This window comes from Melanerpes formicivorus, unplaced genomic scaffold, assembly GCF_026170545.1.
Source record: "Melanerpes formicivorus ecotype bairdi unplaced genomic scaffold, bMelFor1.0.p_v2 SCAF_121, whole genome shotgun sequence".
NCBI lineage: Eukaryota > Metazoa > Chordata > Aves > Piciformes > Picidae > Melanerpes > Melanerpes formicivorus.
In genome coordinates this window covers 696152-757099 of record NW_027142473.1, presented here as the reverse complement: position 1 = coordinate 757099, position 60948 = coordinate 696152, and the positions used below count along the sequence as shown (strand labels likewise).

General features: G+C 57.7%; 4 protein-coding genes across 4 annotated transcripts; 2 read left to right on the top strand and 2 right to left on the bottom strand.

Annotated features, from left to right (window-relative positions):
• Positions 1-5648: 5648 nt before the first annotated feature.
• Positions 5649-11375, top strand: LOC137456328 (zinc finger matrin-type protein 1-like). The gene is made up of 5 exons (XM_068167661.1): positions 5649-5825; positions 5903-6077; positions 7334-7576; positions 8855-8954; positions 10178-11375. The coding sequence occupies exons 1-5, from the start codon at positions 5649-5651 to the stop codon at positions 10416-10418; spliced, it is 936 nt and encodes a 311-aa protein (XP_068023762.1). The 3' UTR covers positions 10419-11375.
• A 10353-nt stretch (positions 11376-21728) lies between these two features.
• On the bottom strand, positions 21729-31560 carry LOC137456340 (uncharacterized). Its single transcript, XM_068167673.1, has 2 exons — positions 31360-31560; positions 21729-25676 (listed from the first exon to the last, which is right to left on the bottom strand). The coding sequence occupies exon 2, from the start codon at positions 25664-25666 to the stop codon at positions 23045-23047; it is 2622 nt and encodes an 873-aa protein (XP_068023774.1). The 5' UTR covers positions 25667-25676; positions 31360-31560; the 3' UTR covers positions 21729-23044.
• Positions 25713-29279, bottom strand: LOC137456327 (protein NYNRIN-like). Its single transcript, XM_068167660.1, has one exon. It carries the CDS (start codon positions 29277-29279, stop codon positions 25713-25715), a length of 3567 nt encoding a protein of 1188 aa, XP_068023761.1.
• Positions 31561-36408: 4848 nt separating the features above from the next.
• CD8B (CD8 subunit beta) lies at positions 36409-47163 on the top strand. The gene is made up of 5 exons (XM_068167650.1): positions 36409-36665; positions 39755-40096; positions 45225-45323; positions 46448-46537; positions 46648-47163. The coding sequence occupies exons 1-5, from the start codon at positions 36620-36622 to the stop codon at positions 46686-46688; spliced, it is 618 nt and encodes a 205-aa protein (XP_068023751.1). The 5' UTR covers positions 36409-36619; the 3' UTR covers positions 46689-47163.
• The last annotated feature ends 13785 nt before the right edge of the window (positions 47164-60948 follow it).

The following is a 60948-nucleotide window of genomic DNA, read 5'->3' as shown; positions in this document are numbered from 1 at the left end:
AGCACTGGGAGCTAGCACTGGGAGCTAGCACTGGCAGTTAGCACTGGGAGCTAGCACTGGCAGTTAGCACTGGCAGCTAGCACTGGCAGTTAGCACTGGGAGCCAGCACTGGGAGCTAGCACTGGGAGCTAGCACTGGGAGCTAGCACTGGGAGCCAGCACTGGGAGCTAGCACTGGGAGCTAGCACTGGCAGTTAGCACCGGGAGCCAGCACTGGGAGCCAGCACTGGGAGCTAGCACTGGGAGCTAGCACTGGCAGTTAGCACTGGGAGCCAGCACTGGGAGCTAGCACTGGCAGTTAGCACCGGGAGCCAGCACTGGGAGCTAGCACTGGCAGTTAGCACCGGGAGCCAGCACTGGGAGCCAGCACTGGGAGCCAGCACTGGCAGTTAGCACTGGGAGCTAGCACTGGGAGCTAGCACTGGCAGTTAGCACTGGGAGCTAGCACTGGGAGCCAGCACTGGGAGCTAGCACTGGCAGTTAGCACTGGGAGCCAGCACTGGCAGTTAGCACTGGGAGCTAGCACTGGGAGCCAGCACTGGGAGCTAGCACTGGCAGTTAGCACTGGGAGCCAGCACTGGCAGTTAGCACTGGGAGCTAGCACTGGCAGTTAGCACTGGGAGCTAGCACTGGGAGCCAGCACTGGGAGCCAGCACTGGCAGTTAGCACTGGCAGTTAGCACTGGGAGCTAGCACTGGGAGCCAGCACTGGCAGTTAGCACTGGGAGCTAGCACTGGGAGCCAGCACTGGCAGTTAGCACTGACAGTTAGCACGGGGAGCTAGCACTGGGAGCCAGCACTGGGAGCCAGCACTGGGAGCTAGCACTGGGAGCTAGCACTGGGAGCCAGCACTGGGAGCTAGCACTGGCAGTTAGCACTGGGAGCCAGCACTGGCAGTTAGCACTGGGAGCCAGCACTGGCAGTTAGCACTGGGAGCCAGCACTGGGAGCCAGCACTGGGAGCTAGCACTGGGAGCTAGCACTGGGAGCCAGCACTGGCAGTTAGCACTGGGAGCTAGCACTGGCAGCTAGCACGGGGAGCTAGCACTGGGAGCCAGCACTGGGAGCTAGCACTGGGAGCTAGCACTGGCAGTTAGCACTGGGAGCCAGCACTGGGAGCTAGCACTGGCAGTTAGCACGGGGAGCTAGCACTGGGAGCCAGCACTGGGAGCCAGCACTGGGAGCCAGCACTGGGAGCTAGCACTGGGAGCTAGCACTGGGAGCCAGCACTGGGAGCTAGCACTGGCAGTTAGCACTGGGAGCCAGCACTGGCAGTTAGCACTGGGAGCCAGCACTGGCAGTTAGCACGGGGAGCTAGCACTGGGAGCCAGCACTGGGAGCCAGCACTGGGAGCTAGCACTGGGAGCTAGCACTGTTGGAGCTAGCACTGGGAGCCAGCACTGGGAGCCAGCACTGGGAGCTAGTACTGGGAGCTAGCACTGGGAGCTAGCACTGGGAGCCAGCACTGGCAGTTAGCACTGTTGTAGCTAGCACTGGGAGCTAGCACTGGGAGCCAGCACTGGGAGCTAGCACTGGCAGTTAGCACTGGGAGCCAGCACTGGGAGCCAGCACTGGGAGCTAGCACTGGGAGCCAGCACTGGGAGCCAGCACTGTTGGAGCTAGCACTGGGAGCTAGCACTGGGAGCCAGCACTGGGAGCTAGCACTGTTGTAGCTAGCACTGGGAGCTAGCACTGGGAGCCAGCACTGTTGGAGCTAGCACTGGGAGCTAGCACTGGGAGCCAGCACTGGGAGCTAGCACTGGGAGCTAGCACTGGCAGTTAGCACTGGGAGCCAGCACCGGTTACTGGGCAGTTACAGAATCAGCATCTCAGCCGGGTGGGGCTGGAAGGGAGCTCTGGAGCTCACCCAGCCCCAGCCCTGCTCCAGCAGGGCACCCGCAGCGCAGTGCCCAGGGGCGCAGGGCCCGCCGAGCAGGGCGGAGGCGGCCCCGAGGGGCGGGAAGCCGGCGGCCGGGGGGGGGGGGGGGAGGAAGGGGGGGGAAGGGGCGGGAAAGCCTGAGGCGAGGAAGCCTGGGGCGAGGAAGCCTGGGGCGGGAAAGCCTGAGGCGAGGAAGCCTGAAGCGAGGAATCCTGGGGCGGGCCGGCGGGGCGCAGGTGGCGTTCGGCAGGGGCTCGTCAGAGGCGAGAGGGCAGCTGGGGCTTGGGGAAGGCGTCGGGGCGGGATCCCCAGGGCAGGGCAGGGCTCCTCTGAGCCGGGGGCGCAGGGGCCATGGCCACGGCGGGGCCAGGGCCGGAGGATGCTCTGCGGCCGCCGCCCAGCGCCAAGGTGAGTGAGGCCCTGCCGGGGGGGAGGTGGTGGTGGTGATGCCAGGGCCCTGCCGGGGGGGAGGTGGTGGTGGTGATGCCAGGGGCCTGCCGGGGGGAGGTGGTGGTGGTGATGCCAGGGCCTGCCAGGGCGTGGTTCGGGCACGGGGGTGAGGTGAAGCGAGTCCCTGCGGGGGTGGTAGCCTCGGTGGAGAGACCCAGCCTGCCCTGCTGTGAGGGGGCCCTGCCCGCCGCTGGCGTCGGACCGGGGTGAGCCTGGAGGTCCCTTCCGGCCCTGGCAGTTCTGGGGTTCTGTGAAATTTGACACCAAAGGTCGGAACCAAGGAGGAGCCAAAGGCAGCGGGGCCTGGCCTGTGCGTGGCAGCCGGGAGCAGCAGGCAGGACGTTCCCCCAGGCCGATCTGCAGCTCCTCAGAGGCAGCCTTCTGCGTTCCAGGCACCTCCTGGCATCCGGCTTCCCAGTCGTGCTCCTGGGTCCGGATGTCAGGCGCCTCTGGTGCACTCCAGGCCTTGCTCTAGTTTCATTAGGTAGTCTCCAGGGACAATAAGGTGACAAACAGGGGACTGTTACACACTAGCATGTGCAGAGCCCTGGGAACATCTGTGAGGCCACCAGGGAGCTGCAGCACCTCTGCTGTGGGCACAGGCTGGGAGAGCTGGGGCTGTGCTGCCTGTAGAAGAGAAGGCTCCAGGGAGACCTTAGAGCTGCAGGTCAATATCTGCAGGGGAGCTGCAGGCAGGCTGGGGAGGGACTGTTCAGAAGGGGCTGTGGGGATAGGCCCAGGGGCAGTGGTTTGAACCTGGAGCAGGGCAGAGTTAGGTTGGACATGAGGAGGAAGTTCTGCAGAGGGAGGCTGGGGAGACACTGGCACAGGCTGCCCAGGGCTGGGGTTGAGGCTCTGTCCCTGGAGCCATTGAAGCTCAGCCTGGCTGTGTCCCTGGGCAGCCTGCTCTAGCTGGAGCTGTCCCTGCTGCCTGCAGGGGCTTGGCCAAGCTGCCCTTGGAGGCTCTCTTCCAGCCCAGAGCAAACTGTCAATTAAATCTTAAGGTTGTGGCTGAGAAGTGATGGGAACTCTCCATGCCCTGCCCTTCCTAGGCAGTCTCTCCTTGCTGTCTTTTCCCCAGGTAATCTCTCCTGAGGGACATCATTCTGCTGAAATCAATGCAATAGCACCCCCCAAAAGTCTCATGCTTCCAGGTACACCAAGCCATTCAGAATGGGTGCAAAATACTTGTTTCTTGCAAGGCTTTGGCCAGTGCTTCATAAGCACTGAGCACTCAGCTGTATAATGAAAACCAACTGTTAGAAAAGCTACACACCTAACAATGCCTCAGTGCAGAGTTTTGTTAAACACAGCCTCAGGGGGAGGTTTAGGTTGGACATTAGGGAAAGGTTTTTTTCCTGCAAGAGTGGTCAGGCACTGGCACAGGCTGCCCAGGGAGGTGGTGGAGTCACCACCCCTGGAGGTGTTTGGAGGTTGTATAGCTGTGGTGCTCAGTGATATGAATTTGTGGTGAACTTGGCAGAGCAGGGTTAGCATCATAGAATCAGTCAGGGTGGGAAGGGACCACAAGGATCATCCAGTTCCAACCCCCCTGCCATGGGCAGGGACACCCCACACTAGATCAGCCTGGCCACAGCCTCATCCAGCCTGGCCTTAAACACCTCCAGGGACAGGGCCCCAACCACCTCCCTGCACAACCCATTCCAGGGCTTCACCACTCTCATGGGGAAGAACTTCCTCCTCCCCTCCAGCCTGAATCTCCCCACCTCCAGCTTCATTCCATTCCCCCTAGTCCTATCACTCCCTGAGGTCCTGAGCAGTCCCTCCCCAGCCTTCTTGGAGCCCCCTTCAGATGCTGGAAGTCTTGGAGCTGATGATCTCGGGGGCCTGTTCCACCCTGAGTGATCCCAGGATTCAGTGTGAAGCATCCATGGACAGCAGGCTTCCCATTGTCAGTTGGGTTTAGTAGTACTCTTGAACAGAAATAACTGCAGTGGAATGAAGGCCTCTGTTTAAAAAGCTGACAGCTATTTTAAGCAGCCAGCTTTCTGCAGCTACAAAGCAGTGCAAGTATGCCTGCCCTGCCTGCTCTTAAAGGGCTATCCTTGGGGAAGGTTAGGAATGTGCTCTTGCTATGTTTGGATTTGAGGTGTCTTTTCCACATGTGTTTCTGGAGCTGAATTGCCATGTTCCTGAATTCCAGAATGTGCTTTGGTGCACCAGCAACTAAACCTTTACTTTAGAAGTACCTTCACCTCCTGGGCATGGCAAGGGGTTTGGAGGGTCTGCAGGTTGTGTTTGCTTGGTGGTCAGTGCTCAGAGGTAGTTCACACCCTTATTTATAGTACACAGCTGGCACAGGCTTTGTGAGCAGGACACAGCAAGGACTGCTGGGTGTGCTTGGCAGGTCACACCTGTGCCAGGCAGCTATGGAACTGGGTATTAGAGATCACGTCTGGTTTGACAGCCTGTGGAGGGGGCAGGTGTCCTGTTCTGGTGCGCAACATTGGCAGTAACTGTTCTCAGAGTGACAAAGTTGCAGGGGTTGGAAGGGACCTCCAGAGGTAAGTCAAACCCCTCTGCCAAAGCAGGACCACCTAGGGCAGGTCACACAGGAAGGCTTCCAAGTAGGTTTTGAAAGTCTCCAGGGAAGGAGAATCAGAGAATGGTATGGGCTGGAAGGGCCTCCAAAGCTCAACTCGTTCAGCCCCCAGGCGGGGCGGCTTGGGGCCACACTCATCCCCTCACCTAGCCTGGCATCCCTGCTTGTAAGGGGGCATGGCAGGATCTGTAATTCCCCTGAGGTTAGATGACTCCAAGGGCTGCTTGAGGCAAAATGCTGTGAGTAGTGCTAAGAGCTCTGTCAGTGCCTGAGGTGTGGTGGTGTGACATCAGCTGGCCTTTGCTTGTGGCTCTGCCTTATACAAATAGATCACTGAATAGTAGAGGTTGGAAGTGACCTCTGGAGCTCACCCAGTCCAACCCCCTGCCAGAGCAGGGTACCCAGGGTAGGACAGCCAGGGACACATCCAGGTGGGGCTGGAAAGGCTCCAGAGCAGGAGACTCCACAACCTCTCTGGGCAGCCTGCTCCAGGCTCCAGCAGCCTCACACCAGAGAAGTCTCTCTTCCTGTTGAGGTGGAACCTCCTGGCTTCCAGCTTGTCCCTGCTGTCCTGTCCCTGGGCACCACCAAGCAGAGCCTGGCCCCTTCCTCCTGACCCCAGCCCTCAGCTGTTGATAGACATTGATCAGATCCCTCTCAGCCTTCTCCTCTCCACACTAAACATCCCCAGGGCTCTCAGTCTCTCTTCACAGCAGAGAAGCACAAGTCTCTTAACACAGGCACAGAAAGCAACCCTTGATGAATGAAGTCCCTGTGCCTGCCTGGATCCTCGTGGCTGAGGCAGGAATAACGGCAGCCTCTCCCCAGGGCAAGCGTCGTGCTTGGGAGCTTCAGCTGTGCGTCCAGCGCTGTGCTGAGGAAGCTGTGAGGCGGAAGCGTGTTCGGCGCCGGCGAGCTAACCACCTCCCCTTCCAGGTGACTGTGCCCCTGCAGTGCTGCCTCTTTGCCTGCAGGGGGCGCTTGGCGCTGAGCCTGCCCGTGTCTGCTTTCAGGTGGATTGGAGTGGGGGTGTGGGCAGTCGCGGGTACTGCAATCCCTGCAACGTGTTCTGTCCTGCCCCTATTGCTGCTTCGGCTCACTGCTCGGAAAAGGGCCACCCTCAAAAGGTGAAGCAGCTGTCAGGAGACCAAGGCCAGCTGCCAGCACAGCCCTTGCAGCCTGCTCCTGGTAAGAGCTAAACAATTGAACTGCTGGGGGAGGTCCAGAGGAGGCCATAAAGATGATCCTCTGATGGAGACAGGCTGAAAGTTGGGGCTGTCAAGCCTGGAGAAGAGAAGGCTCCAGGGAGACCTTAGAGCTGCCTTCCAGTACCTGAAGGTGCTCCAGGAGAGCTGGGGAGGGACTTTTGACAAGGGCTTGTAGGATGAGAGGCAATGAATTGAAGCTGCAATAGGGGAGATTTAGACTGGGGATTAGAAAGAAATGCTTTAGAGTGAGGGTGGGGAGACTCTGGCACAGGCTGCCCAGGGAGGCTGTGGCTGCCCCCTCCCTGGAGGTGTTCAAGGCCAGGCTGGATGAGGCCTTGAGCAGCCTGGGCTGGTGGGAGGTGTCCCTGCCCGTGGCAGGGGGTTGGAACTGGATGCTCTTGAAGGTCCTTTCCAATCCAACCCATTCTGTGATTCTAGGAATCTCAGAATTTGTTTGGCAGCTGTTTTCTGTCCCCCCTCTGAAACACAGAGAGGTATCTGCCTACTCTTGCCATGTCTCTGTGCCCTTCTGTTCTGCTGAAGCTGTCTCAGGATAATTCCTTAGGTAAATAAACAAAGATTCTCCCCTGTGCAGCTCTGAAGCCTTGGAACCTTGCTTTCAAATTCCCTCTGAGGCTCAACAGGGCTCTGGGCAACCTGATCTAGCTGAGGATTCCCCTGCTCACTGCAGGGGGGGGGTTGGACTGGTGACCTTTGGAGGTCCCTTCCAACCGAGACTGTTCTGTGATCTCTCCTTGCCTGACACTACAGGCAAACATTGCTGATTTTGTGTTAGTGAAACATGTTTGTTGTGGTTCTGAGAACTCACTACAGTCCTGACAAGGTGTTCCACTGATGATATAATCATTAATTCAAAAGCACTTAGTCCCTGAGTCCTGTACAAGCTGCTGAACTGTGTTTCAAGGAGAAGCACAAGTGTGTGCACTCTGCATCAGCCTCTGCTGGGGGCATCTCTCTGCCTGGAGCCCTCAGACACAGCTGCTCTGTAGGTATCTAATGATGGGCTTCCTGAGGCTGTGTTCCTTGTCAGTCTTTGCATTCATATCCTTGCAAGGACTAAGACATTTTCTAGTCTTTTGCAAGCAGCTGAGCACCCAGCAGACTGTTCTGCTTCCCAAGTCTGGTTCTGCAGTCCCCTGCTTTGCTCCATGGGATTGCTTTAGCTTTTCCTTTGCTGTGCTGCCAGCAGATTTGTCCTCACTTCCCTTTCTCCAGCTTTACAGAAGCCTGAAAAACCTCTGCTGCCTGCAACAGCTGAAGGAGCTTCATCATCCTCCAGTGCACTGTTGAAGTTTAAAGATTCAGACAAGTACTGCAAGCTCTGCTGTGCTCCCTTCATCACTCCACTTGTGGCCCAGGCACATTATGGTGGTAAGAGGCACAGGAAAAATGAAGCACGGAGGAAGATCCTGGAGGAGCTGGGGGAAGAGGCTGTCCCTGCAGAATTCAGGATGAATGGTAAGCAGAGGCTCAGCAAGTGCTGCAGTCTGCATGAGTGCTCAGCTCTGGTTTGCTCAAGGAACTGCTCTGATCTGTAGAGGGAAGTGTAAGTCTCCTGTGTTCCACAAGTGCATTTCTCCCTTTTGTTTGGCAAAGTTCTGTCTCTGACAGCTGTAGATGACAAAATGTTTCTTGGTGCCCTGCAGTCCCAAATCCTGCAGTCCCAAATCCTGCAGTCCCAAATCCTGCAGTCCCAAATCCTGCAGTCCCAAATCCTGCAGTCCCAAATCCTGCAGTCCCAAATCCTGCAGTCCCAAATCCTGCAGTCCCATCCAAAGGACCATAGAAAATAGCCCAGTCCCCTAAATCCAACACCAGGATCAGCTGTGCCTCTGTTGTCCCTGAGATGTCTGCCCACATTCTTGAAAACTGCAGCAAGCTGCACAACCTCCACCAAGAACATCCCTCAGGGCTTCTGGATCTCTGCCTGCTGAGTCATAAAACCACCTACTGACACTGACTCCCTCTGGCAGCAGGTGATTCTGTAACCTGCTCTGGTTGGAGGTGTCCCTGCAGATACTGAAATGCAGCTCTAAGGGCTCCCTGGAGCCTTCTCTCCTCCAGGCTGAACAGCCCCAGCTCTCCCAGCCTGTCCCCACAGCAGAGGTTCTCCAGCCTCTGATCATCTTTGTGGCCTCCTCTGGACCCTCTCCAGCAGCTCCAGGTTCTTCTTGTGTTGAGGGCTCCAGAGCTGGACACAGCACTGCAGGTGAGGTCTCCCCAGAGCAGAGCAGAGGGGCAGGATCCCCTCTCTCCAGCTCTGGCCACACTGCTTTGGATGCAGCCCAGGCTGCCCTTGGCCTCCTGTGCTGCCAGTGCCCATTGCTGGCTCCTGTCCAGCTTCTCCCCCACCAGCACCCCCAAGTCCTTCTCTGCAGGGCTGCTCTCAATCTCAGCAGCCCCAGCCTGGACTGGTAGCAAAGATTTCTCCAACCTGGGTGCAAAACCTTGCATTGTGCCTTACTGAACCTCATGAGGTTCACCTGGGCACCACCTCTGCAGCCTGTCCAGGTCCTTCTGGATGCCATCCTGTTCCTCACTCTTGCCACCCACACCACTCAGCTTGGTGTCACCTGCATTGCTCTCATGTAACATCTCAGAAGAGCCTTTGGATCTGTCTGTAAACATTGTGGGAACATTGTGTTGGGGACTCTGGGATGGGATCATCATCTGCTGTGAGTTTTGCTGTTTGATTGTACTCTAACCTTCAGAATTCCCTTTTCTTCTGTCTCCCAGCCTTTGGGCTTGGCTATTACCTGTGCCAGGTGTGCAATGTCACCATGACAGCCATAGAAGGATACCTGTCCCACGTGCGAGGCACCAAGCACCAGATGAAGTAAGCCAGGAAGAGGAATCTGATCAATGTTGGGCAACAGGGCTGGGGAGAGGCCTTGAGCACAGCCCTGTGAGGAGAGGCTGAGGGAGCTGGGGTTGCTTAGCCTGGAGAAGAGGAGGCTCAGGGGAGACCTCATTGCACTCTACAACTACCTGAAGGGAGGTTGTAGCCAGGTGGGGGTTGGTCTCTTCTCCCAGGCAAGCAGCACCAGAACAAGAGGACACAGTCTCAAGCTGTGCCAGGGGAAGTTTAGGCTGGAGGTGAGGAGAAAGTTCTTCACTCAGAGAGTTGTTGGCCATTGGGATGTGCTGCCCAGGGAGGTGGTGGAGTCCCCATCCCTGGAGGTGTTCCAGAGGGGATTGGATGTGGCACTTGGTGCCATGGTTTAGTCATGAGGTCTGTGGTGACAGGTTGGATTCGATGATCCTCGAGGTCTCTTCCAACCTTTGTGAGACTGTGTGACAAATCCCTGAAGGGTGGGTCAGGAGGGTGGGGCCAGGCTCTTTGCAGTGATGCCCTGTGATGAGGGCAGTGGACATAAACTCAACCCCAGGAAATTCCATAGCAGCATGAGGAAAAACTTCTCTGGTGTGAGGCTGCTGGAGGCCTGGAGCAGGCTGCCCAGAGAGGTTGTGGAGTCTCCTGCTCTGGAGCCTTTCCAACCCCACCTGGATGTGTTCTGTGTGCCCTGCCCTGGCTGGTCCTGCTTTGCAGTGAGGTTGGACTCAGTGATCTCAGGAGGTCTCCTCCACCTCCTGACATTCTAAGATTCTGTGGCCTGAATTTAAAGCTTCCTAGTGACAGGGCAGAGAAAACCTTCATCCCAAAGTGCCAGGTCTCCAGCAGCTCTCAGCATTCATCAGCATGCATCCACATTTGCCATAAGAACTCTTCTGGGGTAGATGGCAGCTGATGTACTTTGCCTCTTACCCAGAGGAGGGCCTGTGGCCTGTGTTGATTGGAGAAGAGCCAGGGTGGTGATTCCAGGGCTTCTTTTCAGCCACTGTTGTTCAAGCAGGCTAAGGCTTTTCAGGTGTTCAGTTTTCCCTGAGTAGAATCTGTAACTTCAGCTTTACAGCTGGGGTCAGGTGTCACAGAGTCCATGGAGCTACACAGAACAACGCTCTTGGAATGCTCTGACTCTGGAGCTCTGCCTTGGGGAGGTTAAGTCAGCAGATGCTAAGCAGTGTTGTCAGTGTCAGTAACTAAGGCTTTCTCTCCAGTCTTCTCAGCCAGCAGCCAGCAGCTTGTGAGCAGGCACAAGGAGAGACGCCCAGCAGGCACTCTAACAAGGCATGCTCTGAAGAGGAGCAGGTGTCTGAGGTGGCCACTGTCACACAGAAGAGCTTCAACCTATCAGTTTCAGAGTCAAAAGATGGCTACCAGCTTCTGTTTGCAGAAACTTCCACCAGCTTCTACAGGAAGGAACAGAAGATCAAGATAAAAATTGAGGAGGAGAATTGAGCTCAGTGAAGAGGTGGAGTGTTGGCAAGAAACCACACACCAAAGGAAAAAAGGAATATAGTGAAGGTGCAGATTTGGGGAAAGAAAATGAGAAGCAGAAGAGCACTGAATCTGAGACAGACTTGAGTCAAGACCTCACAAAGGCAAAAGACTTAAAGGAAACCTTAGTGAGGGAGCAAAAGGCCTAAAAAGGGTGAAAAGAAGCCACAGATAGAGGGCAAGAGAGAAGAGGAGCTACTCTGGGATGAGTCTGGCTTGGGTTTGCTTAGCTTTAAGAAGTTGGTTCTGTTTGTAAGCTCAGTTGGCCATTTTGTGCTGTACTGTGATTTTTTGTTCAGCAAAAGGTTTGTTCCAGTCTGTAAGGGAGGATAAGCCTCTGAAGTTTGGGGGCAGTGGGTAGGGAATCAGTTGTTCAGTGCTCTACACACAGAGCAGCCAGGGCAGTACTGGGAGCTTGAGAGTCTGCACTCTCTTGTGGAACACGCAACAAGCAAGAGTCATTAGCTTGGAGAATGCTGCTGGAGCCTCCCCAGAGTGTACAGCTTCCTCCAGGTGTCAGTGATCCCCCCTGGGGAGGCCTCTGTCCTAGGAAAGTGCACAAGCACTGCGCTCTTCCCCACAGTGTCTGTGGCCTCCTCTCTGACAGATGTCATAGGAGAACCTGAAAGGCTTTGTTTGCAGATCTTCTCTGGGGGTTTGTTGGGTTTGAGGTGTTGTCCCTCCGTTCTGAGTGGAACAGTGAGTCTGTTAAACATGGAAATGGTTGTCAGAGCTGTGCTGGCTGGCAGATTTTTCTCCTTGTAATCCTGGTGTTCAGTTCAGGAAACAGAGCAAAGGGGCACTGTGCCAAGCTAACTGCTGACATGAGGCTGTGTCCTGCTTCACCCACCCCAAGCAATGTACAGAAGTCAGAATGAAGCTGGATTTGTCATCCAAATCATACTCTGGAAAATCAATAAAGCCTTTGTGTTTCCACTCTGAATGTGTCACCAGACCTTCCTTCACAGAATGGAGTTCTGTGGTTGATGAGCACTGATGTCTTAGGGAGCTGCAATTCAGGCTGGGATGATGGGGTTCAAACTCTTTTGTTCTTCCCAGGACTCTCAGGTGAGACCTCCAGTGGCACTGGAAACACTCTGGTTCCTACAGGGCCTAGGCCAGGCAAGCTGTCAAGGAGAAAGAGGAGAAAGCCTTGGAGATGTGGTGCTGAGGGACATGGTTTAGAATCACAGAACCACAGGATGGGCTGGGCTGGAAGGGAGCTCCAAAGCTCACCCAGTCCACCCCCTTTGCACTCAGCAGGGACATCCTCCACTGGAGCAGGCTGCCCAGAGCCCTCTCCATCCTCACCTGGAACAGCTCCAGGGATGGAGCCTCAGCCACCTCCCTGGGCAACCTGCTGCAGTGTTCCAGCAGCCTCCTGGGGCAGAACTTGTTCCTCACATCCACTCTCAATCTGCTCTGCCATAGTTTGAAGCCATTGCCCCTGGTCCTGTCCCTGCAGACCTTTAGTGACAGTTTAGTGGTGACCTGGCAGTGTTGGGTTTAGTATTGGACTTGATCTGGATACCTCTTCCAACCAAAACAGCTCTATGATTCCATGATTTGAGTGGACTTCAGTGCCATGGTGTGCTCTGGAGCACAGCCTGGCCAGGCTTTGGGTGGTGAGCACCTGTGGGAGCAGTGATTCACAGCAGGGAAAGTAAGAAAACCCTCTTCCCTCTCTCCCACTTAGAATGAGGAGTCCCTGATGGTGTTCTCTACAACTCCCTGAAGGAGGCTGCAGTGAGCTGGGGATTGGCCTCTTCTCCCTGGTGTCAGGTGATAGAAGGAGAGGAAATGGCCACAAGGCAAAGCTTAAGTTGGATATTAGGAAAAATTCCTTTGTGGAAGGAGTGCTCAGAGGCTGCCCAGGGAGGTGGTGGAGTCCCCATCCCTGGAGGAGTTTGAGAAATGTGTGGCCATGGCACTTAGGGACATGGTTTAATGGCCATGGTGGTGCTGGGTTATGATTGGACTCCATGATCTCAGAGAGCTTTTCCAACCCAAACAGTTCTGTGAGTGGCCTCCCTGCCTGCAGTGTGCAGAGCTGGGGTCACGCAGAGGATTTGCAGCCTGAGTGCTGTCTGACTGGAACCTGCTGCACTGAGTCAATACAGAGCTCTGCAGGTGAGGTCTCCCCAGAGCAGAGCAGAGGGGCAGGATCCTCTCTCTCCAGCTCTGGCCACACTGCTTTGGATGCAGCCCAGGCTGCCCTTGGCCTCCTGTGCTGCCAGTGCCCATTGCTGGCTCCTGTCCAGCTTCTCCCCTACCCCCAGCACCCCCAAGTCCTTCTCTGCAGGGCTGCTCTCAATCTCCTCACCCCCAGCCTGGACTGATACTGAGGAGTGCCCTGATGTAGGTGCAGGACCTTGCACTTGTCACTGTAAGAAAGCAGACCTCCAGCAGATGGCAATGGCAGGCTGTAGTACTGCACCTGTTGGCAGAGGGGAGCTGCCAGCTTAGCAACTTTTGAACTAAGAGCTTCACTTGTAGAAGTCAAGAGAAGGAGAGGGGCTCTGGAGCCATGCCAGGAGCACGAGCTGGCAGAACAAGGAGATGGTTTGGGCTTTCTGCAGAGAGTGAAACCTGAACTCCTCACCCGGCCACTGGAAGCTGCTTGCAGTATTGCTCTTAGGATCAAACATGAGGGGGAGATCCCAGCAGATGTCTTCTTGCCACATTTTGTTTAAAAATGATTACTCAAGGCTGTAGATGCTGCCAGGGAGGCTCAGTTGGCTCTCAGCTAGCAGAAGTAACTCACAGCTCTCTTCTAGGTAAGTGGCAGCCAATTTTCTAGGGTCATAAACAGAGATTCCTGTTCGTGTCTCTTCTGATTGCCTTCTTCCTGCTCTCTCACACTTGTGCAGGTGGTTACCTACATGCAGGCACTGAAATACTGAGCCCCCAGGCTGATGACTTTATTTCCCTTACTGTCAGTGTGCCTTTTGTCCCACACTTGGGCTTCAGCACAGGACTGATTCTCAACACCACCAGGCAAAACCACAGGCCCTCAGCTCACACAACTCTTCCTGCACTTACAGGAACCAGAATCACACTGTGGGGGGTGTGAAAGAAGTGGACTCTGAAAACTGTGGGTAAATGACAGCTGTGTGTGTGGCAGGGAGGTGTCCAAGAAACCTTTCCAGTGCAGGAGGATTTCTTAGAACTGGCAATGAAACTGCTCCCAGCAATGCCCTGAGCACAGCCTGACAAGCACTGGAAATGCAGCTGGGTTCCCCACAGCTAACTGCTAGGAGTTCCCAAGCTCCACAGGCTCAACCACATTACACTGCCTGGGGTCCTCCAGCTGAACTCTTCCCTCCCAGTGTGGCTTTGGAGCTGCGCTCTGCCAGTCTCTGGTGATGCCACTCCTGAGCTGCAGTGACAAAGCCTTCCTTTGGTAGTCAGCAGAAATGATGATTCCTGCTTCCTGTCATCCCTCAGGGCCAGAGGTATGCACAGAGCTCATCCACAGGCTCTGCCCTGACATCCATTTGCCTTTACATGCAAGTGAAGCCCATGGCCTCAGAGCAGGATGGCAGAAGCTGTGGGGGCTTTTGTAGAGGCCTTGAGATCCTCAAGTCCAGCCTTTAACTGCCAGGTCACCACTAATCTATGGCCCTCAGCACCACCTCTACATAGCCTGAAACCCTTCCAGGGATGGTGACTCCACCTCTGCCCTGGGCAGCCTGGGGAAGAAACTATTCCTTGTGTCAAACCTAAACCTCACTGGGGAGACCTCATTGCTCTCCACAACTCCCTGAGAGGAGGCTGCAGTGAGGAGGGGGTTGGTGTCTCCTCTCTAGTCTCAGGTGCCAGAAGGAGAGGAAATGGCCTGGAATTGTGCCAGGGGAGGGTCAGGTTGGAGGGGAGGAAAAATGTCTTTGCTGCCAGAGTGGTCAGGGCCTGGCAGAGGCTGCCCAGGGAGGTGGTGGAGTCCCCATGCCTGGAGGTGGCCATGGCACTTGGGGCCATGGTTTGATGGCCATGGTGGGGCTGGGCTGATGTTGGACTGGGTGATCTGAGAGGGCTCTTTCACCACAAACAGTTGTGTGATTCTATGAGCTCTCCCTCAATCAAACTGAGCTCTGTTCCTCACACTGGTCCTGGGGCAGGAGTGCACATCTGGCCAGGTGACCCATGCCCTGTTTTCTCTGCTGAGAATCTGCTTGTGGAGCTGGACACAGGTCTGGATCTCCCAACTCATCTGCCCAGAGGAGTTTGTGGATGCTGCACTGCTCCATGTGGTCACCTGCAGTGCAGGGAAGGGAGTGAAACCACCTGCAGTGTAGCCCTTTCCACCCCTCCAACAGGTGAAGGCTTATTATAGAATCACAGAATTGTCAGGGCTGGAAGAGACCTCAAGGCTCAGCCAGTTCCAACCTCTCTGCCATGGGCAGGGACACCTCACAGCACAGCAGAGCCACATCCAGCCTGGCCTTAAAAACCTGCACCTCTGGTGTGACACTGAAAGCCCTGGCTGATGCCAGCACAGCAAGGAAGGAAAATGGGAGTACAATTCCCTACCTCTGGCAGTATGCAGCCAGCTCCTTTCCCCCTCCTTTAGCTTTCCCATGCAATTCCAGCACTTCTGGCATCCTCCCTCCAAAGGTGTCTGAAGGAGAGGGCCAGGCTTGGCCTGGCAGTGTTCTCTGCAGGGCATCTGCTGCAAGACAAAGGTGCTCTGGCTGTGCATGCAGCACTCATGTTTTCAGCTCAGGCAGTGCTGGGCACAGCGGAGCACAGCCAAGGCAAACAGCTCCTGCCAGAGCCCAGTGCTGCTCCGTGGCAGGCAGCCAAGCCCCATGGCTTCTGCAGCAGAGGCTGCCAAGGGAGAGCAGGCAGGCAGCAGCCCTTACAGCTGCCCTGGGGGAGCACACTGAGTGCCAGCAGAGAGGGCAAATGACTGCAGCCCTGCCACAGCCACCCTGCAGCTGATGGGAGATCAGACATTTCAAACCTGGAGGCCTAATGCAAGCACCCCAAGTATCCTTTGTACAATCATAGGATCATACAGGTTGGAAAACACCTCTGGGATCACCAAGCCTACACAACACCTCCATGACCTCTACACATGTCCTGAAGTGCCACAGTTTTTGAACCCCTCCAGGCATGGGGACTCCACCACCTCCCTGGGCAGCCTGTGCCAGTCCCTGACCACTCCTGCAGCAAAGAGATTTTTCTTAGTCTCCAACCTAACCCTCTCCTGGTGCAACCTGAGGCCCTTATCTCCTGTCCTGTCATTAGTTACCTGGCAGAGGAGGCTAAAAGTGGTCTCACTGCAACCTCCTTTCAGGGAGCTGTAGAGAGCAATGAGGTCATCCCTCAGCCTCCTCTGCTTCAGGCTAAGAATTGGTTAGGTTGGAAAAGACCTTTAAGATCAAGTCCAACTGTAAACCTAATATGGCCAAGTCCACAACTGAGCCTTGTCCCTAAACACCACATCTACACTCTCTTAAATCCCTCCAAGGATGGGGACTTCACCCCTGCTCTGGACAGCCTGTTCCAGAGCTTCACTACCTTTTGGGCACCAATTTGCTCCTAATATCCAACCTAAACCTTCCCTGGTGCAACTTGAAGCCATTGCCTCTCTTCCTATCACTTGTCATTTGGAAGAGAGACCAATCCCCACCTGGCTCCAATGTCCTTTCAGGAGTTGCAGAAAGCAAGGAAGTCATCCCCCAGCCTCCTTTTCTCCAGGCTGAACATCCCCAGCTCCATCAGCCACATCTCACATGACTTGTGCTCTGGTCTCCTTTGGACCTGCTCCAGCACCTCGATGTCTTTCTTGCAGTGAGAGGCCCAAAAACTGAGCCCAGCACCACAGATGATTGGACCATGCATGATTTGCAGTGCTAGGCAGTGCACTGTTCTCAACACCAAACCCCTGGCACAGGAGCCCACAAGGGGTGCAGATACTCCTTATGAACAGTGTCAAGACTGCTTATAGGGCTCTGGGCCAGGCTTCCACTTGCCCATGCTTTTGACATCTCCTGGACTTGTCAGATGCCACATGAGCATTTCTGAAGCAGGAAGAGCATGGTCAAGTGCAAGGTCCTGGCAGATGGATCAGGACAATCCCCAGCACTAATCCAGGCTGTGTGAGGAGTGGCTCCAGAGCAGGCTGCAGGAGAAGGTCTTGGGGGGGTCAGGTGGTGACAAACTCCCCAGGAGCCAGCACTGGTCCCTGGCAGCCCAGAGCCAGCTGAGTGCTGAGCTGCAGCCAGAGCAGGGAGAGCAGCAGCACAGGGAGGGGATTCTGCCCCTCTGCTCTGCTCTGCTCAGCCCCTACCTGCAGCACTGCCTCCAGCTCTGGGCCCCCAGCACAAGAAGGACCTGGAGCTGCTGGAGAGGGTCCAAAGGAGGCCACAAAGATGCTGGCTGGGAATGCCAAGATGAGGAACAATGGCTTTGAGCTGGGAGAGGGGAGATTGAGATTGGAGATGAGGAAGAGATGCTTGGCAGTGAGGGTGGGGAGACTCTGGCACAGGCTGCCCAGGGAGGCTGTGGCTGTTCAAGGCCAGGTTGGATGAGGCCTTGAGCAACCTGGGCTGGTGGAAGGTGTCCCTGCCCATGGCAGGAGGTCCCTTCCAACCCAAACCATTCTATGACTCTATCAACAACTCCAGATCCATCTCACAAGGGCTCCCAGTGCATTGTGCTTGCTCTCCACCAGCAGCTGCTGCAGCACAGCTACAGCAATGCCAGCTTGCCTGTCCTACCCTAAGCACACAGCATCAGCCCTCTAGGAATCCCTGCTAGGAATAGCCAAAAGGATGATTTAGCCCACTAGCACTCCTACCCTGGAACAAGAAAGCACTGCCACAGCAGGGGGGGTCTGTTCTCACTGCATGCTTGCTCACAGACCTGAGCAGTACTCTTAACCCAGTCAGCTGCTGGGGCTAACAGAGGAGGAAAATCATGACTCAGGATGCTGCAGGTATGGGATGTACATTGGCCAGGGAGCAGAGGTCCAGGTGAACACCAGCTTGGGGATATTACCTCAACCTCCTTTTCTTCACCAGCCTCTTGCTGTTGTGCTTGGAGTGCAGAGCAGGAAGATGAAAGGCAGCTGTGCCCCCAAGAGCACAGCCTACCCTGGCCAGCCCCACAGCAGCTGCATGCCAGGCAGCTGTGTGGCACGCAGCTGTGCCAGCCCTGCTCAGGCTGGGCCACACAACACCTTCACCACAGGTGGGCACAGAGCACTCCTGAGCCCCTGCAGCTGCTGCCTGCGGTTGCATTGCTTTGTTTGCCGAGCTAGAAAGAAACCAAACAAGAGAGCTGTGAGGAGAGCAGCAGGCAGGCAGCACAGCAGCTGCCCACAGCCTCCCCATCAGATTTGAGAGCAGTTTCTCTTAAAACAAAGCCCCCTCCATACAACCTTCTCATTCTGAGGGCAGTTCAAAGGGAAGAAGGGCATAGAATCATAGAATCATGGAAATGTTTGGGCTGGAAAAGCTCTCTGAGATCACCCAGTCCAACCAGCACCCCAGCCCCACCATGGCCACCAAAGCATGGCCCCAAGTGCCATGGCCACACATTTCTGGAACACCTCCAGGGATGGGGACTCCACCACCTCCCTGGGCAGCCTCTGCCAGGCCCTGACCACTCCTGCAGCAAAGAGATTTTTCCTCATCTCCGACCTAAGCCTCCCCTGGCACAATTCCAGGCCATTGCCTCTCCTCCTATCACCTGAGCCTAGGGAGCAGAGCCCAAACCCCAGCTCCCTGCAGCCTCCTCTCAGGGAGCTGTAGAGAGCAGTGAGCTCTCCCTCAGCCTCCTCTTCTCCAGTCACTCTGCACTCCCTGTGGTCATCTCCAGATGTCCTTTCCAACCCCCTCCACTCTGTGACTTTGCTGTGCACAGACTGTAAACAGCTGGGGTTCTGTCCAGCTTCTCTGGGAATCTTCTGAGGTGCTCTGGGGTGGAGTAAAGTGCTTGGGAGACAGCTTGCCCACACTTGTGTTCAAGGGTAAGGATGACTTTTGGAGGGGTCGCAGCTGGAGCAGAGCAGCAGCCAGTGCAGTGCTGCACTGATGGTGATCCCTGCAGGGTGCCCATCCCCTGCTACAGCCTTTGCTTTTATGGGACTCCTTTAAGGCAGTGGTTTCCAAATGCCTGAGGTTTGAGGTCAGCACCAGGAGGTTCCAAGCCAGGTGAGTCCCCTCTCAGTGACTGTGACTGTGCTTGCACCATGTAGGTGCCGGGGGAAGGAAGAGAGCTTTGCAGCAGGGCCTGAAGAGATAATCATGCCTTGAGAGATAATCATACCTTGAGAGATAATCATGCTCATGAAGCAAGAAAACTGCTGTTAGGGAAGGTGGAAAGGAGCTGGAGGAGGAAGAGGAAAAAAATCAGAGGTGAGAAAAGGGAGAAGGAAAGGGAAAGCGGGAGAAGGAAAGGGAAAGCAGGAAAAGGAAAGTCGTGGCCAAGGCTGGAGTCTGAACAGCAAAGTTCATGCTGGAGAGTGACATTGGCCAAGGTGCTGAGGAGCAGGGCAGGCAGCTCTTGCAGAGAACTCTGATGGGCAAACAGAAGTCTGCCAGCTGCTGCCTGGCACTGCCTCAGGAGGTATGAAATGAACCTTGACAGTCTGCAGAGCTTCAGAAGCAAATTCCCCCCCCCCCCCCCCCCAAAAGAAGAGCCCTCCGAGCTCTTTGGGATGTTTTCCTGAGCACACAATGAAGTGAACCTGGGGAACTGGAGTTTTTCTGAGCATCCCATTGAGTACAAACCTGCCAGGAGAAAACTCAGGCTCAGATTCCTTCCACATCCCATCAGAGCCCAAGTGGGGTGTACAAGCTCAGGGTAGCCCAGGTGGAGCTCTGGAGGTGCCCCAGGCATCCAGGTACCTCCCACATCTCTGCTTCAGCAGTAATAGGGGCTCCCCACATTTGCTTCCAGGAAGTGAGGACCTGCTGTGGCACTTCCAGCTGTCAGGATCCTCTGCAGCAGCAGGAGAGCTGCATCACACCGAGTGTTCAGGAGAAGTAAGAGAGTGTCCCTGCAGCCCCGTGGAACAGAGCCAGGGATAAGCAGGTGCTCTGCAAGGAGAAGAGCCTCCTTGGGGTGCCCCAGGTTTTGTGCCTTCCTGTACACTGCAGGCTGTCTGCAGCCTCTCCAGAGGACCCCAGCCGGTCTCGGGTTCCCCCCAGCCTTGCTTTTCCATCACTCTTCCACCTGAGCCCCAATGGCTTTGCAGCAGCACCTCAGCCCCTGTCTTTGTCAGAAAACTAGCAGTAGCAGGAGTTGCAGCCACAGGATAAGAGCAGAGCGGCTGGCGATCTGCCCACAGCCATCAGCAGCCTCAGCAGGGGCAGCAGGCTGGGCTGGCCCCTTCCATCTGCCTGCTGGGAGCTGGGGATGGCCTGGGAGTCTCCATGGGCCAAGGCATGCACGTTCTGCACAGGCAGGCTCCCCTCTGCTGAAAGCAAGAGCAAGAGCAAACCGAGGAGTAAACACGGCTGTGTCACCTACTTGTCCTGAAAAGCCTCAGTTCAGGCTACAATCTTTCATGGGGGTGACTGAAACCACCAGAAGAACAGAGAGAAGCTGGGGTGCAAGGTGCAGCCCCAAGCCCAGGCCTGCCCCAGCCACAGCAGTGCTGCTGCTGCTGCTGCTGTGCAAACCCCTCCTGGCTTTGTGGTGATAAACAAAGGGCACTGCCCGGGGCGCTGGCTGGCTTGGCCCTAACCGAAGGGCTGCGAAGCGCTGCCGGCTCCGCCGAGGGCAGCAGCTCAGAGCAGCTGCGGCTGCGCTGCCGCCTCCAGCAGCCCTGCAAGGCTCTGCCTCCGCTGGCAGCTGGCTGGGCGAGTAGGAGCCTCCTTGCCTGGGGCCGCACCATCGTCCTGCGGCTGGCCCCTGCTGTGCCACACCGGCCAGCTGCATGCTTGCGATGGAAGAGAGGAGGATGTGAATTTTGTGGGGTTCCTTCTTCCCCTGCAGGCTCCACAAACAGGTTAAAGGGGTAAGGACCTCCCAACAACATGAGAGAGACGTGGAGAGAGCTGGGGCTGCTCAGCCTGGAGAAGAGAAGGCGCCAGGGAGACCTTAGAGCTGCAGGTCAATATCTGCAGGGGAGCTGCAGGCAGGCTGGGGAGGGACTGCTCAGAAGGGGCTGTGGGGATAGGACCAGGGGCAGTGGTTTGAACCTGGAGCAGGGCAGAGTTAGGTTGGACATGAGGAGGAAGTTCTGCACAGGGAGGCTGGGGAGACACTGGCACAGGCTGCCCAGGGCTGGGGTTGAGGCTCTGTCCCTGGAGCCATTGAAGCTCAGCCTGGCTGTGTCCCTGGGCAGCCTGCTCTAGCTGGAGCTGTCCCTGCTGCCTGCAGGGCTTGGCCAGGCTGCCCTTGGAGGCTCCCTTCCAGCCCACTGCAGTCTGTGAGTCAAAGGGAGACCATCCCCAGGGAAATTCCCTCTCATGCAGCATGCCAGGTGTCAGCGAGTTGGAAAGGTGCTTTAACCCAAAGTGCTGTGTTTTGTGTGAGGCTTTGCTGTGACGTGAGGAGAGCAGCAGAGCACAGGAGGGGACAGGCTCAGACACTTTGAAGCATGGCGGACAGAGCTCAGGCTCCCATGCCAAGGGTGAAGGGGACATTTGGTGGCACTTGGAGAGGAAAAATCATCTCTGTGTTTGCAGGTGGTGATTTGTTTATTCACCTTCTCCTGAGCTCAGTCACAAGGTGCTCCTGGGGAGCAGTGTTTGTGTCAAACCCACAGGGGGAAGCTTCACTTCTCTTAAATAAACTGCTGTGGCTCTGTGCCACCTCTCTGAGCTTCCCAGCCCATGGCTGTGACAAGTGCAGCTTGAGCTCCTTTCTGCTGAGCTAGAGGACAACTCTTTAACCTTTTCTTTCTGCTTGGGTTGCCAAGGAAAGTTTTGTCTGCATGAAAATCTCTTGTTCTGTCCTCAGAGTGAGCATCTCCTCTGAGATGAGACCAGACCCCTGGGCTGGAAAGGAGGTGGTGCAGTTATGTTCTGAAATAATTTGGAGCCCTGTGTATATTTTAAGGCTCCTTTGGGACTGAGATGCAGGGAGGTGATGCAGGTCAGGGGAGGCAGTATGCCAAAGTGGGGGTGGGTTTGTGCCCCTGGGCAGGAATCTTTGGATGCCAGTGAACATTCAGCAGACAAAAAGCAAGTGAAGGCTTTTGGCCTTGAAAGGCAAAACCCCCACAGCTGTTCTTTTTAGCAGGATTTCTCTTTGCCAGTGCAGCCTGGGTGGGCAGTGAGCAGCTGAGCAGGCAGTGACTGAGCAGACAGCCATTCTCTAACACAGATTTATTGAGTACATGTTCAGCTAGGCAAAGCAAAGCAGCGGCGGCCAGGCTCCAGAGCAAGATCTCCCCAGGCTGTTGGCCAGGCAGCCTGGCAGTCTTGGGAACCTGGAGTTAGTTGCTGCAAAGGTCCCTGTGGATTCAGCTCCTTTAAGCCCAAGGTGGTTACAGGACCTTTCATTCTGTTCACCTTTTATCATCTTTGCAAGTCTGTGAGGCTGGAAACACCTCTGCCATCTTCACTGGGTGCTTTTCCACTCAGGCATTACCTTTGCTTGTCTTCCAAAGACTCTGTCCTTGGCTTCCCTTATTGCCTTCATCTCTGCTTAAGGAGTCTTAAATCACACAAGAGCAGCTTCTTCACATAGCATTTGGGGATGGGAGGTTCAAAAGCAGGTTACTTATGCTCACATTTGGGGATGGCAGGTTCAAAAGCAGGTTACTTATGCTCACATTTGGGGATGGCAGGTTCAAAAGCAAGTTACTTATGCTAACATTTGGGGATGGGAGGTTCAAAAGCAAGTTACTTATGCTCACATTTGGGGATGGCAGGTTCAAAAGCAGGTTACTTATGCTAACATTTGGGGATGGCAGGTTCAAAAGCAAGTTACTTATGCTAACATTTGGGGATGGGAGGTTCAAAAGCAAGTTACTTATGCTCACATTTGGGGATGGGAGGTTCAAAAGCAGGTTACTTATGCTAACATTTGGGGATGGCAGGTTCAAAAGCAAGTTACTTATGCTAACATTTGGGGATGGCAGGTTCAAAAGCAGGTTACTTATGCTAACATTTGGGGATGGCAGGTTCAAAAGCAGGTTACTTATGCTAGCATTTGGGGATGGGAGGTTCAAAAGCAGGTTACTTATGCTAACATTTGGGGATGGGAGGTTCAAAAGCAGGTTACTTATGCTAACTCTTGCATTTTTACTGTGAGGGTGATCAAACACTGCAACAGGCTGCTCAGAGAGGTTGTGGAGTTTCCATCTCTGGACATAGTCAATACCCAGCTGGACACAGTCCTGGGCTATCTGCTCCAGGTGACCCTGCTTGAGCAGGGCAGGTGGGACTAAGTCATCTCAAGAGGTGCCTTCCAACCTCCACCATTCTGTGACTCGTGCCAACGGCAGGCTGCTTGGCCTGCCCTGCCCTCCTGGGTGGCTCTCTTTACAGAGCCACCCCCGACGTCAAGGTCTGGCATGGCATGTGCCTCCACCACTCAACGCCTGCTGGGTTGCAGCCAGCAGCGGAGCCAGAGGTTCTTCTTGGTGGCAAACACAGAGGCCAACCCAGTCTTGCCCTTGACTATTTCAGAAGGCTATTGGCCAGCCCCAGTCCCTTCACCTGGTTGTCCATGCAGAGCTTCATCTGCCTGACCCGGTAGCAAACAGCTACTATGGCGAGGCAGAGGCAGATCTGCAGGAGCAGGATAACCACAACGGGGTGCAGCAGCGCGTTGAGGAAGCTGGTGGCCGTGGGGGACCAGCCGAAGAACATCTCCCACCAGCGGTGCTCTCCCACCCTCTTGATCCTCTCCATCACCTGCTTGATGGCGCTGCCATCGTGGTGCACGGTGATGAGGATCCTGCGAGCCTCTGCCTTGGCGTTCTCCAGCAGCTGCTGCAGGCCTGCGTGCTCCAGCAACTCTTTGACAAGGGACAGATCCATGCCTATGGGGGTGGGGGTTATGCTGCGGTACAAGGTGTAGTTTCTGATGAGTAACTGGCTGGTGAGCACAGGCGCTCGATAGACGAAGTCACAGCCTCTAATGACAGCTACGTTGCAGGCGCAGGTGTTGGAGTCGTTGAAGACGGCCTGGCTGTAGATGTGGTTGATCTGCACGTGGGTGCAGGCTGTCCTGAAGCACACGCAGCCCTTCCCCACATACACCAGCACGGTCCTGTTGCTGCCCTGGGGGCTGATCTCGAAGTGGCACACCCCCTCTCTGGTGTCAAAGCAGACGTCGCTCGCCCGGAGGGCGTCATCCTCGCAGATGAAGCCCAGCCCCCTCTCCAGGATGCAGGCTTCCAGGTCCACTGACTGCCACCTCCCGCCCGACACCCTCGCCCACATGCGGTGCTCCAGGGGGTACACTACTGAGCCGTTGGTGTTAACCCCGAGGGCCACGATGGGGTAGACCTTTTCGATGTGAGCCTCTGCCACAGTCAGGACGTGGGCGATGACCGCGTTGCGGCCCTGGTCGTGGGTGAAGTTGACCAACCTCCACCAGGCCTGCAGCTGCCGCTCCTTCTCCGTGGCCGCATCCCACACGATCTTCCGGATCTCGGTGGGGAGGACACCGCTCTCACCATCTCTCAGGATACCTGCAACGACACTCTGCACCCACATCTGGGCCTGGATGCAGCTGAGAGCAAGGGAGACGTTATTCTGTTCAGTGCCCAGTGCTCGCAGCAGCAGCTGGTGGTCTTTCTCATTGATCTGTTCCCAGGTGGGCAACACCTCTGACACGAGCCACTGCCCCATCCCCAGGTTGGCCAGAGATGAATTCAGGGGGTTGAAGAGGCCCTGCACAGCTGAGGTGACAGCCTCCAGCTTGTTGGCCAAGACCTCAGCGTTCATACTGTTGAGGACTCCCAGCCCAGCGCCTCCTCCCGCCAGCGCTGAGGCCAGCAGGTCTCTTCTGGCTCGCGTGCCCTGGATGGAGCGGCTGTGGAGCCAGGCCAGCCAGCCAGTGTGGAGCGTGGACAGGAAGGGGGTGCAGTGTGGTCTGATGGATGAAATGTTAACAGTGGCCAGAGACAGCACCACCTTCTTCAGGGAGCGGACAGGTCCAGTCAGCAGCTCCTGGACATGGTTTTGCTTTACTACATAGGGGCCTATTTTGGAAAGGAAGGGGCGCAGGACAGGCAGGACGCTAAAGTCCTTCCTAAAACCCTCGGGGCCTTCTATCCACCACTTCCCTCCGAGCTCAGGGGACATTTCTACACTCAGGCTTCCTCGACACCACACCTGGAGGTTTATGAGCTGGTGTGGACAGCGTCCATCCTGTTTATACCAGGAAGCCTCAGAGCCCACTTCAAACCTGTTAAGAGTTTTGTTCTGGCAGAGGCAGGTGACTGGCAGGACCCAGCTGTGTCTGCTGGGGGCAGTGACAGTCACGGTGGTGCCGTTGATTTGCATGGGATCAGTTACACCTTCCTGGGAGTATTCAATCTCCAATTTTACTTGGTTGCCAACTTCAGTGTATTGGGCTGCGTGCCAGGCCAAAAAATGGCACTTGGAGATCTTAAGGGCAGCAATGAAGGGCATAGTGGTGCCAATCTTGAATTTAAAGGACAGGCCCACGCTGTTCTGGGCCCAGAGGCAGACCACGAGGACTGGCTGCACCAAAGTGAAATTGCACCAGCAGTCAGCTCTTTCTATGGCACAATTTGTTTTCTGATTTTTCTGACTTCCTGCTTCTGTTACGGAGATTTGGGTTGCCTGCTGGTGGCTGGAGCCATTGATTACCCTGCATCCTACCTTGATTTCTTGTCCCAGCTGCCCCAGCAGCTGTGGCAGCCTGTTTGTGCTATCCCACTTCCATTCCTTTTCCAAGTAGACCTCCTTCCCGTGCATAACCACGGTGGCCAGGTTTAAGTCTTTGTTGGAGTTTAAGCCCATGCTCCCTGTGGATTTGATGTAAGCATGAGACCAAGGCCAATTGCTGTCAGTGTTTGTGTGCCTCCTGGCCCTGTGCTGGGCTGGGGCCCATGCCTGGGGGTGCCTTTCTAAGTGGGAGCGACTCACTTTTAGCCTGCGGTGCTGGTGGGCTGGTTGGGTTTGCGGTGTGCTCAGCACTATGCACATACCAGAAAGCAAAGCAAATGCTGCAAGCAGAGATTTGAAAGCATTTTCCCCGCAGCACAAGGAGGGCTGGTGATGCCACGAAGCTCGCCCGTGCCGCTGGTCACCATCGCCTTCCATGTTCCTTCATCTGCAAAACAGAAGCAAGATGGGCTCTCCAGCCCCGTTAATTTCCCTTCCATGCTTTCAGCTGTGATGAGTGGAGCCATTTCTCCTGTCTTTTCGCCCCCTTCCTGACCTCTACCTGGTAGGTGGAGGGGCTGGCCTTGTTCACAACCCTAACAGGCCCCAGCCATTTGGGCCCCAGGACCTGATTCTTCTCGCTCACTGCCCGATACATCACCAGGTCCCCCGTGTTCCACTCCAGGGGGCGCAAAAGCGCTCCCAGCTGCTTATCCACCTTAGGGATGTTGATATCCTGCCCCGAGGCAAGCTGGTGGTAGGTGGCCAGCACTGTCCTCAGCATGTTCTGCACCCACCTGTCCATCAGCACGCGGGGCTGCAGCTCATCTGGCAGCTCTCCGCTCTGCCACCACTCTCCCGGCAGCTTCGGGTCCCCTGCAGGAGACAGCTTGTGGGCAGGGGACACTTGAGATGCCATGGCCCCCCGCAGTGCCAGCAGGACCAGGGGGAGCTTCTGATCCCAGTTTTTCTTTTGCTGGTTCACAAGCTTCCTCAGTGCTGCCTTCAGTGGCTGGCTGGGCCCCTCTGCCAAGCCAGGCTTCTGGAAGTGCCCTGTGATGTGAAGCTTTTGCTTGATCCCCAGTGCTTGGCACACCTCTTTGGTGACCTCAGCAATGAAGCGCTGGCCATGGTCCGAGTCGATCTGCTTTGGCACACCCCACTGGGAGAAGATGTGCTCTACCAGGATCTTGGCTGCTGCACTGGCTGTGTTGTTTCGGGCTGGAAATGCTTGTACCCAGTTGGTGAAGTTGTCACTGATCACCAGGCAGTACCTGTTCCCGTAGGCTGTCTGGGGCAGTGGGCCAATAAACTCCATCTGCAGCTTGCTCCATGGCCCAGAAATCCTCTGGTGGCCCAGGACGGCTTTTGCTGTTTTGGCATCAGGGTTGTTGGCTGCACACGTCAGGCAGTTGCTGACATACCTCTCCACATCCTCTCTCATTTCAGGCCACCACCCAGCACCCTGCAGCCTCACCATGGTCTTGTCTGTCCCCAGGTGCCCCTGCTCATGAGCCAGGGCCACCAGCTCCATACGGACGAGGTCAGGCACCACCCACACCGGGAAGTCTGCCCCCTCCCTCCGTGCCAGGACCAGCCCCGAGACATCCTTCCACACCTTGCAGCCTTTATACTCCCTGCCCTGCACCAACTGCCGGATCCTGGGGTCCTGTGCCTGCAAGGCCAGCAGGTCCACACTCTCCCAGGGTCTGTTGGGAGCCACCAGCACGGGGCTGTTCTCCAAGGGCTTGCCCGCCTTCCACATCAGCCCTTCCTTCGCTGCTTGCTTGGCTTTGGCATCCACCTCCTTGTTCCACTTGGCTTCCTCCGTCCCTTTCTTGTGAGCCTTGACCTTGATGATGTGGGCCGGGCAGGCCCTCTGCTCCGCCAGCCTGGTGAGGTACAGCAGCTTTTTGGCGTAAGTGACAGGCTTGCCGTCGGAGCACTTCATGTCCCGGTCCCTCCAGCGCGGCAGCCAGCGCAGCACCATGCGCACCACCCAGCCCGAGTCTGAGAATATGGCCAGTGGCTGGTCCCTAGGCGTGTTCTCCAGGGCCACCGTCAGAGCCACCAGCTCAGCTGCCTGGATGGAGTGTGGCAGGCACTTGCCCCTCAGCACCTGCCCAGAGGCACGGTTGAGGGCGGCGTAGCCGGTGTAGGACACCCCGTCCTGGCTGTAGTTGCACCCGTCCACGAACCACAGTGCATAGCCTCTATCCTTGGCCTCCTCCAGGCTCAGCCCACTCTCAAACAGGGGTGCCTGCTGTGGCTTGGGCATGGCTAGAGGGCACCACAGCTCCTCCCCATCCCCCTCCCCACTGATTACCACCCTGTAGACACCAGAGCAGGGCTTCTCTCCCTCCCTGGGAGCCTCCTTGTCGGTCAAAGCCAGCACCCAGTTGGCCAGCCTGGGGCAGCACAGGGGACCCTCGTCCCCCTTCCCCGACAGAAGGTACCTTGCTGGGGTGCAGGAAGTCCTCAGCAGCACTGGGGCTGACCCTACCAGGTGCTCCCAGTGCTGCAAGGCCCAGGTCAAGGCTAAGGCCTCCCTCTCGTAGTCAGTGAACTGCTGTTCGGCCAGTGTCAGAAGGCGTGAGGCATGGACAACAGGGAGGAGCTGGGCACCATGCTGCTGGCTCAGGGTGGCCTGCAGCCCCCTGCTGGCACTGCCCAGCTGCAGGACATAGGGTCTGTCACCCCGGGGTCGCACCAGCATGGGGGCGTTTGCCACACTCTCCTTTAAGATCCTCACTGCCTCATCCTGCTCTGGCCCCCATGCCCAAGGGGTGTCCTTCCTCAGGAGATGGCAGAGGGGCGCAGCTTTCTCTGTGTAGCCCTCAACAAACTCCCGGGAGCACCTCAGGAGAGCCAGGAAGGACCTGAGGGTGGTGGCATCAGTTGGTGCCAACACCTTCTGTATTAGTTCAACCCTCTTCTTCTCCAGCGAGCACCCTTCCTCCCCCAGGGTCACCCCCAGGTAGGAGACCTCCTTCCAGCACAGCTGGGCCTTTATGGGGCTGATCCTGAAGCCTGTCTTCTGGACAGCCTTCAGCACCTCTGCCAGCACCTCGAGGTTCTCCTCCTTGGTGTGGGTGTGGATGAGAATGTCACCAGCACAGGACAGGACGCTCTCTCGGTGGCCAAGCCTTTCCCACATCCTCCCCACATGCACGTGGCAGATGGCAGCAGCATTGTGGAAGCCTGGAGGAACTCTGGCAAAGGCAAATTGTCTTCCTTTAAGGGTGAAGGCAAACTTGTGCCAGGACTCAGGGTGCAAGGGGATGGCAAGGGACGGGCTGGTCAGGCTGAGCACCGAGAACCACTTGGATCCCCGGGCAATGGCTGCTATGGTGTTGGGGTGCTTGGCCGCTACAGAAGGCTGACTTGGAGTGAGGCGGTTCAGGGTGCTAAAGTCAACTGTCAGCCTCCAGGTTTTCCCATCAGCTTTCTGCAGGGGCCACACTGGGGCATTGCTGGTGCTCTGCTGCTCCACAAGCACCCCTTGCTCCAGCAAGGTTGTGACTGTGGCCCATAAGCCATCATCAGCCTCAGCCGGGTACAGGGGCTGCGGCTGAGGAGGGGGTTCAGGGCCTTTGACTGCCACGACAGCATCAATGTGCCCGCAGTCCAGCTTGCTCCTTGCCCACACCTGGGGGAAGCGCTCTGTGACACGCTTCACTCGGGGCTCCCACTCCGGCTGAGCCAGGAGCTCAGGGGCTTTCAGGGCCATTGCCCTGTGGCTCGCCGGGATGAGGACCACCTCGCTCTGGGGGGAGCGCAGCAGCGCCTGGTTTGCCAGGTCCACCACCACCCCCATCTTGGTCAGGGCTGAGAGGGCCAGGATCCCTGGCTTCCCCTTCAGGTCCATTTTCCCAAATTTTTCAGAGCCTTTGGCAGTCCCAATTTCAAAGGATAGTGGCCCTGTGAAGGGCACTGAGGATTTGAGGCCGCTGGGCCCTGTCAGTTCAATCATTTCACAGGTTTTGAAGGGCCCGGCCTCACCAAGGGACCTACTGAGAAGTGAATAAGAGGCACCAGTGTCAATCACCATCACTTGTCCAAGCACCCCTCCTCCAATAGTTATATCAACTATCAGGCGCCCCCACGAATCGGTCTTAATCGGTGCCACAAAGAGGGGCGATGCGGGTGCCTGGCAGCCCTATTGCTGAGCCTTAGCGCCCGGGTCGATGGGGTTGGAGCTGCTGTGCTTCTTGGCCTCGTGCAGGGCCAGCTTGCGGAAGAGCTCCGAGTCCGGCAGGCCGTCAATGTCCTCCTGCTTCTCGTATTTGATTAAGCGCTTCCTGAGCTCTGATCGCCAAGTGTTGGGCTTCTGAAACCTCAGCCCTTGCTGGTTCTCCTTCCCCATGCCACCCTTGCCATCAGGGTCCTTCCGGTTGTCTCCCTGCATTTTCCTCATCCCTCCGTTCTGGAAGGACATGGCTGAGGTTTTCCCTTTCTTGCCCCCCAGCACGTACCCCGGGAACGCCTGCTTCTGCAGCTCAAAGTTCTGGCTCAGGATCTGCTCCAGCTCTGACAGCGGCTTCCTGGCTGCGTCCCCACCAGCGATCACGCGCAGCGGGGGGGTCAGCCCCACCACCAGCGGCTCCTTGAACTCAGGCCTGTCAAAATTGAGTGGGGACTCCTTAGAGCCGGGCAGCCCAGCTATCTGGTAGAGCATCTTCTTACGGTTCACGTAGGCATCCGGCCTCTCCTCGGGGTTTTGCTTCTCCTGGTGGAAGAGCACTAAGGGATTAACCTCTGGGAAGAACACCTTCAGTATGGCCAGCTGGACGACCCCCACATCCTGGACGTTGCCCATCTGCACGTCCCCCGGCAGCGCCGCGAAGTCCTCCGGCTTCATGCACTTCCTCACCACGTCGATCAGGTCACTGACCAGGCTGCCGTTCTGGCACCGGGGCAGCCACTGCGCCCTGGACAGCCAGTTCACTGCTGTCTCCTTTGTCAGCGGCCCCAGCATCTTCCCCACTGTCTTGAGCTGCTCGGGGGTGAACCAGAGCATAGCTCTGTTGGTGTCTATGGGCTGGAGCGGGCTGTGGCTGGCCGGCTCCTTGGGAGGGCTCTTTTTGGTTTTGGGAACCTCCACCTCCCCTCCTTGCACCTGGTGCATCTCCTCCCGCAGAGGAGCATAGGGGGATGGCCTGGTGGGGCTGTTGGCACCCCACACATCATCCTCGTAGTCGTAGTGGGGCGGGTGCGGGTCCAGGGAATCCTCCCCCTCACCACTCCCAAACCGAATGCTCTTGCCTTGGATGGCGGCCACGATGCCCCTGGAGACCCCCAGCTCTGCCTGCAGCTCCTGGATCTTAGCATGGCACACCTTGTGGTCGGGCCCGGCGCCCCGGTCCCGCTGGGCGTCCTGCAGGACGGCCCGCACGGCGCTCTGCGCGTCGTGGGTCTCCCCGATCCACTTGCCAACCTCCTTCTCCAGCTCCTCTGTTTTCAGCTTCTCGTAGCCCAGCTTGCTCTCCAGCCGGGTGATCTCCACCGCGCTGCGCAGGGAGTCCCCGCACAAGCCCTGCACCTCTGCCCTCAAGTTGTCCACCTGCATTTTGAGCTCACTCTTGTCCTGCTCCAGCTTCCGCACATTCTCAAGAGCCTCCTTCAGCAACTTAGACAACTCCCTGCCCACCATCAGCAGACCCTGCAGAGCTGCTCGCTTCTTGCACTTGCTTGTGGGTTTGGGTTTTTTGGTCTCCTCCGACCAGCTCTCCCACTGCTGGCACAGCTGGTGGTAAGCCTCCGGGCCCTGGAAGGCCCCCGGGGACCAAACCGGAGGAAGACACTTTTGGAGCACAAACTGCTCCAGCTTCCAGTTGCTAACGATATCACACATCATAGTGACGGCACCGAGACGCGGAACGGCTCCTGCTCAGGACAGCGCTACCATACCACACTTAGCACACCAGCACCGACCCGCCCGGGCTGCCCCGCTGCTCCCCACCCCGCTGAGAAGCCTCCCAGAGAGATGCCGAGGGAAGGGCTGAGCGGCCGCGGCCGAGCGGCAGCCGCCCGCCGGCTGCCGGGGAGGGGATGGGGAACGGGAGCGGGGAGAAGCAGAGCGAAGAAGAGCGAAGCAGAGGTAGAGGAGGGTCCCGATAATAAGATCTCACCAATCCTTGGTCCTTGGCTGGGTGTCCTGGCAGGCCGCGGGGCTGGCGATGGGCGCTGGGGAGCTCCGGAGAGTTGGGCACCTCTAAGGGCGAGGTGTCTGCGGGGCCCGGGCCCGGCAGGTTTTATACCCATGGCAGCTGCTTGTTTGGGGTTGGTGACACCGCTGCTTACTTTCTCCGTGGCTCTTGCTTCTGCAGGTGCTGCAGCCCTCCCCCTGGCTTCCCAAGGACACTCTCCTGGGTTTTCCTTATCTTCTGATTAGGGAGGCTGAAATCACACGGGAGCCTGCTCTGGCCCTTATCAGTTGGGGGGGGGGGGGGGGGGGGGGGCAGGATTAGGCGCTGCTCACTCTCACCAGGCTCTGCTTGCAGCAAGTGCCCTGAAGAGGGAGAGCTGGAGCCTGTCTCCAAGACATTCAAGCTCCCAAAGTCCCCCAAGGGGCCTCCTTGCTGTACCTCCATTAGCACCTAAGTTTCCTGGGGAGATCACACTTGGTGCTCACCTCTGACACACATGGTCACCCCCAGACCACCCCCTAGCCACAGATCTGGTTGCTGGGGGTAGAGAACAGCACTGGGAGTTCACCCTGAGCCAGCAATGTGCCCTGGTGGCAAAGGAGGCCAACAGTATTCTGGGGTGCATCAAGAAGAGTGTGGCCAGCAGGCTGAGGGAGGTTCTCCTCCCCCTCTACTCTGCCCTGCTGAGGCTGTACCTGAAGTGTTGTGTCCAGTTCTGGGCTCTCCAGTTCAGCAGGGACAGGGAACTACTGTTGTGCTCCAACAAAGGACCACAAAGTTGGTCTGGGAACTGGAGCACCTCTGTGACAAGGAAAGGCTGAAAGACCTGGGGCTAGTTAGCCTGGAGAGATTGAGAGGGGATCTGCTCAGTCCTGATCAGTACCTAAAGGGTGGCAGTCAAGAGGACAGGGTCAGACTCTCCTCAGTGGTGCTCAGTGACAGGACAAGGGGCAGCAGGCACAAACTGGAGCCCAGGAGGTTTCACTTAAACATAAGGAAAAACTTCGGCTGTGAGGGTGCTGGAGGCCTGGAGCAGGCTGCCCAGAGGGGTTGTGGAGCCTCCTTCTCTGGAGACATTCCAACTCACCCTGGGCCCATTGTGATCCTGGGCAACCTGCTCTGGGTGCCTTGCTTTAGCAGGGGAGTCAGACTGGACGATCTCCAGAGGTTCCTTCCATGCTGGGATCCTGTGGCAATCCACACCATTCATTAGTTAGATCTATTTGGGCAGCTGGACTCCAAAAGCAGCTTTTTTCCATGCCACAGAGGCTCCACACGCTGGGGTACACCTTGGGGGTACCCTACCACGTGTCAGGAGCCTCACCTGTGATACTGCATCATCTGAAGCACAGCTGTAAATCGGCACTGCAATGGCAGAGGGACCCTTGCCAAAGCTACCTTTGTCCTACCAACCACAGCTTAGCTCTGAGCAGTTTAGAAAAGGCCACTTGACCCACCTGGGGTTTTCATCTGCTGTCACACTAAGGAGAGGCAGCACGAAGCTTACTCAGGGAAAATGCTCTCTTACATTGCTGCTTTTCTCCCTAATGAAATAATCCAGAAGCCACCCCCTGCCCTGCCACAAAAAAAGTCCCAAAGTTTGAAAAAGCAAACATATGTCCCCCCTTTCCCAGCTGAGTGCTGCAGGGCTTCCATCCAGCAGCCTCTCAGCCCTATCAGGATATCAGGTGCTGCAGAACTGGCCAAGTTGGAGTCCCTGGTCCTTGAGGCTGAGCAGCCTTTCCCAATCCCCAAAGCCAGCCCAGGTATCCCAGAAAGCAGAGAGGGACTGCATTTGCCCTTCCCTTTGTGGCAGCTGTTCCTCCTGCTCAGCTCAGCTACCTCTGCTGCTGCAACATGGGAGTTTAGCAGAGATAAATCCCCACTAGGTCCTTCTGCCTCTCTGTAAACCCCTTCCTTCTATCCTGATGCTTTGTGCCAACCCCTCAAAAGTAAACACCATAAGAGATTCACCATAGGAAGAACAGCAAGAGTCAAACTGTCCCAGAGCTGGGCAAGCACAGGGGAGCAGTGCTGCTGTGGTGAGGTGCGCGGGAGGCTGGCCAAGAGAGAGAAGGGGTGAGAGGAGTGAGGAAGAAACCTACAAGGTGAGTACTGAGATGGGGCAGAGACTTGGCTGGGGACTGGGATGGTCATATTTCACCCCAGAAAAAGAACAAAATCCCCCTAGAATCTGTGCAGCTGACTCCCAGAAGTGCACCCAAGTGCCCTCGGCCGTGAGCCAGACACTGGTGCTGGGCAGCCGCTGGGCAAGGTCACCAGCAGCTCCTGTTTGTGCCTGCAGATCTGCTCCCCTCACACTCTGGGTTCCTCCCCTCTTTCCTTCCCAGGAAAGCAGCCCCAAACAACGTGGGGATGTTCCAAACAGCAGCTGCTGGCCCCCTCGTTCCCACATGCTTTGGGTCTTGCTGGTGATAGGCAGCCAGACAAAGGCATCCCCCCACAAACACTTCCTGAGAGGAGCAGCTCCCGGTGCTGGGAACAGCTGGTAAACAGCTCAGCCCTCTGCAAACAGCAGCTTCACCACAGACTGAAAACAAATCCCTGGCCAGCACACACATCCTGCTCTTACACTGCAAATATTCTTTCTTCTTTCCACAGGAGAAATCCCAGAGGTAAAAGCTTTGCTGGGAAGCATCCCTGAAGCTGCTCTGATGTCCTGGGGAATGCTTCCAAGCCCCACATTCTGCTCAGACAACCCTAAATGTCTGTTTGGACAGCCCAGCATCTGGTGCCCCGTGTAAGGTGTCCAAGCTTCAACAATGACCTCAGGGAGCACCTTGTTCCTAGCCAGGAGGCCAGAAGCTGCTCCAGGTGCCAGCAGCAGTGAGAAAAGGGGGATGCAGCCATTGCAGGGACACCAGGGGCAGCTCCCCAGCTGCACCACAGCAAAAAAGGGACAATGCCCTTGCAGTGGCACTGCTCTTAGTAAGTGAGGTCCCAACAAGAGATGCTTAGTGCCCAGTTCAGGAGAGCTGCCAGTCTGGCAGTGAGGGCAAAGGCAAGCACTGGCAAGCACGATGGCACTACATGGGGTGGGAGCAGTGAGGGCAGGAAGCTCTGCAGAGAGATCTGGCCAGGCTGCCTGGGCAAAGTCAGCTGTATGAGGTTCAACAGGTCCAAGTGCTGAGCCTGCACCTGGGTCACAACAACCCCAGGAAGGCTCCAGGCTTGGGCCAGAGTAGATGGAAAGTCCCATGGCAGACCTGGGGGTGCTGGGTGCCAGCAGCTGAAGATGAGCCCAGGGGGTGCCCAGGGGGGCAAGGAGGCCACCAGCAGCCTGGCCTGGAGCAGCAGTGCTGTGGGCAGCAGGAGCAGGGCAGGGATTGTGCCCCTGGGCTCAGCACTGGGGAGCCCACAGCTTGAGTGCTGGGTTCAGGTTTGGGCTCCTCACTCCCAGAAGGACCTTGAGGAGCTGGAGCAGGGCCAGAGAAGGGCAGCAGAGCTGGGGAAGGGTCTGGAGAAGAGGGTTGGGGAGGAGCAGCTGAGGGAGCTGGGGGGGGTTGGTGTGGAGCAGAGGAGGCTGAGGGAGACCTCACTGCTCCCTGCAGCTCCCTGAGAGGAGGCTGCAGTGAGGTTGGGGTTGGGCTCTGCTCCCCAGGCTCAGGTGACAGGAGAGGAACTGGCCTGGAATTGTGCCAGGGGAGGCTTAGGTTGGAGATGAGGAAAAAGTTTCTTTCCTGCAGGAGTGGTCAGGGCCTGGCAGAGGTTGCCCAGGGAGGTGGTGGAGTCCCCATGGCTGGAGGGGTTCCAGAAACCTGTGGTCTTGGTAGTTGGGTACTTGGGCACATGGTTGTGTTGGGTTGAAAATTGGGCTGGGTCATCTTAGAGATCTCTTCCAGCTGAGGCAATTCTATGACTCTGTGACTAAGCAGAAGGGCAGGAGGGGAGAAGCAAAGGCTGCTGCAGCCCATAGCAGGGACCCAGCTCTAAAAACGAACCCCCAAAAAGACTGAAGTGCCTCTGAAAGCACTGAAATGACTTTGTCCTGCCAGGAAGGAGTTAAGGAGCAATTCAGCCCACCCTAGGTTTTAGCAGCAGAGCCCTTCCTGGGGAGGTTCTGGTGGTTAGCAGCCCGCAGCGAGCAGGAAACTGCTTTGAACAGAAGTGGGGAGGGGATGTGCTACAGCAGCATGGAAAAAAAGGTTGCGAGATGGACCAAAAACCCACACCAGGCAAGGTGCAAAGTCGTCTTTCCTATTCATCTGCCAACTCAGACCCTGGGGGAGGGTTCTCGGTGCCCCCACACGAGCCCCTCCCTGGGAAATCCCCCCCTCACCAGGGAGCCAGCCCCGGAGGGATGCTGAGGCTTTGTAAGAGAGATCTGCAGGAGCAGGGCATAAAAGCCGAGGAAAGCTCTCTTGGCAGCCAGGGGGGAGGTGGAGAAGTACAATCCATACATTTTTGTCCTCCACCCGTGGAGATACTGCAGGCTGCTGCCACCAGATCCCTGCTGTCACTTCACAGCAGATATTTCACTCGGTGAATCCCAGCCCCCAAAGCCCTTTCTAAGCTGCCCTGACTTGATCTGTCACCTCGCTGCTCCTGTGCCTCGCAGCTCCAGGGGCTGTAGCCAAGTGGGGAGCCCCCAGCAGAATTTCTTCATTGTTGTGGGGTTTCAACCACTCAATATGTTTGGTGTGTTTTCTGCTTCAGTTTTCAGCGATGCCTCCCTCATGCCTCTTCTTTCTGGCCAGCTAGTTTGGCATTCAGCATTTTCCAGGTGGAGGAAAACAACCCCACTGAAGCAAACTACCCCACTGCCCAAGCTGGATCTTCTTGCTTTGAATGCATTCTGGTCTCAACCAAACCAGCCAAAATTCCTCCCTTCCTGCTTCTATGGTTAAATGCTCAGCTCCTAGGTTTGTGGGTTTTACTGGTACAGAGCTGGATTAAAAGCAGGAGGAAGAGCTGGCTGATGAGAAGTGAAGGAATCACCATGCAAAGCCAATGAGCTTTCCATTGTTCCTTGCTAAAGGTGATTTCAGGGGACCCCGTGCAGGGCTGGAGCAGTGTGTGGGGCTGGAGCAGTGTGTGGGGCTGCACACCTGGCTGGGGGTTGGTGCAGGAGAAGCTGCCCCAGCAGATGCTCTTCAGCAGCTCCCAGCGAGACGTCTGCGCGGAGGCAAGACACAGCTTCCCCCAGTGAAGGCAAGAGCTGACCCTGGAGGGCAAGGGATTGCTGCCACAAACTTCCTCCACTGTGGTGACTTCCATCACCATGGCCCAGTCAGTTCTCCATCTCTGCATCTGCCTCCAGATTCTAGGTAAGAAGGACATCTCTTGGGGGTGGAGGGCACCTAAAATCATGCTGAGCTGCTTCTCCAGCCCACTTCAGCCCGCTTCAGGAGAATGGAGTGGTGTGGATCTCCAGGGGGAAATGGAGTGGTGTGGATCTCCAGGGGGAAATGGAGTGGTGTGGATCTCCAGGGGGAAATGGAGTGGTGTGGATATCCAGGGGGAAACGGAGTGGTGTGCATCTCAGGGGGAAATGGAGTGGTGTGCATCTCCAGGGGGAAATGGAGTGGTGTGGATCTCCAGGGCATTGTCACCACTTCATTTTGGATGATGCCTTTTGTACCATGCTTTAGCTTTTGATTCGCCCTGACTCAGGCAGGCATTGCATGAGCCAAGGGCTGGAGCAGCTCTGCTGTGAGCACAGGCTGAGGGAGCTGGGGCTGTGCAGCCAGGGGAGGAGAAGGCTCCAGGGGGACCCCAGAGCTGCTGCCAGGAGCCGAAGGGATCCTGCAGGAAGGCTGCAGAGAGACTTTTCCTGAGGGTGTCTGGAGCCAGGCCAAGAGGGAATGGTTTGGAGCTGAGGCAGAGCAGGGTTAGACTAGAGCTGAGGAAGAAGTTCTTCAGTAGGAGGCTGGTGAGACTCTGGCACAGGCTGCCCAGGGAGGCTGTGGCTGCCTCCTCCCTGGGGGGGCCAGGCTGGATGAGGCCTTGAGCAACCTGGGCTGGTGGGAGGTGTCCCTGGGCATGGAGGGGAGGTTGGAGAGATGATCTCTGAGATCCCTTCCAACCTGAGCCATTCTGTGATTCAATTCCATTCCCTTCCCTTCCATCCTATTCCATTCCCAGGGCAATAGAGGATGTCACAGACACTGGAGGGTTTGTTTTCACTGCACTCTCTCAGTGCAGGCAGACTGGGGCATGCTGCTGATGTTGAAGCTGAAGCAGCACCCAGCTGTGGTGCCTAACAGCAAGGAGCAAACCTCCCAGCACATTCTAACTCTGTCCAAGCACGTCACCTTCCAGGGCCCAGGGGCCACAGCAGGAGTCAGTGTGCTGTAAAACCAGAGCTGCTGCAGTCTGTGGCAGGTCTGGGCTGAATGCACACAGCTGATACTGTGGCCAGGTTGTAGAACTGCATTTTATGGGATAAACTGGGACATCAGTTCTTAGGTGGAAAGTCCTGAGAGCTGGGAAAGTCTGCTAAAGGCATAGGGGTGATGGCTCAAGTTGGCCAGGCTGTATCCACACTGTCTGGTGTCCTCACTAGAGGCTGCCAGGAGTGCAGGGTGTCCTGGCTGTGCCAAGTGATGGCCACCCAGCCACATCAGTGCCTGGTCAGGCAGAGCTAGGCAGTGGGGTCCTTACTGAGAGAACCCCAACAAATGAGAGTTTGCTCTGTGTGTGCAGAGGGCAAGGGACCCATTTGGGAGTTGCTGCAGGCTGCTCTGGCCAAGCATGGTGCAGTGCTCATCACACCCCAGTTCCCCAGGGCTCTCTGTGAGAGTATTTACCAAGAAAGGGAACAGGCAGGGTTGGGGGGATGAAGGTGCAGCAGAGGATGAGATTTGCTGCTCTGGCTCTGCCTCAGCTCACTCCACTGGAGTCTGACCGCTGACTCAGAGCTGAGCAATTTCCACAACCCCTTCTCACCCCTTCTGACTGACTGAGCAATCTCTCCAGCTGCCCAAGGAAAAGATTTGCTCGGGGGGCTAAGCTTCCCATGGCCAGCAGAGCCAGGCCTCAGGGCAGCCAAAGCAGACCCTGAAGCCCCCATGGCCACACACACTACATCCCCTGAAACAGCAGTCAAGGGTTTGCCAGAGCAAAGTCTGGGAGTTCACCCCCAGGTGCTGTACTTTAGCCATGAGGAGACATTTGTCAGGGGGGCAGCAGCTGTGGGCAAGGGCTGCAGCTGCTGCTCCCCGCCTGAGCTGCAGCACTGCAGTGTTAGGGCTGCAGCCAGCTCACCTCTGCAGCCCTGGCTGGGTCATTGCTACAGCATGGTGGAAGGCTCTGGAGCTGTGTCAGTCACCAGAGCCCTCTCTGCCTGTCCCCACTGAGGACTTGGGGGAACAGCAGGGCCACAGGGAGGTGGCTTCAGGTGCCCTTGTGGTCATGCAGAGCCATCCCTACAGCCAGGGTTTGCAGGACTGGATGAGGCTGTTTGCTGCGAGCAGCTTTGGGGTTCTGAAGGGATGGGGACATCAAAGGGCACAAGAGCCAACCCCCAAGGTCTGTTGAGCTTCTTGCACAGCTTTCAAACGCTCCTGGGAAAGAGGCAGGGGAGGGAGAGCTTCCTTATCTTCAGAGGGCTGTTTTCCACACGGTCTCAGGGTATCTGCAGCCCTGGAGGACTGTTTGCTGGGGGCTGAGGATCACAAGATCCCTGCTGTGCTTCCCCAAGGACACCTCCTCCCTGTCTCCCAGACACTGCTCACATCTGCTGGGGCCAAACCCCACGCAGACAATGTGCACAGGTCTGCAAAGCCCAGCCAGGCAAGGCCAAGCCTGCTCCTTCCACCCCACCCCCCCCACCCCTGCCTCCCTCTGCTTCCCTGCATCTAGAAGTCCAGGCAAAAGTCAGAATGGCTCCTGAAAACCTACAGCAAACTGCCTCACTTCGAGATGGTTGGGGGAGGTTGGTCTTTTTCTGCACCTGAGATCAAATTTATTGTTGCTGCCTCTGTTAGGGCAAAAATTGGGCAGATAGGAGGCTTTAAAAAAATCTGTTGAAAGAGAGGTGAAAAAAATCTGTTGAAGCCTCTCTAGAAACAGAGGGGAAAGGGGGGCAGGAGGTGGGCATCCAGAGGAGCAGGTGGAGATGCCCTTCCCTGCACAGACAGCCCCAGGACACCCTCAAAAGCACCTCTCCATGCCTCTCCCTGCCACTGAGCCTCCTCCCTAGATGGGTATTGACAGGGCAAACCTTACCTGGGTAACTAGGCTTGGCCAGGTCTCTGAGGGAACACAGCAGCATCCTGCTAGCCATGCTCCTCTTTCTCCTCATCATCCCCTGCTCTGTTCCTGCTGCACCTCACTAAGCCCAGGAAAAGCAAGGAAGTAAAGAATGCAACAAGAGCAGAGCACTGACTGTGCATTCCTGTCCCTTTCCTCTCAGGTTTCAGTACCAGCCTGCCTGTCTCCCAGACTCCAGAGAGTATTTCAGCCCAGCCCAGGAGCCAAGCAACCATCCTCTGTGCGCTGCAGGTGGAGCAGGCAGGGCTGTACTGGTACCGCTGGAGCCAGCAGAGGCAACACTTCCAGTTCCTGCTCTTTGCCAGCCCCCTGGGCACAGCCACCTACGGTGCAAACGTCAGCCAGCACAAGTTTAGTGTCCGTGGGACAAGCTCCTACAGCTTGCACATCAGAGACCTCCACCCTTCAGACACTGGCACCTACTACTGCTCCATCTCCCAGTCCTCCCAGCTGCTCCTGGGCAGTGGGACACGGCTCAGTGTGGGTAAGCATCCCCCCGGGCTCCACGCCAGCAGGCTGGGGGTAAGGGGTGGTGGGTGTCGGTAGACCCTTCCCTGTGTTGGGAGGTGAGGCTGGGGCTCAGGGGAGGTTCTGAAGAGACCTGGGGGACTGGGTAAGGCAGAGAATGGAGAAGCTGCATTGTACAGACACAGAGTCACAGAATGGGCTGTGTTGGGAGGGGCCTTCGGGGCTCATCTAACCCCCTGCACTCAGCAGGGACATCTGCAACTGCAGCAGGTTGCTCAGAGTCCCAAACACCCTGAGCTGGAACAGTTCCAGGGATGGGGCATCTGCCACCCCCTTGGGGAGCCTGGGCCAGGCTCTCATCACCCTCAGTGTAAACAATTCCTTCCTTCTCTCCAGTCTGAATCTCTCTCTTTGAATTCAAACCTTCCCCTGCCTTGTGCTGTCACAACAGACCCTGCTCACAAGTCTGGCCCCAGATTTCTTCTGGCCTCTTGAAGCACCGAAGGGCCAAGTGAAGGTCTCCCTGGAGCCTTCTTCTCTGCAGCCTGAACAACCCCAACCCTCTCAGCCTGGCCTCACAGCAGAGGGCTTCCAGCCCTCCCAGCACTGCTGTGGCCTTCTCTGGCCCTGCTCCAACAGATTCCTGCCTGTGCTGTGCTGAGGGCTCCAGCACCACAGGGAGGGTCTCAGCAGAGCACAGCAGAGGGGCAGAATGCCCTCCCTGCTCCTGCTGCCCACACTGCTGGGGATCAGCCCCGAGCAGGCTGGGGCTGGGCTGGCAGCACTCGGTGCCAGCTCCTGTCCAGGCCAGCTGCACGAGAGAGTCCTTTTGCCACCAGCAGTCACCCTGCTGTGGCCATGCCTCAAGCATCTTCCACAGGAGGACACTCAGCCCCTGATACTGCCATGCCTTGTGCTCTTCTCACGCCCTGTGGTACTTCAGATGAGAGGCTGGGTGTGAGCCTTGCTCTGCTCAGCTCCTGGGTCTTCCACGCCCTGGTTCTTGCATCCATGGCCAACATTCCCAGGAGCTTCAAGCAGGCCAAGTGCCAGGTCCTGACTTGGGGCACAACAACCCCAAGCAATGCTGCAGGCTTGGGGCAGTGTGGCTGGAAAGCTGCTGGCAGAAAGGGACCTGGGGGTGCTGATGGACAAGCAGCTGAACAGGAGCCAGCAGTGTGCCCAGGGGGCCAAGAAAGCCAAAGGCCTCCTGGCTGGGATCAGCAATGCTGTGTCCAGCAGCAGCAGGGAGGGGATTGTGCCCTGGGACTCAGCTCTGGGGAGGCCACACCTGGAGTGTTGGCTTCAGTTCTGGGCACCTCAGTACAAGAGAGCTGTGGAGGTGCTGGAGCCAGGGCAGAGCAGGGCAAGGAAGCTGGGAAGGGACTGGAGAATAAATCTGATGAGGAGAGACTGAAGGAGCTGGGGATGGTTAGTGTGAAACAGAGGAGGCTGAGGGAGACCTCACTGCTCTCTGCAGCTCCCTGAAAGGAGGTTGTGGAGAGGTTGGTGCTGGTCTCTTCTCACAGGTGATTAGTGACAGAACAAGAGGGAAGGGCCTCAGGCTGCAGCAGGGGAGGGTTAGACTGGAGAGCAGGAAAAATGTTTTCCCAGCAAGAGTGATCAGGGACCAGAATGTGCTGCCCAGGGAGGTCGTGGAGTCCCCAAGCCTGGAGGTGTTTCAAGGTGGTTTGGATGTGGTGCTTGGGGCTATGGTTTAGGGTGACCCTTGTAGAGTAGGGTTCTGGGTTGGACTTGGTGACCCTGAGGGCCTCTTCCAAGGTGGGTGATTCTGTGATTCTGTGATTCCTTACTCTTCCTCCAAGGGATGAGAGCAGCATCAAGGGCAGAGGACAGCACCATCAGCACTGGGGTGGTCTGGTTGCAGGTTTCAAGACTGTGCTTCACATGAAGGACTGAGCTGGGGTCTATCAAGCCCACAGCCCCCTGTCACTGAGGCCCTCACAGCTCTCTGGTAGCACAGAGGGAGCCAAGCTGTACACACTTGGGCCATGCAGTACACACCTGGGCCATGCAGCACACACCTGAGCCATGCAGCACACACCTGGGCCATGCAGCACGCACCTGAGCCATGCAGCACACACCTGGGCCATGCAGCACACACCTGGGCCATGCAGTACACACCTGAGCCATGCAGCACACACCTGGGCCATGCAGCACACACCTGAGCCATGCAGTACACACCTGGGCCATGCAGCACACACTTAGGCCATGCAGCACACACCTGAGCCATGCAGCACACACCTGGGCCGTGCAGCACACACCTGAGCCATGCAGCACACACCTGGGCCATGCAGCACACACCTGAGCCATGCAGCACACACCTGGGCCATGCAGCACGCACCTGAGCCATGCAGCACACACTTGAGCCATGCAGCACACACCTGGGCCATGCAGCACACACCTGGGCCATGCAGCACGCACCTGAGCCATGCAGCACACACTTGAGCCATGCAGCACACACCTGGGCCATGCAGCACACACTTGGGCCATGCAGCACACACCTGAGCCATGCAGCACACACCTGGGCCATGCAGCACACACCTGAGCCATGCAGCACACACTTGAGCCATGCAGCACACACCTGGGCTGTGCAGCACACACCTGAGCCATGCAGCACACACCTGAGCCATGCAGCACACACTTGAGCCATGCAGCACACACCTGAGCCATGCAGCACACACCTGAGCCATGCAGCACACACTTGAGCCATGCAGCACACACCTGAGCCGTGCAGCACACACCTGAGCTGTGCAGCACACACCTGAGCCGTGCAGCACACACCTGAGCCATGCAGCACACACCTGAGCCGTGCAGCACACACCTGAGCTGTGCAGCACACACCTGAGCCATGCAGCACACACCTGAGCTGTGCAGCACACACCTGAGCCATGCAGCACACACTTGGGCCGTGCAGCACACACCTGAGCCATGCAGCACACACCTGGGCCATGCAGCACACACCTGGGCCATGCAGCACACACTTGAGCCATGCAGCACACACCTGAGCCGTGCAGCACGCACCTGGGCCATGCAGCACGCACCTGAGCCATGCAGCACACACTTGAGCCATGCAGCACACACCTGAGCCGTGCAGCACACACCTGAGCCATGCAGCACGCACCTGGGCCATGCAGCACACACCTGGGCCGTGCAGCACACACTTGGGCCGTGCAGCACACACCTGAGCCATGCAGCACACACCTGGGCCGTGCAGCACACACTTGGGCCGTGCAGCACACACCTGAGCCATGCAGCACACACCTGGGCCGTGCAGCACACACTTGGGCCATGCAGCACACACCTGGGCCATGCAGCACACACCTGAGCCATGCAGCACACACCTGGGCCATGCAGCACACACTTGAGCCATGCAGCACACACCTGAGCCATGCAGCACACACCTGGGCCATGCAGCACACACCTGAGCCATGCAGTACACACCTGGGCCGTGCAGCACACACCTGAGCCGTGCAGCACACACCTGAGCCATGCAGCACGCACCTGGGCCATGCAGCACACACTTGGGCCATGCAGCACACACCTGAGCCATGCAGCACACACCTGAGCCATGCAGCACGCACCTGAGCCATGCAGCACACACCTGAGCCATGCAGCACACACCTGAGCCATGCAGCACACACTTGGGCCGTGCAGCACACACCTGAGCCATGCAGCACACACCTGAGCCATGCAGCACACACCTGAGCCATGCAGCACGCACCTGAGCCATGCAGCACACACCTGAGCCATGCAGCACACACTTGGGCCGTGCAGCACACACCTGAGCCATGCAGCACACACCTGAGCCATGCAGCACACATCTGGGCCATGCAGCACACACCTGAGCCATGCAGCACACACCTGAGCCATGCAGCACACACTTGGGCCGTGCAGCACACACCTGAGCCATGCAGCACACACCTGAGCCATGCAGCACACACCTGGGCGGTGCAGCACACACCTGGGCGGTGCAGCACACACCTGAGCTATGCAGCAGCTCTTCTCAGCCCTCCTCCCCCATCCCACAGGGCAGGAGGTAATGGAGGAGACCTGATGTGACAGAAGCCAGATTCAGACCTTCCTTTGTAAGCTTTTAGGGAGACAAATAACTTCTTTACCTGGGGTGCAGCTGGCTCTAAGGCAGAGCCAGGCCCCAGCCTGTTGCAGATGCCCCCTGCACACCCTGAGCTGGCTGAGAAATGCCTCTTGTGTTCTTGCCAGCTCGAAGAGAAGCTGGTGCAAGATAAAGGTTTGGCAACAGGACAGAGATCTGTGTGCAGAGGCTGGGATTCAGCACGACCAAGGACACTCCAGCTGCAAACTAAACAGCAGGTGCTCTGGGAGGACTCAGGCTTGGCTGGGTAGTTTTTCTTCCTTCAGTACACATGATAAAAGCAGATTGGGTTTGAAGTTCCTCTTCTTTATGTCTGTTATCATGTGAGGGAGAGGCTGTCCAGCTAAACCCCAGACAGCTGGTGTGTCTCTTCTTCCCATGTGAAAGAAGGGAGGGTTCTGCCAGGAGTTCAGCTCTGGGCAGGAGCAGGAAAAAACATCAGGTTTGAATCACCCCAAAGTTTGGCTAGGCAGAGCTTGACATTGCTGAGCCCTTTCCCTGCCCAGCTTCAGAGAGGGCTGGCTGTGCTCCACTGTCATTCAGGATATAAACCCTGACCTTGTTTTGTCAGAAAATACAACACAAAATCTGATTCTGAGCGAAGATTAAAGCAACCTGAATGTGGAAAAGGTCCAGGGATGCCTTCAGCCCTCCTGCTGCTGCTGGGGTGCTGCTGCCGCCTGTGAGTCTCTGCACAGCTCAGAAGGTGTTGGCTTCCTTTAAATGTAGCTTCAGGAAGTTTCCTCCATCTCTGCCTTAGCCTCCTGCCCGTGTTTGCCTGGCATGTTGCTTTATTAACCCTTTCACAAGCTCTTGGAGCCTTCTGTGGCCACCAAGAGGTTGAGGGCAAGTTCCCAACCCCTCCAGAGGACCCAGCCCTTCACAGGGGCTGCTGCATGAAGCTGCTTTTCAAAGCCACGATGTCCAGCCTGCCCTGCTGGCTCTCTGAGGCTTCCACTGTGCTCAGTGCCATGCTGACCATTCCCTTCTCCCCCTCACCCCCCAGTTGATGCCCTGCCTGTGCCTCCAAAGACCACTCCAGCACCACCCTCCAGGAAAAAGCCCACACAGTGTGTGACCAAGAGCAAAGCCACCGACAGGAAAGGTACAGCACAGCTGGGGCTGCCTGCTGGCAGGGGGCTGCTGAGCTCCTGGGAGTCCCCAGGGGTTGGCTGGAGCTTGTCCTGGCATGGGGACAACCACAATGAGACCCTGCAAGGGTGTCCATAAAGGCCTGCTTGGAGCCAGCACTCTGGCTGGATGCCTTCAGGAGTGTGTCCCTGGGCTGTAGGTGGGTTCAGAGGTCAGGATGTATTTCAGGGTAAGTTACTGAGCTGAGCTCCCTGCCATGCCTTCAGGTGTAATGCATCCTCCCAGGGATACCCCAGGGTGGGGGTTATGTCCTCCACCTCTCCTCTCTGCCTTGCTTTTCTCCCTTTCCCACCCCACACTCCATGCCCTAAGGCTGCCCGGGTAGGATGATGCTGGGTGCAGAGCAGGGGGTGGGTAGGATGATGCTGGGTGCTGAGCAGGGGGTGGGTAGGATGATGCTGGGTGCTGAGCAGGGGGTGGGTAGGATGATGCTGGGTGCAGAGCAGGGGGTGGGTAGGATGATGCTGGGTGCTGAGCAGGGGGTGGGTAGGATGATGCTGGGTGCTGAGCAGGGGGTGGGTAGGATGATGCTGGGTGCAGAGCAGGGGGTGGGTAGGATGATGCTGGGTGCTGAGCAGGGGGTGGGTAGGATGATGCTGGGTGCTGAGCAGGGGGTGGGTAGGATGATGCTGGGTGCTGAGCAGGGGATGGGTAGGATGATGCTGGGTGCTGAGCAGGGGGTGGGTAGGATGATGCTGGGTGCTGAGCAGGGGGTGGGTAGGATGATGCTGGGTGCTGAGCAGGGGGTGGGTAGGATGATGCTGGGTGCTGAGCAGGGGGTGGGTAGGATGATGCTGGGTGCTGAGCAGGGGGTGGGTAGGATGATACTGGGTGCTGAGCAGGGGGTGGGTAGGATGATGCTGGGTGCTGAGCAGGGGATGGGTAGGATGACGCTGGGTGCTGAGCAGGGGGTGGGTAGGATGATGCTGGGTGCTGAGCAGGGGGTGGGTAGGATGATGCTGGGTGCTGAGCAGGGGGTGGGTAGGATGATGCTGGGTGCTGAGCAGGGGGTGGGTAGGATGATGCTGGGTGCTGAGCAGGGGACAGCTGCACAGTGTGCACCCTCCTGCTCTCCAGGCGCCTGCAGCCCGCTGGTCTGGGTCCCACTGGCCGCTGGCGTCGTGATCCTCCTGCTGAGCCTGGCCCCCGCGGCTCACCGCCTGCACCGTAAGCATCCTGCCAGCCCCAGGGAGGGCTCTCGGGGCTGGGAGAGCCCTGGGGAGGGTTGGGGAGCTGAGGAGGAGGTCCCAGGGCTCACAGACACCTTCTTTGCCCAGGTCTGCGGCGGAGGCTGTGGCTTCGCGTCCACAGGCAGTGAACCTCACTGGTCCCCTGCCTCCAGCAGGCAGGGAGAAGCTATGGACCCCCCCTGCATGGTGCTGAGCCCATCCTGGACAGGAAGGACATCACAGTCCCCATCCCAGGAGCAGGCATGGGCTTGCCCTGCAAGACAGACCTCTCTTTCCTGCCATGGTCCTTGGCTTCAATTCCTGTCCTTGACACAACAGCTGGCAAAAGGACCTGCAGCGTGCTGAGCACTCCCCACAGGGTGCTGAGCAGCTGGCTGCAGCAGGGCTACCAGTGTACCATAGGGATTATGATGGGCTGGAAAAGGGCTCCCAGAGCTTCTTGGCTCTGTTTGCTCACAGGACAGCCGAGGGGCGCTGCTGCCCTGCCCCTGCTGATGAGGCTTTTGCCGATGGACACCGTGAGAGCACTCAGCACAGGGCAGCACTCGGTGGGGCACTCGCAGGGGCTCTGTACAGGCACCTGGGGCAGCAACAGCGAACAGATCACAGCTCCCTGGCTCTGCAGGCTGCTCCTTCTGCCTACACTCACTGCAGGACCAGCTCCGTGGTGAGCCAGGAGCCATGGCCTCCACCCAAGCAAGAGCTGAAGCAGAGCAGCTCCGGGGGGAGGCGGTCTGGGAGGGCATCTCCCCCACAGGAGCCTGCAAACAGCCGGCAGCGGGAGAGGAGGCAAAGCGAAGTGCCCAAGGCCAGGCACCTGGCACGGCACAAAGGCCTCCGAGCGGGCAGGCAGCCAGCGGCTGGCAGAGCAACCCAGCCGGGCAGAGCAGCGCTGTGGGTGCTGAGCCCCCAGCAACACCATGGGTGCTGAGCCCCAGCAACACCCATGGGTGCTGAGCCCTGAGCAGCGCTGTGGGTGCTGAGCCCTGAGCAATGCTGTGGGTACTGAGCCCCAGCAACACCCATGGGTGCTGAGCCCCCAGAAACACCATGGGTGCTGAGCCCCCAGAAACACCATGGGTGCTGAGCCCTGAGCAACGCTGTGGGTGCTGAGCCCCCAGAAACACCATGGGTGCTGAGCCCTGAGCAACGCTGTGGGTGCTGAGCCCCCAGAAACACCATGGGTGCTGAGCCCCAGCAGCGCTGTGGGTGCTGAGCCCTCAGTGGTACCCGTGGATGTTGAGCCCCCAGTGTTGCTGTGGGTGCTGAGCCCTGAGCAGCGCTGTGGGTGCTGAGCCCCCAGCAACACCCATGGGTGCTGAGCCCTGAGCAGCGCTGTGGGTGCTGAGCCCCAGCAACACCCATGGGTGCTGAGCCCCCAGAAACACCATGGGTGCTGAGCCCCAGCAGCGCTGTGGGTGCTGAGCCCTCAGTGGTACCCGTGGATGTTGAGCCCCCAGTGTTGCTGTGGGTGCTGAGCCCTGAGCAACGCTGTGGGTGCTGAGCCCTGAGCAGTGCTGTGGGTGCTGAGCCCTGAGCAATGCTGTGGGTGCTGAGCCCCCAGCAACACCCATGGGTGCTGAGCCCCAGCAGTGCTGTGGGTGCTGAGCCCCAGCAACACCCATGGGTGCTGAGCCCCCAGAAACACCATGGGTGCTGAGCCCTGAGCAACGCTGTGGGTGCTGAGCCCTGAGCAGTGCTGTGGGTGCTGAGCCCTGAGCAATGCTGTGGGTGCTGAGCCCCCAGCAACACCCATGGGTGCTGAGCCCCAGCAGTGCTGTGGGTGCTGAGCCCCAGCAACACCCATGGGTGCTGAGCCCCAGCAGTGCTGTGGGTGCTGAGCCCCAGCAACACCCATGGGTGCTGAGCCCCAGCAGTGCTGTGGGTGCTGAGCCCCAGCAACACCCATGGGTGCTGAGCCCCAGCAGTGCTGTGGGTGCTGAGCCCCAGCAACACCCATGGGTGCTGAGCCCCAGCAGTGCTGTGGGTGCTGAGCCCCAGCAACACCCATGGGTGCTGAGCCCCAGCAGTGCTGTGGGTGCTGAGCCCCCAGAAACACCATGGGTGCTGAGCCCCAGCAGCGCTGTGGGTGCTGAGCCCCAGCAACACCCATGGGTGCTGAGCCCCAGCAACACCCATGGGTGCTGAGCCCCAGCAGTGCTGTGGGTGCTGAGCCCCCAGAAACACCATGGGTGCTGAGCCCCAGCAGCGCTGTGGGTGCTGAGCCCCAGCAACACCCATGGGTGCTGAGCCCCAGCAGCGCTGTGGGTGCTGAGCCCCCAGCAACACCCATGGGTGCTGAGCCCCAGCAGTGCTGTGGGTGCTGAGCCCCAGCAACACCCATGGGTGCTGAGCCCCAGCAGCGCTGTGGGTGCTGAGCCCTCAGTGGTACCCGTGGATGTTGAGCCCCCAGTGTTGCTGTGGGTGCTGAGCCCCAGCAGCGCTGTGGGTGCTGAGCCCTCAGTGGTACCCGTGGATGTTGAGCCCCCAGTGTTGCTGTGGGTGCTGAGCCCCAGTGATCCCCGTGGGTGCCAAGCCCCTGTGGGCGCTAAGCTCCTGTGGGTCCGAGCCTGCAGCGACGCCCGTGGGTGCTGAGCCCCGTGGGTGCTGAGCCCGCAGCGGTGCCAGGCAGGCCCGCAGGGGGTTCCCGTGGGCCAGCTGCCCGGAGCCGTGGGGCTGAGGCCGGCGCTGAGGGTGGGCAGCGGCTGCCGGGTGCCGGCGCAGCGCGGAGCGGTGCCACCGACAGCGAGTGCGGGCGGGGGGCGGCCCCGGGCCCCTCCTGTGCCCAGCACGGGGGCAGCCCAGCGGCTCCGGGCATCTGCCTCTGCGATCTGCCTCACAACTGCCCGCGGCCAAGGGGCTGAAGCGGCTGCAGAGCGTCCGGCGCCGGCAGCTTCCCTCCCGCCCCAGCTGTCTGCAGGAGCTGAGACACTGCTCCAGCAGAGACCTTTCTGACAGCTTTGTCTCGGCCCGCCCGTGGGTGCTCCTTGGGCTGGGCGCTCCCCCCCGTGACGCGTCCCAAAGCTGGCAGTGCTGCCCTCCTGGGCTGTGATGCCCACCCAGGCGCTCAGGTACTGCTGCAGGGAGCAGTCCCCCAGCGCTGCTGCCTCGGACGCCCCACACCAGCAGCGCGTTTGAGCCCCTGGGACAGCCCAGATGAACTACACCAAGCCCTGGCCCACGCTGCCGGGGCTGTGTGCATGGCGCTGTGCCCGGGAGCTGCCTGCTTTCATCACGGGTGTTTCTTACAGCACAGCAGTGAGGAAACCCCTTGGCAAGTCCCATGGGCAAAGCTTTATTCTTTCCAGACCAGTGGGCTCCCCTCTGCGTGCAGCTGCGTTGGAATACCAGATCCATTTCCCATGCTTGAGGCATCTTTACCTTCATGTTCCCCCCTGCTTCATCTCTCGACCAGCACAGGAGATGGCCTCCCACGGCCAAGCAGCTGGGGCCAGGTCTGGGCCAGGGAAGGCTTCCCCTCCCCCACAGGAAGGTGAGCAGCCTCCAGGGGAGCCTGCCTCGTCCCTCCATGCACACGCAGACACCGTCCCCAGGGGTCTGACCTGCTGAGCCCATTCCAGGACGGCTCTGTCTTGCCTTGACAGCCTGCGGCCACCAGCTTGCCCCAGCTCCACTAACACCATTCTGTCGGTGGGGATCTACCTATGAAGAGCTGCAACAGGCAGAGGAGAACTCACCCGGTGTCTGAATGCTCCAGTTTGGCCTCCTGCTTCCTTTTCAGTTTGAAAAAAACAAAAGCTAAACCCCAAACTCCACATCCTGTGTGTGCAGGGCAAGCAGGGGGGGACAGCAAGGCACCGGTGCCCCTGCCCTGTGCAAACACAGGTTTGGCAGCTTGGCACCACTCTGAGCTGGGTTAGGAACTGGCTGGAGGCTGAGCCCAGAGTGGTGGTGAATGGTGCCACAGCCAGCTGGCAGCCAGGCACCAGTGGTGTGCCCCAGGGATCAGTGCTGGGCCCCAGCCTGTTCAATATCTTCACTGATGATCTGGATGAGGGGATTGAGTCCATCATCAGTAAATTTGCAGATGACACCAAGCTGGGGGCAGGAGTTGATCTGTTAGAGGGTAGGAGAGCTCTGCAGAGGGCCCTTGCCAGGCTGGACAGAGTCCAAGGGCAGGAGATTGAACACATCCAAGTGCCAGGTGCTGCACATTGGCCACAGCAACCCCAGGCAGAGCTACAGGTTGGGGTCAGAGTGGCTGAGAGCAGCCAGGTGGAGAGGGACCTGGGGGTAGTGGGTGACAGCAGCTGAACATGAGCCAGCAGTGTGCCCAGGTGACCAAGAAGGCCAATGGCATCCTGGCCTGCATCAGGAACAGTGTGGCCAGCAGGAGCAGGGAGGTCATTGTGCCCTGTGCTCAGCACTGGTTAGGCCACACCTGGAGTCCTGTGTCCAGTTCTGGGCTCCTCAGGTTAGGAAAGATGTTGAGCTGCTGGAAGGTGTCCAGAGAAGGGCAACAAAGCTGGGGAGGGGTCTGGAGCACAGCCCTGTGAGGAGAGGCTGAGGGAGCTGGGGTTGCTTAGCCTGGAGAAGAGGAGGCTCAGGGGAGACCTTCTTGCTCTCTACAACTGCCTGAAGGGAGGTTGTAGCCAGGTGGGGGTTGGTCTCTTCTCCCAGGCAAGCAGCACCAGAACAAGAGGACACAGTCTCAAGCTGTGCCAGGGGAGGTTTAGGCTGGAGATGAGGAAGAAATTCTTCCCATCATGAGAGATTGGCCATTGGGATGTGCTGCCCAGGGAGGTGGTGGAGTCCCCATCTCTGGAGGTGTGCAAGAGGGGAGTGGATGTGGCACTTGGAGCCATGGTTTAGTTGTCAGGAGGTGTTGGGTGACAGCTTGGACTTGATGATCTCTGAGGTCTTTTCCAACCTTATTCATTCTATGAGTCTATGATTCTATGAAAGGGTGTGGAAAGGGTGTGGAAATGGTGCTCAGTCAGCCTCAGTGTTTTCAGACAGCAAACCTGCAGAGGTGTTGGCAGCAGCTTTCACAACTCTTCCATTGCCTTTTTCCCCAGAGCACATCTCAAAGAGAAAGAGAAACACAACATAAAGAAGCTTTTATGCCCAGCAGGATTAGCTCAGTCCCTGCTACCTGCAGCAGCTTTGGGTTTCTTTCTTGCCCTGTTCCTGTGCTGAGAGCAGGACAATGAGGCCAGGCCAGGGTCAGGGACCCCTGCTGTGGCCCACGGGGCAAAGGGATGAGGGGAGGGCAATGTTCCTGGGCATTTCTGCTAGTGGTGCAGTGCTGGGATCCACAGGGAGAGGCAGGGGTAACAGCATCACCCCTCACGATGTCACCGTAGCCACCAGCTCCTGGTAAGGACTACACCTAACTTATTCCTCATTTCCTTCTGAGGACAGAAGCCTTCTCCTGAGGGAGCAGTGGGAGCACTGCGACCTTCCTTTCACAACCATTCCCAGAAGGGAAAATGCTGGGGTTTTAACTAGGGCCCCAGGCAGCAGAGAAACCATCTCATCCTAAATGACAAAGGAGACTTCTGCCTTCATCCAGCCTTCTGCAGCCTCTCCTTTTGTCCTCTAAGAGAAAACAGATGATTTTGAACAGGACAGGCCAGGGAGGGGGTTGCAGCTTCAGGTGCAAGCTGTGTTGTGCCCACCCCTGTGCATCAAGATGAGGAACTGTACAAGAGGACCAAAATGACAGGTTGCAAGAAGCTGCTGTTGTGGTTTTATTGCTTCATTGCTTTTTCCCCTCCAAGTGCCACCAAAACATCCCCTTCACCCTTGGCATGGGAGGACAAATTTCCTTGGCAATCCAAGCTGAAAGAAAAGGTTGAGGAGTTGTCCTCTAGCTCAGCAGAAAGGAGCTCAAGCTGCACTTGTCACAGCCATGGGCTGGGAAGCTCAGAGAGGTGGCACAGAGCCACAGCAGTTTCTTTAAGAGAAGTGAAGCTTCCCCCTGTGGGTTTGACACAAACACTGCTCCCCAGCAGCACCTTGTGACTGAGCTCAGGAGAAGGTGAATAAACAAATCACCACCTGCAAACACAGAGATGATTTTTCCTCTCCAAGTGCCACCAAATGTCCCCTTCACCCTTGGCATGGGAGCCTGAGCTCTGTCCCCCATGCTTCAAAGTGTCTGTGCCTGTCCCCTCCTGTGCTCTGCTGCTCTCCTCACGTCACAGCAAAGCCTCACACAAAACACAGCACTTTGGGTTAAAGCACCTTTCCAACTCGCTGACACCTGGCATGCTGCATGAGAGGAAATTTCCCTGGGGATGGTCTCCCTTTGACTCACAGACTGCAGTGGGCTGGAAGGGAGCCTCCAAGGGCAGCCTGGCCAAGCCCTGCAGGCAGCAGGGACAGCTCCAGCTAGAGCAGGCTGCCCAGGGACACAGCCAGGCTGAGCTTCAATGGCTCCAGGGACAGAGCCTCAACCCCAGCCCTGGGCAGCCTGTGCCAGTGTCTCCCCAGCCTCCCTCTGCAGAACTTCCTCCTCAGCTCCAACCTAACTCTGCCCTGCTCCAGGTTCAAACCACTGCCCCTGGGCCTATCCCCACAGCCCCTTCTGAGCAGTCCCTCCCCAGCCTGCCTGCAGCTCCCCTGCAGATATTGACCTGCAGCTCTGAGGTCTCCCTGGAGCCTTCTCTTCTCCAGGCTGAGCAGCCCCAGCTCTCTCCATATCTCTCTCATGTTGCTGGGAGGTCCTTACCCCTTTAACCTGTTTGTGGAGCCTGCAGGGGAAGAAGGACCCCCACAAAATTCACATCCTCCTCTCTTCCATCGCAAGCATGCAGCTGGCCGGTGTGGCACAGCAGGGGCCAGCCGCAGGACGATGGTGCGGCCCCAGGCAAGGAGGCTCCTACTCGCCCAGCCAGCTGCCAGCGGAGGCAGAGCCTTGCAGGGCTGCTGGAGGCGGCAGCGCAGCCGCAGCTGCTCTGAGCTGCTGCCCTCGGCGGAGCCGGCAGCGCTTCGCAGCCCTTCGGTTAGCGCCAAGCCAGCCAGCGCCCCGGGCAGTGCCCTTTGTTTATCACCACAAAGCCAGGAGGGGTTTGCACAGCAGCAGCAGCAGCACTGCTGTGGCTGGGGCAGGCCTGGGCTTGGGGGCTGCACCTTGCACCCCAGCTTCTCTCTGTTCTTCTGGTGGTTTCAGTCACCCCCATGAAAGATTGTAGCCTGAACTGAGGCTTTTCAGGACAACCTAACTCTGCCCTGCCCCAGTTTCAAACCGTTGCCTCCGAGGCCCTTCTGAACAGTCCCTCCCCAGCCTGCCTGCAGGTGCCCTGCAGATCCTGAACTGCAGCTCCGAGGTCTAATCTTCACGTAAAAGCTCTCTAAAAGGATTCAGTCCCAGCTGTCCAGAACAGCTCAGCTGCTGCTCTAACCCCAGCAGTGCTCTGCTTTGCTTCCTTCTGTGAAGCTGCTCAATCATTTTTCTCTCCATGGTCTGTGTTTGTATGAAGGAAACTGAAGCAGGTGCAGCTGCAAACACTCCTCTGAAAACGAGGCAGTGGCAGGAGAGCAGAAGCTGACTGCAAACCTCCTACATCTATTTAGAAAACCACCTTTGCAGAGTTATAAACACAGCTGGGCTCCAGGGAAAGGGAGGGCAGCATCTCTGCTCAGTGATTAAACTGGAGAAGTAGATAGCAGGATTCAGGGAGTCATAGATTCAACAGATGGTTTGGGTTGGAAGGGACCTTAAAGGGGCTGGAAGGTGTCCAGAGCAGGGCCATGAGGAGGAGCAGAGGGCTGGAGCTGCTCTGCTGTGAGGACAGACTGAGGGAGCTGGGGTTGTGCAGGCTGGAGAGGAGAAGGCTCCCAGGAGACCTAATTGTGACCTTCCAGGATCTGCAGGGGGCTCCAAGAAAGCTGGGGAGGGACTTGTGAGGGTGTCAGGCAGTGATAGGACTGGGGGGGATGGATCCAAGCTAGAGGAGGGCAGATTTAGATTAGACATCAGGAAGAAGTTGTTGGCCAGGAGGGTGGTGAGAGCCTGGCACAGGTTGCCCAGGGAGGTGGTGGAAGCCTCCTGCCTGGAGGTGTTTGCAGCCAGGCTGGAGGTGGCTGTGAGCAACCTGCTGTAGTGTGAGGTGTCCCTGCCCATGGATGATCCTTGAGGTCCCTTCCAGCCCTGAAGATTCTGTGATCTGGGAACTGCTAACAATTTGCCCTGCCAGTGCCACAGGTGGGGTTAACAGAGGACAAATCTCCTAAACACCACAGAGATTCAGTCTAGAAATCCAGACAGGCTTCCTATTGCTAGCCCCCAATACAGACCTTCCTCAACAGCATCAATAGAATGTCCTCATCACCAGGGAGATCATCTCTGCAGCTCCAGGGCATAGTTTTGTCTAAGCAGCAGTTCCAGTAGTCTTGTGGATCCCCACAAGTCCATGGGACCAGATGGGATCCATCCTAGGGTGCTGAGAGAGCTGGCAGATGAGCTGCCAAGCCGCTCTCCATCATTTGTCAGCAGTCCTGGCTCACTGGAGAGGTCCCAGAGGACTGGAAGCTGCCAAGGTGGTGCCCATCCACAAGCAGGGCTGGTTGGATGAGCCAGGGAATTCCAGGCCTGTCAGCCTGACCTCAGTGCCAGGCAAGATCATGGAGCAGATCATCCTGAGTGCAATCACACAGCACTGACAGGATGGCCAAGGGATCAGGCCCAGCCAGCATGGATTTAGGAAGGGCAGGTCCTGCCTGACCAACCTGATCTCCTTCCATGCCCAGGTGACTGCCTGGTGGATGTGGGGCAGGCTGTGGATGTGGTCTGCCTGGACCTCAGCAAGGCCTTTGACACCATCCCCCACAGCAAACTGCTGGCCAAGCTGTCAGCCCCTGGCTTGGACAGCAGCTCTCTGAGCTGGGTTAGGAACTGGCTGGAGGCTGAGCCCAGGGAGTGGTGGTGAATGGTGCCACAGCCAGCTGGCAGCCAGGCACCAGTGGTGTCCCCAGGGATCAGTGCTGGGCCCTGTGCTCTTTAACATCTTCATTGATGATCTGGATGAGGGGATTGAGTCCATCAGCAGTAAATTTGCAGATGACACCAAGCTGGGGGCAGGGGCTGCCATAGAGACATCAGCTCAGCACCCAGCAGGAAAAGCAAGCTAGATCATAGAATCATGGCCTGGGCCAGAAGGGACCTCCAGAGATCATCCAGTCTGACCTCCCCACAACCAGCATGGGCATCCCCACTAGATCAGGTTGCCCAGAGCCCTGTCCAGCCTGGCCTTGAATATTTCCAGGCATGAGGCTTCCACCACCTCCCTGGGCAACCTGTACCAGTCTCTCACCACCCTCATGGGGAACAACTTCTTCCTCACAGCCAATCTCAATCTCCCCACTTCTACTTTTGCTCCATCCCCCCCAGCCCTATCCCTCCCTGACACCCTCAAAAGTCCCTCCCCAGCTTCCTTGGAGCCCCCTGCAGATCCTGGAAGGCCACAATTAGGTCTCCAGATCCTTCCTGGCACAGAGGCTCCAGAGCTGCCCCCAGAGCTCCAGCTGTGGTCTCAGCAGAGTGGAGCAGAGGGGCAGAATCCCCTCCCTGGCCCTGCTGGCCACACTTCTCTTGCTGCAGCCCAGGCTCTGCTTGGCTCTCTGGGCTGCAAGTGCTCCCTGCTGGCTCCTGCTGAGCTTCTCCTCCCCCAGCACCCCCAAGGCCTTTTCTGCAGGGCTGCTCTCCAGCCAGTCCCTGCCCAAGATGCCGTCAGGGATTGCTGATGTCCCACACGGCTGCACAAAGAGGCTCTGCAGCATCAGGGGGAACAGGGCAGCAATCCCCTGCAAGGCAAACTTGTACTGTGGTACAGGGCTTGTCAGACTCTCAGCTGAGGAACCAACAAGCATGGAGGTGGTGGAGATCTTCAACCCAGGGAGCAGGTGGAGGGTCTCCAGCACACAGAGCTGAGAGCTCGGGGGGAGTGTGGTTTGTGCAGGGCACTTGTAGGTGTGTGTGAGCAGCAGGGGCAGGGCAGTGGAAACAGGCAGCTAGAGTGGGAAGGTAGCCTGTGAGTATCTGGTGGCCACAGCTGCCCCTGCCACTGTGCAGGGCCCTGCGGTGCTGCAGCTCTGCAGGCAGGCAGCAGGCAGGCAGGCAGCAGGCAGGCAGGAGGCAGGCAGCAGGCAGTGGGCAGGCAGCAAGCAGGCAGGAGGCAGGCAGCAGGCAGTGGGCAGGCAGCAGGCAGGCAGCAGGCAGGCAGCAGGCAGTGGGCAGGCAGGCAGCAGGCAGCAGGCAGGCAGCAGGCAGGCAGCAGGCAGTGGGCAGGCAGGCAGCAGGCAGGCAGCAGGCAGTGGGCAGGCAGGCAGCAGGCAGGTGGGCAGCAGGCAGGCAGCAGGCAGTGGGCAGGCAGGCAGCAGGCAGGCAGCAGGCAGTGGGCAGGCAGGCAGCAGGCAGGCAGGCAGCAGGCAGGCAGCAGGCAGTGGGCAGGCAGGCAGCAGGCAGGCAGGCAGCAGGCAGTGGGCAGGCAGGCAGCAGGCAGGCAGCAGGCAGGTGGGCAGCAGGCAGGCAGCAGGCAGTGGGCAGGCAGAGAGCAGGTGGGCAGCAGGCAGTGGGCAGGCAGGCAGCAGGCAGGAGGCAGGCAGCAGGTGGGCAGCAGGCAGGCAGGCAGCAGGCAGGAGGCAGGCAGCAGGTGGGCAGCAGGCAGGCAGGCAGCAGGCAGGCAGCAGGCAGCGGGCAGGCAGGCAGCAGGCAGGAGGCAGGCAGCAGGCGGGCAGCAGGCAGGCAGCAGGCAGGCAGCAGGCAGGCAGCAGGCAGGCAGAGAGCAGGTGGGCAGCAGGCAGTGGGCAGGCAGGCAGCAGGCAGGCAGCAGGCAGGCAGCAGGCAGGAGGCAGGAGGCTGCTGCCAGACCGCAGCTGTTGCACAACGGAAAAACTCTGCACTCCACTGCCTGCAAACTTTTTTCCCCTGTCTGAAACACAAGTTTGTGATCTGTGACTGAATGGTGAGATCTCACCACAGCCTCTCCATTGCTCCCACCAGCAGGGAGCCTCCCAAGTTCAACAGCAGGACGGATGCTGGGGCAGACACGAGCTGGTGAGACTCCGGCTCCGAGCAGGCAGCCCCTGCTCAGCAGCAGCAACGCTGCAGCATTGCTAGCAACAGGGAGCCCTTCTGCAGCACTGTGAGGAGACACAGGCCAGCAGAGCTCTGGACCTGACAGAGCCTGATCATTTCCACGCTGCTTTTTGTGCCTGCCACCCACCACGCTCCCATGTGCATCAGAGATGTGTTGCTGCTGCCAGGCACACAACACTGTGAGGCAGCCACACAGTGTCTGACACTACAAAGCTGCAGAGTCTCTTTCCACTGTGGAAAAGTGACTGAGATCCTTCCACAAGATGACCAAAGCTCAGCATCTCCTCCAGCTCCCTCTCACTTCCAGTGTCTTCTCTGTTAGGTGAATGTAAGCAAGCACAGAGTTGATCCTAAAGCCACCTCCAGCAGTGGGCTCTTGTTAGTCTGCCTCTTCCCTTCGTGGCTATGTCTCTTCTCTCCTTGCTGCTCTCTCCTTCTGCTCATTTGACACTAATTAAACACAGACCTAGGCTGGCTTCAGAGCATAAACCTTGGTCACAAGTGCCTTAGGTTGGAGTCCACCAGCGATCAGAGCCCTGCAGCCTGCACTGTGAGTAAAATGAAACTTCTTGGTAGGTTTGGGAGAGACAAGAAGTTACCTCCTGCTGCCTAACCGGCCTGGGTGGCCTCCTGACACCGTACAGGATGCTCTGCAGAGGCAACTGGCTGCCTGAGCTTTTTCTTCCTTAGTCACAGCTGTGGCACTGCAACAGAATGTATCAAAGACATTATTAGTGCCAGTGCTTGGCTCAGGTCCTAACCACGGCATCTATCATCCAGAGGACAAACTGCCAAAGCAGAGCATGCTAAAGTCAAAGGGACTCCTTCAGTCATCCATTAGCCACCTCCTCCTCCCAGGTTTGGAGTCACTCATGAGTGTAAAGCTTACCTCTACTGACCTGGATTACCTGTACAGCTGGTGGCTGTAACCCAGACTGTCCCTGCAGCTCCTGCTTGTGCCTGGAGCTTTCCACAACCAAGTAGTGACAACTGCCACTGCTGTAGCTGTCCCTGTTTGTTGCCACGTGGAACAGGAACAGCTCTGTGCTCAGCAATCCCTAAACACCGAGTCAGAAAACACCACCCCCTGCCCCGGCTGCCTCATCACTGAGGAGGCCTGAGGTGGGGACAGGCAGGGCTTATAGAATCACTTCTCTTGCTGCAGCCCAGGCTCTGCTTGGCTCTCTGGGCTGCAAGTGCTCCCTGCTGGCTCCTGCTGAGCTTCTCTTCCCCCAGCACCCCCAAGCCCTTTGCTCCAGGGCTGCTCTCCAGCCAGTCCCTGCCCAGCCTGGAGCAGTGCCTGGGATTGCCCTGCCCCAGCTGCAGGACCTTGCCCTTGGCCTTGTTGAACTGATCTGATCTGACCACACAGAGCCATCTGCAGCACAGCTACACTTCCCTGGTCTCCTCTGGCCAGTGAAGTGTGCAAAGAGCTGAGGGCAGCCCACCTGCAGCTGTCTCCCTGCAGCCAGCAAGCTCCTGCCTTGCCTCAGGAGGGCACCTTCCTTAGCAGCACTGTGGGCAGCAGGAAGGAACAGCTCCCTGCAGCTGGCTCCTGTGGCTCCCCAGCCTCACCCTTGCCCAGCACCATGGGCAAGCATCACAAGAGACAGGTACTGGTGGGATCTTTCCTCTGGTGGTGAGCCACAAAGCAATTCATCAGATGAGAGTATGAAGAGAGGAAGGAGACCTCTGAATGGTGACACAAGATCTGGAGACAAAAGGCACAGTGGCCTTGCATGCAGACCAGCTGGCTCTGCCAGCCACCAAGGGACCAGGGACACTCCACACTCATAAGAAGAATCTCTGGGCTCCAGTTTGCTACCCCAGGCTGATTCATAACAAGACTTGCCATTAGTCAGAGACCAGAGAGAAGTAAGATGTCCCCACTAAGAAAGGCAGCAGCCCTTCCTGGATGGTCCTTTCACTGCACAGGGTCCCCAGCACAGCCAGCACCAGGTCTCTGGGTTCATGCTCTGTGTGCTGTGGCTGAGCACCCCCCCCTGCAGCAGAGCAGGCACCTCGTCCTCACAAACCTTCCCTCCCACTCGAACCACACTGCAAACCAGAGATCCAGGATGTTCCTGCTCTGGTCTCAGGCTGTGCTTCTGAAATGTCCCTTTTCTGTCACTGAGTTGTAAGAGTGACAGATCTGGGGGGCACTCACACAGCAGTCCTGAGGGATGGCAGGAACCAGCTCACTTCAGCACCTCAGGAGTCATGGGACTCATGTAGGCACCTACAGGGCTGCACTTCAGCTCCCTGCCTGCACTCCTCCATCAGCCCAGGAAGACAGGCCCCTTCCATCAGCAGCTTAGCCTGTTACAAAGGGAAGAGGAATTCTGCCTGGGTTAAGGAGCACAAAAGCCTCACTGACACCAGAAGGAGCCTATGGAAGCAGCGCCAGCTGATCCCTCACCTGGAGATGTCTGGGCTGCTGAGGGATGGCTTTTGATGCCCAGGTGGACACCAGTGACAAGTGGAGCCCCTCAGGGATATGCACTGGGTCCAGTGCTGCTTAACATCTCTGTTAGTGACATGGGACAGGGGCTTAGAGGCACCTGCAGCAAGTCTGCAGATGTCAGCAAGCTGGGAACCTCAGAGCTGCCTGAAGGGATCCTGCAGCAAGGCTGCAGAGGGACTTCTCATGAGGGTGTCCAGAGACAGACCAAGGGGGAATGGTTTGAAGCTGAGGCAGAGCAGGGATAGAGTGGAGCTGAGGAAGAAGTTCTTCAGTAAGAGGGTGGTGAGACACTGGGACAGGCTGCCCAGGGAGGCTGTGGTGCCTCCTGCCTGGGGGTGTTCAAGGCCAGGTTGGAGCAGCTGAGTCCAGCTGAGAGGTGTCCCTGCCCATGTTAGAGTAGATGACCTCTGAGGTCCCTTCCAGCCTGAGCCATGCTGGGGTTCTGTGATCCAGCTCAAGGCTGTTCACATTTGCTTGCTGGGATTTTGAGATCCAGAGCCTTGGGATGTTTCCTCTTTCTGTTGTCCATATCTGCTGTCTCTCAGGTGGCCATCACAAGTGTCACAGCCCCGTGGGAGTGTGCATCTCACCCACCTCTGCAGGCCTGGCAGCAGCTTTCCTCGCTCACCAGCATGGTTTGAGAGGAGTGCAACAACCCCACTCCTAAAGCATTTCCACAACTCCTCTGTTAAGCAGCAGTCCCAGCAGCAGCACCTGGCCTGTGCCAGCCCAGGGAGAAGGGGACGTGCAGAGGAACATCTTGCACAGGCAAACAACCAGCAGGAAAGCCAGGGAGTGCCAAGTGAGGAAACCAATACAGCAGCTCTCTGCCCCAGCCTGCAGGAGCTGTTGCTGCAGA

Coding starts and splice junctions, on each gene's coding strand:
- LOC137456328 (XM_068167661.1), top strand. CDS start 5,649: ATGAATGAAGTCCCTGTGCCTGCCTGGATCCTCGTGGCTGAGGCAGGA. Junction 6,078..7,333: donor GCCCTTGCAGCCTGCTCCTG/GTAAGAGCTAAA, acceptor CCCTTTCTCCAG/CTTTACAGAAGCCTGAAAAA. Junction 7,577..8,854: donor TGCAGAATTCAGGATGAATG/GTAAGCAGAGGC, acceptor TCTGTCTCCCAG/CCTTTGGGCTTGGCTATTAC.
- LOC137456327 (XM_068167660.1), bottom strand. CDS start 29,279: ATGGTGATTGACACTGGTGCCTCTTATTCACTTCTCAGTAGGTCCCTT.
- LOC137456340 (XM_068167673.1), bottom strand. CDS start 25,666: ATGGAAGGCGATGGTGACCAGCGGCACGGGCGAGCTTCGTGGCATCAC.
- CD8B (XM_068167650.1), top strand. CDS start 36,620: ATGGCCCAGTCAGTTCTCCATCTCTGCATCTGCCTCCAGATTCTAG. Junction 36,666..39,754: donor CATCTGCCTCCAGATTCTAG/GTAAGAAGGACA, acceptor CTTTCCTCTCAG/GTTTCAGTACCAGCCTGCCT. Junction 46,538..46,647: donor CGCGGCTCACCGCCTGCACC/GTAAGCATCCTG, acceptor TTCTTTGCCCAG/GTCTGCGGCGGAGGCTGTGG.